General features: G+C 45.5%; 1 protein-coding gene across 2 annotated transcripts; it reads left to right on the top strand.

The window, feature by feature from the left end:
• Positions 1-2,188: 2,188 nt before the first annotated feature.
• Positions 2,189-38,836, top strand: RETSAT (retinol saturase). Of its 2 annotated transcripts, none has more exons than XM_088443357.1 (11): positions 2,189-2,425; positions 3,882-4,064; positions 4,186-4,427; positions 17,602-17,803; positions 19,562-19,759; positions 23,347-23,469; positions 24,431-24,569; positions 30,393-30,502; positions 31,828-31,994; positions 32,324-32,483; positions 34,839-38,836. In XM_088443357.1, exons 1-11 carry the CDS (start codon positions 2,269-2,271, stop codon positions 34,982-34,984), a joined length of 1,827 nt encoding a protein of 608 aa, XP_088299483.1. In that variant the 5' UTR covers positions 2,189-2,268; the 3' UTR covers positions 34,985-38,836. The 2 variants fall into 2 exon arrangements, with proteins under 2 accessions (XP_088299483.1, XP_088299482.1); XM_088443356.1 differs by lacking the exon at positions 34,839-38,836 and adding an exon at positions 32,689-32,848 and having other exon boundaries at positions 2,226-2,425.
• Positions 38,837-62,901: the final 24,065 nt, after the last annotated feature.

Raw genomic sequence — 62,901 nt, 5'->3', positions numbered from 1 at the left:
TACTGTCATTGGACAGATCACAGGTAATATACTGTCAGACTTGTTTTACAGATCCGGAGAAAACATAAATGTCTAAAGCTGCTTTTCAGTATTGTCCCATGAGGAAGGTAAAAGGCCACTGTAGGCTATTCTGTATCATTCTACCTGGCAAAGAACATTAACCTTTTACCCACATATTGTCACATCCGTATAGTTAATATTTAATACAACTCTTGATTATATTAAATCACCCCATAATCACATTTCCCAACCTCCAATAATAAAAATGCGTAAATGAACATGACGGCACTAATTATCCAAACAATAATTGGCTACACAATGAATAATAGAAAGTCTGTATCATCTTTTGTGGCTGCCATTTGTTATCAGGGTATGTTCCTTACACAGTCATCTACATGCACATAATGTTTTATGGTGTTTTGTACATTGGGCCTGATGCAGAGATGTGCACTGATGCCGCTGCAGCTGCGAATTTGTGCGCAGCGGCTGTGCAAAAATATGCAAATGTCGCAGCCGCCAGTATTTGTATTGAGACGCCCAATGGCAGCTTTGCAAATCCAAGCGGCTGTGCACAAAGACGCAGATCAGTGGATTATCGGAGTTGTGAGTAACCCTATGGTCACTCAGAATGGGCGCAGGAACTGAGACACGGGAGACATTTTTACTGTATACGGGATCGCACCCCCAAATGGTCGCATCATGTCTGTGTTTGAGCCATCACTCCTCCGTTACCTCCCCCAAACCGCTCCCTTACTGTCAATCACACTTGGGCAAATACTCGCTGACTCAGACTCATGTGCAGATCACGATAATCGCTCAACTGCGTAATCATCAACAAGACATCCATCTCTGAATCAGCCCCCGTGATATAAATTATTACTATTATTATTATTTATTTATTTTTTTATTATTATTATTATTATTATTATTATTATCATTAAGCAAAATGTAATGTAAAAAAAAAAAAGATATTTAGCCACTATAGGGCCTGAATCAGAGACAGGCGCTAATGTTATCGCAACTGCGTTTTCGTATGCAATGAAGCTGCGAAAATATGCAAATGTCAGCAAAGATCACCTAATTAAAGACGCTCACTGCTGCCTTCTCATCTGCGTGTGACTACGCACACCTATGTAAACATCAGTAACATTGAAGCACATAGGCGGCCATCTTATCCTTGCAGCAGGTCTGACCTGCCGCAGCCTTGGGAGCTCTTTTGACACGCAGAGCTGCGTATACAATCGCCTGCGTTTTTGTGACCACTCTCCTTTACCACCCCCAAATGCTGGTAGTATGTAACTCACTTCGTGATGGATTCTTCTGAGCGTGCGTAGTCGTAATGCGATCGCAGAGCACGTGCAGTGCGGTGCATACGCATGTGCAATGGCAAACGATTGCTCAAATTGCTTTATCGTCCATCTCCGAATCTGGCCCTATTGGTGCGTACAAACGGTCAGATATAACAGGACAATAAGAACGATAACGATATTGATCATATCGTTATCGTTCATATCGTCCTGTTTTTGGGCCCTTCCAACCCCCAAACGACGGTCGATATCGACCAGGTTAGCCTGGTTACTATAGGGACCCGCGAATGTCAATCGCGAGTCGTTATAGTCGTTTGGGGGTTGGTGCATGTGCTGGATGTTCGATATCGAACATCCAGCACATGAAGGACGATCAGACAACGATATCTGATCGTTGTCTGATCGCTCCGTGTGTACGGAGCTTAAGTCAGTTTTGTTGTGTTCAGCATTTATAATGTCATAAAAACAATGAGTTTGTAAATACAATGTTGTAGCCATAAAATCAGCAATTAAGCAATGCACTGGCGTCAACTGGCAATAATAACCCTAAAAATACAAAATTCAATTCGGTAGAAATCTTAACAATTAAAAAAATATATATATAACAATTGTCAGAACTTCTGAATGACATTCAGTTCTCCAGGGCAGTGTTCTTGGTTGGTTGGATGGTAGGGAATGACGCTGGACACTGGCTGATGACGTCAGGGTCCTCTCCGTGAAGGGGATTTAGACATTACCGTTCTGGTTTGGAAGAGATAGTGTATTATAATATTAGCACAGTCCCCTCCTCTGTGCAGGTTACAATGAAATGTGAAATGAATCAGGGAGGCCTGTGCTCTCTCTCTGCTGTGCCATGGGGGGAGTTACCAGGGAAAACACAAGCCCAGCCCCATTCTCTGTGTGTACAAAGTGCAGCAGCTTCATTCTCACAGACAGCCCATTGCACAGACAAGTACCAGACATGTGGCTGTATCTAATAACTGGGGTCTGCATTATCTTTATTATTCTCAAGGCCTGGCTGGGGGGCCGAGGTCCTAATCCCTTCGCTGTGGACACCAGGAGACCCCCAGGACCTGTGGTGTTTGATAAGGGATTGAAGAGAAAGGTGATTAAGAATGGTAATACAATGCAATGAGTAATACAATACAATGTTGTCTCTCCTCTATACTGTATGTCACATGACGGGTGAATAAACATGTTGCCGATTGTAACTCAGTAGAGTCTGTTCTAGTAGTAGCTGAGATGACCAATATTGTTACATATTCTGCATTTTACTATGGGTACTAGAACCATAGCAATCGGTTCTTGGAATGAATGTATTGTAAACGTGACAAGAGGGAGCAGGCGCTTGCATCAGGTGCTACATGCATACATAGGAACACAAATCTTGTCTCAGTAGCTTAGCAATGGATGCCCATGTATTATGTATACCTGATTGTGTAAGTGGAGTGACAGAACGTGTTACATAAAATGCATTTTGCACTGAATAATGATTCAGGAAGTAACACTAACTGCAGTGTAGATTATTCATCACTTTACCTCTGATCCAGTTAAACAAACATAAAATAGACTGTCTTTATTAATATTTAATCCTCTACATCAGGCGGCAGCCTGTGACTCTGCCTGTTGTGGCACTACATATCCGAGCATGCCCTATACAAGTCTAGCATAGCATGCTGGAATTTGTAGTTCCGCAAAAATGGATAGCAACTCTTTTACCCACCACTGCTACCCATTTTCGTAGCTTCAATTGTACTGGAGAGTACAAAAACATAGTTCCAGCATGTCTTTAGGCCCCATATGTTTTAATGTTTAAAGATAACATTTACTATCCTCCCAGCATTTATCATAAATATTTTATTTCTACCTCTTGTTTTATCCGAATTCTACTTATTTATTTTTTGTCTATAAACAAGCTTTTGTCCAGTCTATAGAGTAGAGGTGGGGAACCTTTTTTCTGCCGAGGGCCGTTTTGATATATATAACATTATTCGTGGGCTACACTCCCCCCATGTTATGTCACATGGGGCGGGGCCACAATCATCGGTGATTACAGTAGTGCCTGGAGCATCCTGAGGATGCTTTGGGGAGCTGTAAGGGCAGCGGTGTGACCGTCTGAAGCATCCTAAGGATGCTCCAAGGCGGCACTGCTGCATAGATTCTGGCTGCAGGGTGCCATTCTAGGCACCCTGCTAGCCAGATGAGGCTAGCAGAAAAAAGCTCAGAGGGCCAGACCAAATTATTCCAAAGGCCTTATACGGCCCCTGGGCCTGAGGTTCCCCACCCCTGCTATAGAGTAATAGAGGAAGCTAAGTTTGAATAGATCAGATATGGGGTAGGCAACCTGTGGCTCACTAACTGCTGTGAAACTACACATCCCAGCATGCCCTTCCACAGTTTTGCTGTTAGGACATGCTAAAACTGTAGCAGGGCATGCTGGGATGTGTAGTTCCACAGCAGCATGGGTGCCACAGGTCGTCTGCCTCCGGAATAGATTTTATTTTTGTGCCAGTAATGTTTTACCAGTTTCTTTGCCCCGTCTTATTGTACTGTTTATATCGTTCTTCCTTACAGTCTTCTCTCCTGATAAAGTTCCTGAGAATCTGGATGCCATAGTTATCGGTAGCGGAATTGGAGGGCAGGGGGTAGCTGCGTTACTTGCCAGGGCTGGCAAACGGGTACTGGTCCTAGAGCAACTGGGGAAGCTGGGAGGTTGCTGCCACACCTTCAATGAGAAGGGCTATGAATTTGATGTGGGTAAGTGTAAAGACTGGATTGCTGGGCGTAGTAGTAACATGCCACAGGGTGCCCTCTGAGGGGACTGGGAAAATGATGAAATAATGACTGACACACATTTGATTTTGCCTCTTAATCTCAGGAATTCATTACATCGGTCAGTTAAATGAGCATTCCCCAACCCGGATATTAATTGATCAGCTGACAGACGGGCAGCTGCAGTGGTCTTTAATGGATGATCCATTCGATGTGGTGTTGCTGGGGGAAGTAGCTAATGCCCGGCGTTATAACATGCGCTCTGGAACACAGGCATATACCGATGAGCTGAAGAAGGCTTTTCCAGGAGAGGAGAAGGCTATTGATGAGTTTATGAGACTGGTTAAGGTTAGTACAGTTACCCCATCTTAATTATGCCTCGAACATTATGTTCTCAATACTCTAAACCTGGATCACTCTCATAAATGCATAATATATATTATTTTCATATCCTGCCAATATTTTGGCAATACTGCCTAATGTTTGGGTCATTTTAGCTTCTTACCCTCCCCATGTGTTAGTGAGCAGGATGTGGTGATGCCACTATGGTCACTACAGAGATTCAAACAAGTTTTAATGGACATGGGGATCTATTTACTAAGCCTTGAATGGAGATAAACTGAACTGAGATAAAGTATCAGCCAATCAGCTCCTAACTGTCATGTCACAGGTTGCATTTGAAAAATGTCAGTTAGGATCTGGTTGTTTGGTTGGTAGTTTATCGCCGTCCACTTTATCTCCTTCCAAGGCTTAGTAAATAGACTTCTAAGTTGTCTATTTACTAAAGTGAGAATTTATAGAAGTGAAGATGTTGCCCATAGCAACCAATCAGATTCTAGCTATTATCTACTAGAAGGTGCTAGTTAAATGTTAAGTAGAATCTGAATGGTTGCTATGGGCAACATCTCCATTTCTATAAACTCTCACATTAGTAAACATAAACACTGTGATATAAGTGTAAATCCTCCTTGGTCCTTCTAAATTCATGGTGTTCTCTTAGGGCCTGATTCAGAGCCGAACGCTCTGACCAGAGCGCTCGATCTGAATCTGGGCCCTCCTCCCTAAAAATGGAGCGGCCTCTTGGATGCTCGCATAGCTGTGGGTTACCACCCACAGCTATGCGAGCGTCCATGATGATGGTCGCGACGGTCAAGACCATCGCGACCATCGGGCTTGCGACGAGACCCTGCGGTAGGGTCTCGGTGACTGCAAGCCCTGGAGTGATTTTGGCTCTATCAGAGCAAAAATCACTCCCACTGACATCACTAGTGATGTCAGTGGGGCCGGCCTCAGACGGTAGGCGTTCCCATGGGAACGCCTCCGTCTGGCAGCCACGCCCCCTGGCACGCCCACCAAAGGAGGCGTGCTGTCACTCACCAACGACAGCACGCCCCCTTTGGTGCAAGACCCCGAGCGACTAATTCCTCGTCACTCGCCGGGTCTCGCGCATTTGCATGACGGAGCTCCCTCCGTCGTGCGCATGCGGGCACCATTGACCCGCTTGCGAGCGTCCTTCGCTCGCGAGCGGGTCTGAATTAGGCCCTTAGCCTGTTATCACTGCAGCACACACTGTAAAAAATTTCAAGACAACACACCTTAGTGACAGACAGAAGTAGAATGTGTCACACTTCCGAGCTGCTTTACTTCCACTTCTACATGTTAGGACAATGCTTTGTGGGCTCCTCCCCTTCCCCTTCTTCAGGTGCATAATATTGTTATTATTGCTGTCAATACAGAGACCCATAATCCATTCCCCACCGCCACTCTTTTGTCCTTCGTGACTCCATTCTCTCCTGGTTCACATCCTACTTGTGTAACGACTCGTTGTCTGTTTCTTCCTCTGGATGCTCCTCTACCTCTACCCATTGGGGTTCCACAAAACTCTGCCTCTCTCTGTACACCTCTTCCATTGGTGACAGTAATAAACTCCTTCTGACTCCAGTACTACCACTGCGATGATGATACCCAAAGCTATGTCTCCCCCCTTGTCCTCTTCCCTTATCTTGTCTGTCCAACTATCTCTCTGCTTCTCTCTCATGGATGTCCCAATGTTATCTTAACATGTCTAAGACAGAGCTTATCACCCTTCCTCAGTCTAGTCTCCAATCCTCCCCACCTCTCTGACCACAATATACTCTGCTCTATTGCTCATGTCTGCTGCCCGGGTGTCATCCTTTACTCCTCCATCCCCCCCACATCCAGTCCCTCTTCCAAGTCAGTGGCTTAAACCTTTCAGACTGTCGCCAGCATTAGGCTCTTTTTGCCCATAATGCTACCAAAGTGCTTCTGCCTTCACTATGTCAAGTTGCGGTTTTGTAATCTAGCTTACATCAACCGCCGCGGCTGTTACTCATCCGGGCAGACCTTTACGCAGTCCTTCTGCTGCAATAATCCTGGAATTACATGCACTTTATCCTATGGTTCTTCTGAGTGCAGTCTGCCATCTATATTCATGCAAACTCTCCATTGCCTGCTAGCGTGCTCGTTCCTGACTTCTAAGGAGCTTCAGAGCTTAACACACTTGGCTGCATTAGCGTCTCCCACGCTGTCCACATACACCAGATTTCATTCATCCTGCAGAGGGCACATATCCTAGAGTGTGTCTTCTAATATCACATTCATTCATCCATTCCTTCATTCACTATTTGTGTAATATGTATTGCAAGCATACTGCCACCATCAGGCAGTACCAGGTAGCACTACCTAGTTTTCACAGTGAGGCCAGATGTACTAAAGGGGAATTTGTGGTAGAACCATATGTACTAAGGGCCTGATTCAGAGACTGACGCTAATGCGATCGCAACTGCGTTTCCGAAAGCATCGCAGTTGCAAAAATATGCTGTTAGCAAAGATCACCCGAGCATGAAGACGCCCACTACTGCCTTCTCACCTGCGTGCGACTACGCATACCTACATAAACATCAGTAACATCGAAGTTCATCGGCAGCCATTTTACCCTTGCTGCAGGTCAGACCTGCCGCAGGCCAGGGAGCTCTTCTGCCACGCAGATCTGCGTATGCAACTGTAGTGGCTAATTTAGGCACGCCCACATAACGGCATTCAAACAGCCAGGCACGCCGGCGTTTCGCTAACCACCCCCTGTCAACACCCCCCAAAGGGTCACTTCCTGTCAATCAATCTGCAATGGGCCTCCGTGGTCTGCGTGAACGCACGGCGAACGCACTGCTGCCTTCGTGCATGTGCACTGCTATGCATGCGCAATGGCAAACAATCGCTCTATCTGCTTGTGATCTGCAGTTGCATTCATCTCTGAATCGGGCCCTAAGCTGGTGCTTCGTCCTGGTGGGTAACGCCACCTTCCGGTGGATTTACCCAATAGAAGCCTATGGGCTTCTTATCGGGACTCTACCCTGAGAGGTATCCGATCGGATTCTCTCCCATCGCAGCCTTCTGCACATGCACAGAAGCACGCCAAAGGGACTTCTGGGTGTTAAACACGGAAGTCCCTCTGTCCGGGGGCATCGCATCGCAAAGGAAAGCGCTATCGGGAGAGCTGTCCTTTGCGATGTAAATTACATTTCTAGGTACATATCGCAGTAGTCAACCATGGTATGTACTGTACCCAAAGACAGGCGAGATGTACAGCATCGTGGATGCAATGCTTAGTACATCCCGCCCTAAGACTTCATTAGAAAAAATGTTTCACACATTCCAGTTCCAGTTCACAACAGCCCAGTGCTCCCAGTTCTGTGCCCACAAACCAAATAGAATCTGAAACACTACAACAACCCCCTCCTGTCTGACGTCCCAGGTGTGGATACCAAAACAAGGCTTATCTCTTGCCTTCACCAGCCAGCTAGTATGTTCTGTGACACAGTTAGGTTAGGGGGTCCCTCTCCTGGGTAGAGGGCCCCTTCCTTTCACACGCAGCAGCTGGGAAACAGTACGCCAGACTGGATGCAAGTACAAGCTGGTCGGCGCCAGTCTTTATTGTACAATGTCAGAAACAACATAAAGAAAACATAAACAAAAATCCTAGCCCTGTCGGGGCACTAACTTCACAGGTAGTTCCCTCACTACCAGAACCTGGCAGGGCCTAATGCCCTCACCAGCAACAAGGGCACAGCACAACACTTACAGTTAGGTTTTCAAGTGTCTCTGAGCATACTCCCTGTCTGCTCTCCCAGGTGAGACAATCAGCCCTCAACACACTAGGCTTATATTGGCCACTCTCAGGTGGAAACCCTAACAAGCCTGTTACCAGGCTGCGAGAACCAAAACCTGGAGTGGCCGTGGGTGGAGCCCTCCCTCTCCTCTCACCCACAACCCCCAGGTCCCAAACCGGCTTTTCAAAAAGCCGAAACTCAAGCCTGCTACACTGCAGACTTTCTCCTGGGGGTTTAAAACACATAAGACAGGAATCTGGGACAAATGTACCTGCCACCGACCACTTTACCAATGATCCTATCACATATCCCCCCCCTTTGTTTCGACCTGTGGGGCGGAACAATTGAAGCCCCCAAACCATAAACGCGTGACAACGCGTCAGCATTGGCCAGCTGGCTTCCTGGCCTGTGTTCCACTGAAAATTAAAAAGTTTGTAACGCCAAGAACCATCTCGTAATTCTCGCATTACTGTCTTTATTTTCGGACATCCACTTCAAAGGGGCATGGTCCGTGATCAATTTGAACTTTCTTCCGACCAAGTAGTACCTGAGAGCCTCTAACGCCCACTTTATGGCCAACGCCTCCTTCTCCACTGTGGCATAGTTTCTCTCATGTACATTCAACTTTCTGCTTAGATAGAAAATAGGGTGTTCCTCACCCTCCTTGTTCTGGGACAGGACCGCCCCTATACCTACTTCTGATGCATCGGTTTGTACTATGAATTCCCTGTCAAAATTAGGAGTCATCAGGACTGGTTGGGAACACAACGCTACTTTCAACTCCTGAAAAGCTTTCTCCGCCTCAGGACTCCATTCTACCATGACTTTTTGTTTGCCTTTGGTCAGGTCAGTCAGTGGGACTGCCATGGTGGCAAAGTTGGGTATAAACCTCCTGTAGTACCCCGTAATTCCCAAGAAGGCTCTCACCTGCTTCTTATTCAGAGGCCGTGGCCAGTTTTGTATGGCATCAACTTTATTGAGCTGAGGCTTTATCAGGCCTCTGCCAATGGTGTATCCCAGATATTTTACTTCCTCCATGCCTAGACAACACTTTTTTGGGTTGGCTGTCAAACCTGCCTTATAGATGGAGTCCAAAACTGCTTGTACCCTGGGTAAGTGAGACTGCCATTCAGGACAATGAATGACCACGTCATCCAGATAAGCAGCCGCATACCGTCTATGGGGCCTTAGAATCCTGTCCATCATTCTTTGGAAGGTAGCAGGTGCCCCATGTAGCCCGAAGGGCAACATCTTGTACTGAAACAAGCGCTCTGGCGCTGAAAAAGCTGTCTTTTGTTTGGCGCTCTCGGTTACCGGTACTTGCCAATACCCTTTGGTTAGGTCAAGAGTGGTTAAATACCTTGCCGTCCCTAGTCTCTCAATCAATTCATCCACTCTTGGCATTGGGTAGGCATCGAATTTTGAAACACTGTTCAACTTTCGGAAGTCATTGCAGAAACGCACACTCCCGTCGGGCTTTGGAATCAACACAATGGGACTTGACCATTCACTATGTGATTCTTCAATAACCCCTAACTCTAGCATATTTTTAATTTCTTTCGACACCGATTCTCTTTGTGCTTCTGGCAACCTATAGGGCTTTAGATTAACTTTAACCCCTGGGTCAGTGATGATGTCATGTTTAATGACCGAGGTTTTCCCAGGTACGTCAGAGAACAGCACCCTATTTCTGATCAGAAACTCCTTGACCTCTTGTTGTTGAATTGCCGACAGGGTTTTTGCCACTGTCACTTCGGGAACTAAGGGCCCTGGATTTACTGGAGGGGCTCGGACGGCCGACAGTGCCGTTCTATCTTTCCAGGGCTTTAACAGATTTATATGGTATATCTGTTCCGGCTTTCTTTTCCCCGGCTGGTAAACTTTGTAATTGACCTGCCCCACTCTTTCTAAGATTTCAAAGGGCCCTTGCCATTTAGCCAAAAGTTTATTTTCCACAGTGGGAACCAATACTAACACTCTGTCCCCAGGAGCAAAGCTGCGTAACCGAGCATTGCGGTTGTATACCCTCTGCTGTGCCTGTTGAGCCTGTTCCAGGTGCTCTCTCACTATCGGCACTACCGCAGCAATTCTCTCCTGCATTTGAGAAACATACTCAATCACGGTTTTGTAAGGACTAGAATGCCCCTCCCATGTCTCTTTGGCAATGTCTAGTAACCCCCTTGGGTGTCTCCCATACAACAAGTCGAAGGGTGAAAACCCGGTGGAGGACTGGGGAACTTCTCTTATGGCCAACAATAAATACGGCAATAAGTAATCCCAATCATTACCATCCTTGTCGACCACTTTCCTAAGCATGTGTTTTAACGTCTTGTTAAACCTCTCGACCAGCCCATCGGTTTGGGGGTGATAAACCGAAGTTCTTAACTGTTCAATTTTGAACAGGCGACATAACTCTTTCATGACTTTTGACATAAACGGTGTACCCTGGTCAGTTAGTATCTCCTTGGGTATACCCAGCCTGCTAAAGACATGAACTAGCTCTCTGGCAATGGTCTTGGTTGACGTATTGCGCAACGGGATCGCTTCCGGGTACCTGGTAGCGTAATCCATTATGACCAGAATATACTGGTGTCCCCTGGCAGACTTCATTAAGGGTCCAACCAAATCCATCGCTATTCTTTCAAACGGCACCTCTATAATAGGCAAAGGAACTAGTGGACCCTTAAAATGTGGCCTGGGAGCATGATACTGACACTCAGGACAGGATGCGCAAAAGTCAGACACCTCTTTATGAAGCCCGGGCCAGAAAAACCTCTGCATTATTCGCTCAGTGGTTTTCTCTACCCCTAGATGGCCTGCCGTTATATGACCATGGGCCAGATCCAACACTGTTCTTCTGTAGGCTTTGGGAACTATTAGTTGTTCCACAATATCTTCCCTCTTCTTAGTCACCTGATATAACAAATCCTGACACATTGCCATGTGGGGATAGGACAAAGGACTATCAGGGTCTACGGGTTTACCATCAACTACTTTTACATTCTCCCTGGCTTTTACCAAAGTAGGGTCATTCAACTGCTCCACGGCAAAGACCTCTCTTCTGACCTCTAAATCAGGCAGACGATCACCTGGCCCAACAACACTTCCCACCTCAATGGGAGGCACATCAGTTGGCGGGCCACCGTCACGTTCCGCATTCTCTAGTTCGCCAACCATAGTAGAAAAAGGGAATAACTCTGACTCAGAAGAAACTCCCTCCTCCACTACATCGACAACCTTCTCAAATGGATCGGGGTTGTTCACCTCTGGAACAAAACGGCTTTCCCACAACTTCCAGAAGTGAGCAAAGTCTCTCCCCAATATTGCATCGTACACCAGACCATGCACCAAACCCACAGAAACTATAGCAGAGCCACATGGTGTCTCGATGTTCACCTCGGCCGTAACATAATATCGAGTATCCCCATGTATGCAGGTCACACCAACAGTTTTCCCTGTATGCCTCAAGGGGTTCACCAGCTCAGCTTTTATAAGTGTCACCAAGCTACCAGAGTCTAACAGTGCCTCTACTCGGTTGCCATCTACAGTGAGTACACACATGTGCTTATCAGTCTCAGCCTGCCGGTCAGCCGTACAGGCTGTCTGTGCAAAGAAAGACCCCCTGCGGTAGACATGAGCAGTATCACATTGCATAGGTTCAGTTGTAAGTGAACAATTAGCGGCAATATGGCCGAAGCCACCACATCGGAAACACTGAGTCATATTAATGTCTAGTCGTTTACGGGGCAAGAACCTTCCTGGCCTGGCAGGCCTGTCTCCAGGTTCTACACCCTCAGTCTTAGGTACATTCCACCGCCCAGCACCCTTCTCCCCTGGAACAGTCTTACCAGTGTCTGTGGGAGTTCGCCGGTGCGCCATCGGGGCTCGGTGGGGCATACTCATCAGCTCCTCAGCCGCCACGTACCTCTCCACCAGCTCGACCAACTGGTCCGCGGACTTAGGGTCTGCATGGCTCACCCACTTGCGCAGAGTCGCAGGTAACGATCGCAGGTACCGGTCCATCACGACCCTTTCCACGATCTGTGGTCCCGTCAGCGTCTCGGGCTGTAGCCATTTTGAGGACAGATGGACGAGGTCATGCATCTGCGAACGTGGAGGCTTGTCCATATGGAACTCCCAGCGGTGGACCCGTTGGGCACGAACAAAGGTGGTGACTCCCAAGCAAGTTAGGATGTCCTGTTTTAGTTTTTTATAGTCCTTGGCATCAGCCAGGCATAAGTCGAAATAGGCCTTTTGTGGCTCCCCAGGCAAAAAAGGGGCCACCAGACTTGCCCACTGCTCCTTGGGCCAATTCTCCCTTTCGGCCATTCTTTCAAATGCGGCGAGATAGGCCTCCACATCATCGCCCAAAGTCATCTTTTGGAGGAAGTGACTGGCTCGTACGGAGTGAGTGGTGGTGGGAGGACCAGTAGCAACATCTCTGGGCCGGGCGACCAGGTGCTGTACCACCTCTTTTATGGCCTGGCTGTTTTCCACTAAGGCCTGGCGGGTTTTCTCGATGGCGACCTGTTGTTGCCTCTGGGCTGTCTCCAAGGCCAAGAGTTGCACCCTGGTGGATTCCTGCTGAGCCCAGGTAGATTCCTGCTGGTTTGTTCGTCTCCTGCTGAAGTTTGTTTGTCTCCTGCTGAGCTGCTGTAGCTTGGAGCAAGGCCTTAATAATGTCCTCCATTTTGTCCTGGGGTGTAGGTTGGAAGCTGAACCTTGCCTCTCTGAGCATTGGCTGACGCCTCCTCTATGGGACTCCAAGGACACAGTGTTATTTCCACACTCACAAATTGGGTGTCTGTCCCTTTAATTTTTAAACGGAAAGTTTTCCTCTTGTTGCAACTTCAGTGTGTGTGGTTGCCCGCATTCTCCACCATATTGTGACACAGTTAGGTTAGGGGGTCCCTCTCCTGGGTAGAGGACTCCTTCCTTTCACACACAGCAGCTGGGAAACAGTACACCAGACTGGATGCAAGTACAAGCTGGTCGGCGCCAGTCTTTATTGTACAATGTCAGAAACAACATAAAGAAAACATAAACAAAAATCCTAGCCCTGTCGGGGCACTAACTTCACAGGTAGTTCTCTCACTACCAGAACCTGGCAGGGCCTAATGCCCTCACCAGGAACAAGGGCACAGCACAACACTTAGTTAGGTTTTCAAGTGTCTCTGAGCAAACTCCCTGTCTGCTCTCCCAGGTGAGACAATCAGCCCTCAACACACTAGGCTTATATTGGCCACTCTCAGGTGGAAACCCTAACAAGCCTGTTACCAGGCTGCGAGAACCAAAACCTGGAGTGGCCGTGGGTGGAGCCCTCCCTCTCCTCTCACCCACAACCCCCAGGTCCCAAACCGGCTTTTCAAAAAGCCGAAACTCAAGCCTGCTACACTGCAGACTTTCTCCTGGGGGTTTAAAACACATAAGACAGGAATCTGGGACAAATGTACCTGCCACCGACCACTTTACCAATGATCCTATCACAGTTCTTAGCTCAGTCCTTATGCGTAGCCCCTGGGGGTTTGCCACACTGAAAATGAGAACACTGCTAGGGGTAAATTTACTAAGGTGCAGGTTTTTAGAAGTGGAGATGTTGCCCATAGCAACCAATCAGATTCTAGCTATTATCTTCTGGAAGGTGCTAGTTAAATATTAAGTAGAATCTGGTTGCTATGGGAACATCTCCACTTGTAAAAACTCTCACTTTAGTAAATATACCCCCTATAGCTTACCAGCTTCCTTTCCCAGTAACTACGATTTCTGGTTCCTTAGTGGTGCTCTGTTTTCTTCTCATGGTAGGGACACAGGGGTCTATTTACTAAGCCTTGGAGAGTGATCAAGTGGACGGAGATAAAGTACCAACCAATCAGCCCCTAACAGTAATTTTTGCAAACACAGTCTGTAAAGTGACCGTTAGGAGCTGATTGGTTGGTACTTTATCTCTCTCTAAGGCTTAGTAAATAGACCCCTAAGCTCCACGTCTTCCTGTTTTTGCCCAGGGTACAAGGTAGCAGAGCTCATGGAAGCTTCTAGCGCCACTTGTGGCCGCTCCTTGCCATGTCTGCATCTTCCTTTTGTCAATCCCGTCTGGATGGTGTAGTGATTCTGTGTCAGCACTGACCAGGTTACATCCAACAACAAACTCCCCACTTGCGCTGCGACTGCACATTTTAGACCCTGCTGGTCTTGAGGTGATTCATTTTGGCTGGACCTTCCATAGCGCCTGATTTTGAGTCGCACAATCCGCACACGTTGGCGATGCGCACGTAATTGAGAGATTATTTGCAACTGTGCATGTGTGAAAAATTCAGAAATCTCCTTCAGTGCACAAAGGTGCTGCTGCGATAGGGACAGACTGTATCAGACGTGGGGCGGAAAAGAGATTGGCAGTGACTGGGAGGTGGCTAGTAGCGCATGCAAAAATCATCCGTTCAGTGGGCGTATTGTAGGAATGTCACGGGCGTGTCAATGTAAGCGGCTGCATTCAAAGTTGTAAGTGTAGGAGGTCGTGGTCGGCGGAGACACTGCACCTGCCATAGGGCTGGTGCAGTTTTCGAAGGTGCGACCGGTGGTGGCGTATAATGATGCACCAATATGTATTAAAGCGTGCACCGGCGTCTCAGTCCTTGCACATTCAGCCTGAAGAATTTACACAAGGGAAGGAGTGAGTAGACCATTTGCATAAACTCTCAGATGGGCGACCGCCAATAGACAATGCTATGTTCACTTTTGCGCGCATCTCAGAATCAGGCCTTAAGGGTGATGCCCACGGGATGCAGATAGATACATCTCCTGCACAATATACGGTAGAAACAGTGGTGAAACTAGTCTTTATGTCACCTGGGGCAAATACTAAGCTCTGTGCCACCTATCCTCCCCTATAGTATATAGTAGTCACCCTGAGCTTGCTTGGATACAGCCATCAACTTTCTAAAGACTGAAATATTTGTAAGGTAAGACCAAACCCATGTACAGTCCCATTACAATTTATTCTGTGGTTCTGGGGTTTCTTTGCTTTTGAATGGAGCATGAATTGCTGCTTGTACTACACTCCCTCACCCACCACAGAGCATTGCAGTGATTGCCATACTGTACAGTGACCGCCATACTATAGAGAGGTCATCACAGTGACCGCCATACTATAGAGAGGCCATCACAGTGACCGCCATACTATACAGAGGCCATCACAGTGACCGCCATACTATACAGAGGCCATCAGAGTGACCGCCATACTATACAAAGGCCATCACATTGCCCGCCATACTATACAGAGGCCATCACAGTGACCTCCATATAATGCAAAGAGCATCAGTGACTGCAATATAATATAGTGAGCATCACAGTAAAACTAAATTCAAGTAAATGAGAGAAAAACATGTAATAACCTGCGCTAGTAGAAAATTGTTTGTTGGCTCAGCAGTATTTAGAGAGAATGACGACCCAATATTTGTGTTACTGTAAATATCTGTTTAATGTCAAAAACTTGAAAAAAGTATAAAAACATGACATGATAAAATTTATTACACATTGGCAATATATGTTCAATAATTCTACAGGTGAAATCTCTTAAGTATTCAACCTGAGTTCATTGTGAAATCTTTGGGGAACTGGATTAATAGTATTATTAATAGTGAAAATATTGACCTGTTTTGATGATTCATTTCACAGAAGAGGTGGCTGCACCCCGGCAGCACAATAGAATCCTCCTTTGCAGCACAATAGAATCCTCCTTTTAGATATATATTAACAGTTTCACTAAATCAAGTTCTCCTGGGGGGGTATATTTACTAAAGATCGATTTTCAGCAATTTTAAATAGACAAAAATCTATTAAAATCGACCTTTAGTAAATATACCCCCTGGACACCAATACAAAGCTGCTTTGTTATGTGCATTCAACTGAAAATGTGGCTACATGACGGCAGCACAATCAGATCCTCATCTAGGTTAAAAATCGCAGGCACAATAAATATAGTCCCAGACACTGGGCCAAATACAGACATGTGCGCTAACCATCGGGTTAGCGTACATCTATGATGGTCGGAGGACTGTGCATACGCAGGATGTGTACTGTGCAGCCCTCCATCTGCGAGTTTGCTAGCAGTGCCTCCCAACCGCAGCCTGACAGGCTGCAACGTTTAAAAAGAGGAGCAGGGGGCATTCCTAGGCAGTGTTCCCGGAAACGTAGATTTCCTGACATCACAGCTGCCAGGACAGCGCAGCCTGGCCAAAGGGGCGACCGATGGTTGCGATGGTGGCCCCAGACTGCGGCCTCGGTTGCAGCGCTGGGATCACACAGATGCAGCAAGGAGATATGTTTCCTACACACAACTGCTGCTGCATTTGAATTTTGGACAGAATTGCACAGCTGCTTGTGTGCGGCTCTGCAATCCCATCCATCTCTGCATCAGGGCCACTGTGTTCTAGGTGCGTATAATTCACAGCTGTAAGTGTCTGGTTATGAATAGACTCCAGCAGCATAAGGGAATCCTCTATTAGGTATAGGCCCACAAAGCACAACACTATGGCCCTCATTCAGAGCCGTACACTCTGAGCAGAGCGCACGCTCTGAATGAGGGCCGCCCTCCATAATTATGGAGCGTCCTCCTGGATGCTCGTATAGCTGTGGGTCACCACCCACAGCCTATACGAGCGTGCAGTTTGATGGCCGCGATGGTCGTGACCATCGCGACCATCGAAACTGCGAGCTGGAGCCTGCGGTTGAGGTTTTCAACCGCAAGGCCCGGAGTGATTTTGGCTCTATCAGAGCCAAAATCACACCCACTGACATCACTAGTGATGTCAGTGGGCCGGCTTCTGACGGTAGGCGTTCCTTGGGAACGCCCCCGTCAGGAAGGCACGCCCCCGGCACGCCCACCAAAGGGGGCGTGCTGTCAATCAACATCGACAGCACGCCCCCTTTGATCAGACACAACGAGCGAAGGAAAGTCCTTCGCTCGTCGCGTCTGGCGCATGCGCACGACGGAGCTCCCTCATTCGTGCGCATGCTCAGTGCAGACCATCGACCCACTTGCGAGCGGACAGCCACTCGCGAGTGGGTCTGAATCAGGCCCTATATTCCTCCCTAGTGCAGAGAAAATATTTGAGCAGGACCCTCCTTCCACATGTCCTTATGTCTGCTTCCATCTCAACCATATGTGGCCTCCTGTATATTCTTTTACGAAACATATATATATATATATATATATATATATATATATATATACTGTATATATAATATATGGCATGCATTACATCTTATGCACAGTACTATGCTTCCTGTATGTCCATTGTTTTAATTGTTGGTATATCTTTGGTATAAGATCTAATTCCCCACTGTACGGTGCTCTCCAGCAGTGGAAAGCTGAGACTAATACAATGTCCACCTTGCAGAAAGTCTCAAGACGCATTCAAGACATGGTCATCCTAAAGATGTTACCTTTGCCGCTCGCCCGCTTCTTATGTCGCATCGGCCTGGTCAGCTGGCTTTCCCCATTTTTCCGCTACGCATCTCGCAGTGTAACTGAGGTCGTCAGTGAGCTCACCAAAAACAAGGAGTTACAGACTGTACTCAGCTACATATTTGGAACATACGGTATGTGACTGATACATCGTGTAGGAAAGGTGATTAGAATGGAGATTATAAAGGTGCTGGAGGTGCTTGGTGTATTTGTTATTGTGTTCTTCATTTCATAATAATCGTTACTTAACACTATCTATTGGGGATGTAGTCAGCATCCTGACTGTCTGAATACTGACAGATTGCGGAGCTAAGTGTTAGGGGGGCCTTAATGTATACAGGGAGGGAGGCTTAGGTTAGGTACTAGAGGGAGGGTTAGGCACTAGGGAGAGGATTAGGGTTAGGCTGCAGGAGGGGAGGATTAGGCTAAAGGTGGGTACACACTATACAGATATATCTGCAGATGATTGTTGTTCGTACACACTGAACAACCATCATCTGTGACTGCCCACAGGTCCTGGCGACCAGGGGGCGTGTCCCGGCGGGCATGTCCCACCCCCCTACTCGTTGCTGCCGCTGTGTGTGTGGACAGATATGTCTGCAGACATACCTGTCCATTGGCTGTGCAGCACAGCTAATGCGATATGTCTGTGAACGCCGACGTTGACCGACATATCGCAGGTACACACTGCCCGACTGGCAGCAGATACATTGGCCGATCAATTGATTGGCCAATATATCTGTCAATGTGTACCCAGCTTTAGGCTGTGGGAGGGGAGGATTAGGCTTAGGCTGTGGGAGGGGAGGTTTAGGGTTAGGCTGTGGGAGGGGAGGGTTAGATTTAAGCTGCGGTACGGGAGGGTTAGGGGGAGGGTTAGGCACTAGGGGACGGGTTAGGGTTGGGGAATAGAGGGAGGGTTAGGGTTATGCACTAGGGGGATGGTTAGGCACTAGAGGGAGGGTTAGGGTTGGGCACTAGAGGGAGGGTAAGGGTTATGCAGTAGGGGGAGGGTTTGTATTATCTACATCTGCATTGCAGTTTATGCTGTACAAGTACAGTATAATCAAAAATTCTTATTGTATGAAATATGAGATTAGACTATGGGTCTGATTCAGAGGTATACGTAAACCCAATGCTTATCACACAACTCTGGTGTTTAATGATTGGCGCATGGGTACAATCTGTAGGGCACATGTGCCGATCACTGACTGTGATCACAGTCCCCCCTAAGCAGCAGCATGAATGACAGGGGTGGCGCTGCCTTTTTTTCCAGAAAACCAATGTTGATCCAATCTTGCATTTTCAGATGCAGGCATCGGATCTGAGATGCTGGCAGGAGGTGTCTTTCTCCTGCATTAGCATATTTTTGCACAGGGATTCATCTCCGAATCCGGCCCATAGTAACAAGACCCATTAGAATTCCCTACTTCATTTAGTGACTGCACTAATATAGAATCCATGAATTGATATAAGGAGCCATGTGGATGTGCAGTGTTTGTGGCCAGGTGGGAGATTACACGGACTGTAAACATCGCAACAAATTTTGCCGATATTGATGTGGCTGCATTTGTGTTGAAATCACCCACAAAACAGCCTTTGGAGACCATATCAGTCAGGCATGAGGAGAGGATTAAGGTGGGGTTGGTGGTAAGTGAAGTGTTCAGATCTGCAATTGGATGTTGGGTGCGTGGTGAGATTAGGTGCAGCTCAAACTGTCAGAGGCAGTCATGTCACTGCACAATGGCATTCCTGTCTGGGGATAGCAGCAAGAGCACAGGCATGTCATTAATATGTATTTCTGTTTAACCCACGTGCAAATCCATGGCACCTCTGCCACAGCAGAATCTGTCACACGGAGAATAGGAGTTGTTAACTGTCGCTTGTCTCGTCAGGTGTGTTCCCAGATAAAGCCAGCTTTTCTCTACATGCCATCCTGATTGATCATTACTTGCGTGGAGGCTGGTACCCTACTGGCGGTGCCAGCGAAATCACATACCACCTGGTGCCCACAATCGTTAAGGCCGGAGGAGCTGTTCTGTCTAAAGCAACAGTAGAGAAGATCCTGGTGAACAGCGACAGAAGAGCATGTGGTAAGAGGGGCAAATGGATGCCGACTTGTGTTCTGTATCCAAATACATGGATATGTCCCAATGTAAATGGAATTATCATCTATTTCAGTTTCATTATCTGGGTGCACTGTAGTGTTAGCGGCATCATTTGGAGCAGCACTTGGTTATAGACAGCAATAGCACCCTTTGTTAGATGCATGTGAGTCCATGTTGCTGAATGGGTGTATATTATAAAGCAGTTAAATCTCGTTTAGCGATCTGGATAATGAATATTATATGTTTTATACTTTCATGTCTGGTGAATCGTTAAACAAACTGTACAGGACCCTGCTCCTGGTATTTGATGGGTCTGTAGACCCCCCAACGTAATATACAGCTCTCTGGTCTCCTTAATACATACATGTATGTACAGCCATGGCCAAATCTTTTCAGAATGACACAAGTATTGGTTTTCACAAAGTTTGCTGCTTCAGTGTTTTTAGACCTTTTTGTCAGATGTTACTATGTTATACTGAAGTAACATTACAAGCATTTCATAAGTGTCAAAGGCTTTTATTGACAATTCCATTACGTTTATGCAAAGAGTCAATATTTGCAGTGTTGATCCTTCTTTTTCAAGACCTCTGCAATTCGTCCTGGCATGCTGTCAATCAACTTCTGGGCCACATACTGACTGATGGCCGCCCATTCTTGCCTAATCACTGCTTGGAGTTTGTCAGAATTTGTGGGTTTTTGTTTGTCCACCCGCCTCTTGAGGATTGACCACAAGTTCTCAATGGGATTAAGGTCTGGGGAGTTTCCTGGCCATGGACCCAAAATGTTGATGTTTTGTTCCCCGAGCCACTTAGTTATCACTTTTGCCTTATGGCAAGGTGCTCCATCATGCTGGAAAAGGCATTGTTCATCACCAAACTGTTCTTGGATGGTTGGGAGACGTTGCTCTTGGAGGATGTTTTGGTACCATTCTTTATTCATGGCTGTGTTCTTAGGCAAAATTGTGAGTGAGCCCACTCCCTTGGCTGAGAAGCAACTACACAAATGAATGGTCTCAGGATGCTTTACTGTTGGCATGACACAGGACTGATGGTAGCGCTCACCTTTCCTTCTACAGTAAGCATTTTTCCAGTCCTCAGCAGTCCAATCCCTGTACCTTTTGCAGAATATCAGTCTGTCCCTGATGTTTTTCCTGGAGAAAAGTGGCTTCTTTGCTGCCCTTCTTGACACCAGGCCATCCTCCAAAAGTCTTCGTCCTGTGCCATGCCAACAGTAAAGCATTAGGAACGCAAGCCTGCAGACTCGTCTGTTCCGGTCACGTGTAAGCTAGGAGCATGCTCTCTGAATAACCAAGCTATATTCAATGTGGCATGTTTGTATACGTGTTGGGAGTGTTAGGAGTTTTATAAATTTGGATGATGAACACCTTTATTTACATTTGTTGTTCATGTCCTTCAAGAAAAACAACACAAACAAAACTATTCAATCCAAAGTAATACAAATCCTTAAAACAGCAATTGGCCATCTAAATGCAGATAAAAATGGCATTAATGTACACAGAACTTGCGTCTAACCGTATGCTCCTGAAGTCTATGGCTGTTTATAAACTTCTATACCAGAAGGCACCAGTCTACCGGTGGACTTTTATAAACACTCAGATATGACAGAAAACACACACACGTTGCTATCTCTGTTTCTTCCTTGCTGTTAGGAATGTTTTATTAGTACATGTTCACTAGACTACAAGTAGATCTCTCTAAAATAGAGTGCATGGCAGTTAGTAGGGCAGAGTACAATTTATTGACATCAGGGCAGCACAGATGGTGTAATGGTTAGTGTTACTGCCTCACAGCAATGAGGTCATGGGTTCAATTCCCACCATGGCCCTAAATGTGTGGAGTTTGTATATTCTCCCTGTGCTTGCGTGGGTTTCCTCCGGGTACTCCGGTTTCCTCCCACACTCCAAAAATATACTGGTAGGTTATTTTTTGTGGAAACCATGTGGTAGGGAATATAGATTGTAAGCTCTACAGACAGGGACTGATGTGAGTGGCCAAATATTCTCTGTAAACCACTGCGGAATATGTGTGTGCTATATAAATAACTGGTAATAAATATTGACTTGCAGTCCTCTAGGTAACAACATGACCGTGTAAAGTCTGCCAGCTTCCCTTTGAAAAGAAACTGACATAAGAGCTACTGTACATGCAGAGATGTGCACTAATGCCGCCGCCGCAGCTGAGATTTTGTACTCAGCGAATGTGCGAAAATATGCAAATGGTGATTTGCAGTGAGACGCCTAACTGCAGCTTTGCAAATCCAACCGACTGCGTACAAAGATGCAGCATCAATCTCAGATCAGTCCATAATTTGCCTTCTTAGTAGCCCTATGGTCACGCAGAATGGCCGCGGGAACGGAGATGCCACAGCAATTTTTACTGCATACAGGATTGCAGTCGCTGGCAGAGACAAGCCCTGAAATGGTGGCGACACGCCTGAGTTTGAGTCACCACCTCCCCGTTGCCGCCCACAAACAGTCCCTGCCTTTCACTGACTTTGCGAATAAATCCTCACTGCGCACAACATATATGTATTGAAACATGAAGTATGCGCAGTGCGATTAAGATGCTTGAGCAGCCAACCTATAATCGCTCAACTGCACAAACATCGGCTTTGCGTCCATCTCTGACTGTGGCGCTGAGTCTCTTATCTTTTATTGTAGGACAAACTCATGGTTGTGATTCCAGGTAAGACTGAGCAGTCTATTTTGTCTTCAGACTTTAGGGGAGATGTATCAAGCCTTGGAGAATGATAAATGGGAGAAGTTGCCCAAAGCAACCAATCAACTTCTGCCATTTCATAGACTGTGCTAGATAAATGACAGAAGCTGATTGGTTGCTTTGGGCAACTTCTCCAATTTACCTCTCTCCAAAGTTTGATACGTCTCCTCTTTTCTGTTTGAAACATTTTGAGGACTATTTGTATATTTGCAATATATATCCCCCAAAACACAAATTTTTTGGGGTACCCACAAATGATAAGTATCCCCTGAATGTATGTACGGGGGACTGCAGGAAATATCGGAAATATGTGCTGCAACCTCCCGTTTTTGCTTTCAAAAGCAGCCCCTATATGTTTCTATGAGGGCTGCTTTTTTGCCAAATTTACCAAGCTGATGTTGGCATTCGCCATTGTAACCTATGGGCTACACTTCGCAAAAAGTACCGGGAGAGGGATCCGTAGGCACTCGCCACTCGCGCATATGTATTCAGCAGACCACGCATGGGCAGCAGTGCACACGGCTCCCGAGGTAGAAGTCCTCACTTCACTTCTAATCGCTGCAGGAATGAGCCCCTGTCCCTGGCGGAGTTTCATGCATCCAGGCAAAATCTTAATTTCTTTTTGCCGCAAATAGCGCCTAACAGAAATGACCTCTTTGGATTTTAATTGCACATAAAGGTAATTATGATATTAATATTTTTCATATGAGTGCTACGGCTGTGAGGAGATTAGATCTGTCATCTGGTAATCTGTTAATCAGAAACGTACGTTACTGGAACTTATACGCATACGCCGTGATTCATGACAGTTGCTCGTTTCCGGTATCCTTGCAGGTGTTGTAGTAAAAGGGAAAGGTATGGATCCTGTCAATATTTTCGCTCCCATTGTGATTTCTGATGCTGGGATCTTTAACACATACGAGAAGCTTCTCCCTCCTGAGGTGAAGGTCCTGCCAGGTACGTGGAATCCAGAGATGTGCTGTCACTGTCACCTATTACATTAGACAAGCCCTGGTAGTTTTGGTTACTTTAAACAAGGTGCTCATTTTTGAGCCTTTGGTCACACGCTAATATATTTTGTGGACAACAATAGCAGGTAATGGATAAAAGTAACTTTCGAGGAGCATAAAACTACAATAAAAATATTGGCCCTCATTCAGAGCCACTCGCTATTTGCGGTCGTTCGTTCTAAAACAAGGGGTGGCTATTCAAATGAACCGTTCGCTGTTTGCAGTCTGTTCACGCCTCTAGGTCTGAACGAGCGATCAAAACTTGCGTTCGTTTTTTGGAAAAATACGCCCCCTGGCCGCTCGCATCCTACGTCATGTCCGCTATTTATTAGATTAATCGAGTACATCAACCAGGGTATGAACTGCTCGCTATTCTTGTGGTTGGTTTTTGCTACCACAATTTTGCGAGCAGTTCTGGCTATAAAATAACCCAGTGACGTGGTCAATGACGTTGCTGTTTTAACTATGCACACCCATAAAACGCCCGTTTTGACCTTTAAGCACGCCTGCGATCGGATCTCCACTCCCCGTTTTCAAGCACCTTCCCCTGTTACCACCCACATATGCCTCTTTCTGTCACTCAAATTATCAGGCATTCGCTATTTTGCGAGCACATGAATTTCGGCCGCACTGAGTGGTTCGCGCATGCGTATTACGATCCATACGCATGCGCAGTTGGGCAAACATCGCTCGGAGCGAACGAGCAGCCACTTGCGTCCGGCTCTGACTCAGGGCCATAATTTTCTTACAGCCCATATAATAAATGCATCTAGGATTTAGTTGTGTTTTAGAGAAAGCAGTGTCAGGGGATGTGACCGCCATTGCACCCTTCCTCCATATTCCACCATCACATCTTACTTTCCGTTTTCCATTTGTATTCTGGTTTAACTCTTTATTCTCCCAAACAGCGATCCAGTCTCAGCTGGGCATGATGCGCCATGGAAGAGGGGGTTTCAGTCTCTTCATTGGCCTTAAGGGCACAAAGGAAGAACTCCAGCTTCCTGCCAGTAATTACATCTACATCCAAGACACAGACCTGAAGAAAATGTACGTACCAGCTTCTTACCTACCCTTCTACGCCTTGGGGTATAACCAGAAAGTACACACTTCTGGCCATTACATGTGCGAGAATTAGGACTGTCTTTCTATATGTTCTAATACAAATAATGGACGCATTTCAGCAGCAAGAGGGAGCTGACACCTGAGCTGACACCTAGGGCCACTAACATTCTCCAGTATGATGCTTATTATGCCTTTCGGCTGAAGGAGGCTGCTTAAGAGACCACTAAACCTGAAACGCAAACTGTTTACATCTGATTTACTCATTAGATATAGATATTGCTCATTGCTAAATTCTTTTATGTATCACAAGGGAGAAGGATAGAAAAGAACTCTGTTTTGTGAGCACTCAATTTATGTACTATAAGGATTTAAAAATTAACTTTTAATAGGTAATTAATCTATCAGATAAAATCATTACACCAGAACAACTATCTTTACTTAAAAAAGGCCTTACCTTTTCTCCCAATATCAGTTTCGATCGCTTTTCTTGGGAAAAAGATTTACATTTATTTGGGAGAAAGCTATTGCTGACCAAATTTTTCTCCAATCAGGAGAGAATGAAGGTTAGCAATAAAATCATTCCATCTGTTGAACATCATGAATCCATGTCTCTTTCAGATGAAGGAGGAACAGTAATGCTAAATACAGATCTAGATTTAGAAGCATTGGACATTTTGGAGGAGCTAGAGGGAAGCTCTACTCCTATACAAACAATAACCACCATCAGGCCAAGACCTATTTGTAGACGTAAATCTACTTTTTTTCCGCAGGAAAATACCTGTGCTCCTGTTCAAGTATTCATGGATTTGGTCTCTAGGGACATGGATAAGCTGCTAAAAACTATGCCACACCAGTATCAGTTGAGTCAAAATATCTCACAATCTGAAAAAATAGCATTGAAACAAATACAGAAATGGGACAATGTAATAATTAAACCTTCAGATAAGGGAGGAAATGTTGTTATATGGCCTAGGAACATGTATGAAAAAGAAGTTTTGAGACAACTGCAAGACACTTCCTGCTATAAACTATTAATGTTTGATCCCACAGATAGATTTTTGACTCTATATAATAGAATGATTACTGAAGCATCACATGAAGGAATTATAACCAAAGAAGAATCGGACTTCCTACAGGTGAAGAATCCCAAAATACCCACTTTTTATGCACTTCCCAAAGTGCATAAAAATATTACCAATCCTCCGGGGAGACCTATTGTCTCTGGAATAGGGAGTCTCACGGAGCAAGGAAGTCAATTTGTGGATCTGCATCTGAGAGATCATGTAACATCTTTATCATCATATCTTAAGGACACGAGAGAAGTCCTTCAAAAGATACATGGGGTTAAATTGGAGAGTCATCACCTCTTGATTTCTATAGATGTAGAGTCACTTTATACCTCCATTAGACACGAGGACGGTTTAAGAGCAGCAAAATACTTCCTTGACATGGCTGGAATAAGTGATTTTAACAACTTCATCATAGACCTCCTATCATTTATCCTCCATAAAAACTACTTCACATTCCAAGGCAAGTTTTACAAACGAGGGGCACAGCCATGGGTTCAACCTGTGCACCCACATACGCCAACCTTTTTTTAGGCTGGTGGGAATGTGAGGTTGTTTTTTCAGAAATACATGACGAATACACGCAATATGTCGTACAGTGGTTACGATACATAGACAATGTTTTTGTCATTTGGAGTGGAGGAGAACAAGTTTTCTTAGAATTTATGGAAACCCTAAATGCCAATCAACTTAATTTGAAGTTTACTTGGGAGATGAGTAGGGAGAGTATTCCATTCCTTGACTTAAAAATATGTAAAGAGATCACTGGAGAGATTACCACCAATTTATATAGAAAATCTACAGCTACTAACAGTCTCTTACATGAGAAGAGCTGTCATTTTCCTCCCACAATCTCAAATTTGCCTAAAGGAGAATTTCTCCGTCTTCGGCGGAATTGTTCAAATGAGGTTGATTTTGACTTACAATGTAAAGATCTATCCCTGAGACTAAAGAATAGGGGGTATAGCAATCGTTCCATCAAAAGGGCAAGATATGCAATCAAAAACATTGATAGAGAAACCCTTGTTTTCCCAAAACCAAAGAACAAAGAGGAAGGTAAAATCATTAGATTTGTGGGAGACTATTGTAGGGAATGGAAAGAACTTCAAAATATTTTACAACGACATTGGTCCATTCTTTTTTTGGATACAGATCTAAGAACCCACCTGAAGGCAAAAGTACCTATGAGTTGGAGGAGGGCCAAGAATTTGGGAGACCTCCTCACTCATAGTCATTATGAAACATGTCCCAAAAGGAAACCACTGATGGAAGGAACTTATCCCTGTGGTGGCTGTAAAGCGTGTGACTTTATTAAGAAAACCAATAAAGTACAAGATAAATATGGCAAAGAGATTACAATACGACAGTTTTTCAACTGTAACACCGTTGGTGTCATTTATTGTTTAACCTGCCAATGTGGGTATAAATATGTGGGCATGACCACTCGAGCTTTCAAGATTAGGATCTTTGAGCACACAAGTAACATCCGAAATGCTAGGTCTGATATAACTAAAATGAAAAAACTTACCTCAGTAGCGAGGCACTTTCTCCAGAAACATCAAAGCAATCCAGGACAATTGAGAGCAATTTGTTTAGAAAAAATACAAATGGGTATCAGAAGAGGGGATCTGGGTACCGCATTACTTCGGAAAGAAACAGAATGGATTTTCAGGCTTGGAACTCTCATTCCCTGTGGATTAAATGAATATAATAGCTACAGTCCCTTCCTCTAAATCCTCCATCTTTGTGGATTCTTCTCATTCTTTTTTTCCCCTTTTTATGCCTTTTATTCCAAATTTGCCTCCATACCTTGAAGAGTACACTTATCTATATGATTATAGCCACCTTGTATCTAATCTCTCCTTTTCCTTTATTCTAGACAAGAGATATGTGTATATACATACATATATATATATGTAGAGATATATATGTATACATCCACCAGTTTTCAAATTATTTTATTTCCTTATTAAAAGCATTCTTCTGAATTACAACACTTATTCAATGTCACTCCGTTGACTATGCATACAAATCAACTACTTTAGCTTCTACAAGATGCACATAGAGATATGTTTTTTTTAGTCATTTTATATGTTCCTTAAGAACATCTATATATATTTTTTACACTTTTTATTCACTCTTAGTTTAATATAATTTTTTACACTAGTACAACCAATTTTTTTACGTTCACTTTACACTTAGACTTTAGACAATTTATTTTATATTTTTCACAATACATATCATAATCACAACCGTAATATATTCACACATTTTTGTAAATTATGCAATTAGTCACTTCTTGTACACACACTATAGATGAATATGTCATCCTTCACACCTTTAATTTTATTATGCATTATCTTTCACTTCAGCACATCACACACTCAGGTGTTATCATTTTTATAATTTCTTATATATAGAATCTATAAGTGTATCATATTTTTGTGATATATCAGTAATGCTTATTAAATTTGAGTAATTAAGATGCTATGTCAGCTATATGACCAATTAGGGTCCTAGTATTATTTACTATATATTATATATTTCCTTTTTTAATTGATTCTTTTAGTAGAATCGTTTCTTGAGGAAGTATTAACTGTAATCTTTCTGTTTTCTTCCCCCTTTTTCTTTCCCCCTCTTCTTTTCCCCTTTTTTCTTTTTCTTCTTTTTTGAATCTCCTGTATATAAACAATTTTTTCCCCCAAAATTTTTTTCTAACATTATAACATTGCTATTTTCTTTCACTATAGTTGAAATCATATTAAAACAGAATTTCTTTACTATTTCATCTTTTTCTGGTCATCATTAGATTGTCAATAATACTTATGTATATCAGGATAATTTTTTGCAATTATTTCTGATTTATTCCGTTTCTTTCTATTAAGTATGAATATACCTATTTATAAGCACAGGCAATTAATTTTACTATAGCGACATGGCTGAAGTGGTTGTAAACCTAATTAGTTTTGGCCACACTTCACGTGTCTGATAGATCGCAATAAGACAGCTGAGTTTTTCAGTCTTCCATTGGCAGACTTAGCTGACACTCAGAACCTGGGAGTAGATGATTGGTCTCCTCCCCGTTATTATCCAGAGCGACCGGTGACCCTGCTCTACACCATTCCCCCGTGATCAAGCCAGATCGTCGAAACGCGCGTCGGCAGCAGCAGTAGCAGCGGCAAGGGCTCCTGTGACTGCGCAGCACGGAGACCCTGACTTCAAAGTCTGTATATACCACTTTTTGTATTTGTCATATTAAGTGTGCGGATCTATCAGGGTTAGACAGCACTATTCTGTTTACTTGCTGTATGTCCCTGAACAGTAAATATGTTATATCCAATTAGGTTATTTTTTGCTTATTCTCTACTAACGGAGCTGGTTTATTGATACTACTAAGCAGGTCCATGTTTTCTGGTACAAACATTTTTGCTGAATATACCAATATTACAACAGGCATCTGCTGTAAATGTGACTTTATGTTACATACTGGGATTTGTCATTAGGAAAAATCCTTGGGCAAGAATCCTTGTAACAATACTTAAAAATGCAGCAAGGCAATATATGATATAATATATGGTATATAAAAAATGAGACAGATCCTTTATAACACAAGCTACAGGGTCTCATTCATTTCCTTATTCAGAATCCACTTGGATATTTATTTTGCCATTTTTCTCTAAAAACTGATATGTATCAGTCTGTTTTCTGATATATGTAACTATTTAGACTCAAACTTGGAAACAAACTATTTTCTATTATTCTAAATAATCAGTTGTAGGGATATTCAATTTACTTCACTATATAAGCATAGATGGATGTTATTATGTGATATAGGTGGATTGTGCTTTATATGCATTCTGGACTTCATTGTCTGTCCCTCTATTAACTGCTGACTACCTCAGGATCAGTAATTCTCTCATTGTGGGTCCAATGCTTAATTAGTAAGACCCACAACAGCAGAAACGAACATCTGAGAAAAATCACTGTTACTCTGTTGTTTCTATGGGCAACCTGTTATTTATGGTCACTCACTCCTCATAGAAGGACTTAGTTCCGGGTGAGGAGTAGCAGAATCACGAATTTACGGCTTCTATACCCTGATTATCCTTACACTTTATTTTCATTTATATACAGTATAATTTAGACAAATGTATTGAAGTCTATGATATGTATTGATGCTTTTGAAAATTATAAAATTTACTGTGCAATATTTCGCCATTATTACAAAAGTAGGGGAATATCTTTTTTTGTACGTTTTTTCTAATCTTCAGTGTATGTTTGTTTTTGAATGTATATAATAAATCTTTTTAGAATAGCATTGAAGTATATTTCTCAGATACGTTAATAGGGATACATCCAAGCGTACTCAGTGAGATGGAATGATGCATTGCAATTGTCATTGTCTAACTATCTAAGTTTTTTCCTGTTGAACTTTCTTGTCGTTTTAATATTATCTATTAAAAGTTAATTTTTAAATCCTTATAGTACATAAATTGAGTGCTCACAAAACAGAGTTCTTTTCTATCCTTCTCCCTTGTGATCCATATATCATAACTCTAGTGAGCACCTCCGTTGCCTTAATAAACATCCACAATTAATTGAATATATGATAGGAATAACGGTTTGTTACAACTATATATAATAATCGGTCAGTGCGACGATCTTTCCCCTTCCCCTTTTCCTTAAGTAAAGACAAATTCTTTTATGTGTAATGGATGAAATGTATTCTTGTTCTATACAGGGAGAAAAAGTTTTTTGATGCCTCTGCAGATGATGCCCCGAATCATGTTCCGATGCTGTATATCTCCTCTCCTTCTGCAAAAGATCCCACCCATGAGGAGCGGTGCCCAGGTAAGCCTATTGAGGGATGCTTATGATACTCACAATCTGTAATCTGCGCGTTTCGCTGAAAATACACTGGGCCTGATTATGAGTCACACTTATGCCTACCTCATGTGCATGCCCCAAGTCCTTCCCACTGCGTATGCTACACTGTGCGCGAACCAGCCGATGCGATCGGAACTACGATCGCAGTGGCGATGCAGACCGATCGCAGAGTGATTGACAGGAAGTGCCGTTTGTGGGTGGTGACGGGGGGATGGTCGGGCGAACACAGGCATGCCAGTGCGTTTCAACGGTGTTGCAGGGGCGTGCATAAATTATGCACTGCGATACGATACGCAGCCACCCCCCCAGTGTGTCAGGGGGGGTGGAACAGGGCCGCGCCATCTTCTTTATTTTTTTTTTTATGTTCTTTTAAAAACAGAAGCAGGTATCACGGATCTTCCAGATCCAAACCTGCATCTGTGTGCTGCTACCTCCCCCGGGTCCTAACGCCTGCACCACTGCCGTCCGCACTGCCGCCCGTACCGCCGCCGCTAAGGCCTGCTAACATCCCCGGGTCCCGGCCGCAGCTAACGCCCGCTACCCCCCCAGGCCTTTCCCCCGGATCCCGCTGCAGCTAATGGCCACTTCTTTTCCCCGAGCCCACCACCGCTAAAGCCCGCAAACGACGGCCATCTTTTTGCACCCAAGTGAAGCCACAGTGTCAGTACACCTGCTGGAGGCTCCTACTGAGGCTGCGCAACAAGTTGAAATTTCCTATCTCTGCAATGGCGCATTCTTGAGGTAATAGTTTAAAAACTGTAACATTCTAATTTACCTGAACCCCAAAAGTACGTACCCTGGCCAATAGCTACCTAATAAAACAAACCCCAAGTCTAAATTCGCCCCCTACTCTGAGTTATGCCTTCCCAAAAATCCCCCATAGAGAACAGCAGAAAAGTGGTCTTAATTGAGAATGTCAGAAAAAACTGACAGTTGGAACTTTAGATTACTCCCAAATCCTAAATTTTTATGTTTTTGCCTTGAAATTTGGCATGCAGCACCGAGAGACAGTTCTACCCGCCCGTGCCAAATTTCAGCTCAGTACCTCCAACAGCTTTTGAGGTGTAGCCCCTTAAACACCATGCCCCCCCTCTGGAATTCTCTATGGGAGAATTGCAGTGTTTTAGATGCAGCCTTAATATAAATGTACTATATCATTGACTGAATTTTGGTTAATGCCAGCTCATGCTGTACTGCTAGAATTAAACATTAACACATAGCCACGGTCTTTGATTCCATTTGGCCTTGTCTGCTTCTCATATGGAAAACCTGTGCAACTCCTTTCCCAGGGAAGTCCACCCTGACTGCTCTCACCTTCGCCTCCTACGAGTGGTTTGAGGAGTGGGTGAACAAGAAGGTGCAGAAACGAGGACTAGACTATGAGAGTGTGAAGAATACATTTGCTGAGGCCATGCTGGAGACCACCATACAGATCTTCCCTCAGATCAAGGACAAGGTGAGTGGGACAAAGCCAGGGGAAAAATAACAAAATGCTGGTTATTAAGTAAGGGCTAAATTGATGGATAAGGAAAACTGATACGATATGGCCAGGTCATCTCTATGTCCACCAGCCAATGAGAAAACCTTGTCTGTCTCTGTCTTTGTGGGCTGAGGTTATATTTATGAGTAGTTTCTTTTTTTCCAACAATGTCAAAAGTTTGGCATCTCCTTTTTAATTTCCATATGTTTTCTATTAGTCCTGGGATTTGGACCCACAAATAGAAATGTGAGATTACTGCTTTGGGTGTTGCTCTTGGAATGATCTCTGATCTCTGTACATCGCAGATTGATTGCTACACCAGCGGATCCCCCATCACTAACAATCACTACCTTGGTGCTCCACGAGGAGAGTTCTACGGGGCAGAGCATGATATTGCCCGGATGAGTCCTGAAACTGTAACGACCATGAGAGCTAAAACCCCCATCAAGGGACTCTACCTGACAGGTGAGTTGTGGGGATACTTGTGGCTTTCCTGTCGCACTGACTCAAAACTGAAGGTTTAAGGTGGCTGTCCAACGTCTGGTAACCAATTTATTGTCTTGTACCTCTTGCCACCTTTATTTTATAACCTTCAACCATGTATTTATATCAGCAGTTACCTATTTTATACACTTGGATATGACTGTGTTCTGCATGCTCCCTGCACTAGGGGCCTGAGATGGATGCAGTTAGCATCGCTGTTGTGCATCACTGGACAGAGAAGGGGGGAGGGGAGGCAGTATGTAGCGGGAGAAGGAGCCGCAGAATGGAGCAGAGGCAGCAGCTGCACAGACCAGGAGGGGAGACAGAACAATGCGGAGACTGTGGGGCCGGGCTGACTGCGGCTGCGCCCTTCCAGGCTACTGCGCTCCAGGTGATTTCCCTATCAGCCCACCCCTTGAGCCACTCCTGATAGTCCAATTGATCTCCACTGCTAAAATCAGATGGTAGATGTATTGGTGATGGTGTAATATGAATCACTATATGCCACCGTCATTAAAATACCACCTAAGGGTAGGAATTCACATTTCCTCACAGTTAATTTGATCCTGGATAAAGTGAATTATTACATGCTTCAAATTATATTTTTAAGAAAAACACTGATTTCTAGAGGTCAGAAAGACCCGTGTGTCGGATGGCTGTTGGCTGGCAGTAAAGTAAACAGGAGCACCTCCTAACAGATGGTGCTGGCGAGGTGACTGCAGCTGTGCCCACAGGCCACAGCACCCCGGGCAATAACCCTGCTGGCCCGCCACCCCTGAATGTCCTGCAGGGCCGTGGGCAGAACTTCGTGGGCCCTCATAACATTTTAAAGGAGCCCCTGCCCAATACTATTAGAGAGACGCCTCTCTCCACAGCAGTTGTTCATTTTTATGCCTCATAGTAGTGCCCTAGTTAATATTATAGCCCATAGTAGTACCACCAGTTCATATTATGCCACATCATAGTGACCCCGCTTCATATTATGCCACATTGTAGTGGCCTCACTTCATATTATGCAACATCGTTGTGCCCCCAGTTCATAGTGCACATTACAGGGCCCGCAGTTCACATTATGCCACATTACAGTGACCCCAGTTGATATTTTTACACCTTACACTGCCCCAGTTAACATTGTGCCACATTGCAGTGCCTAGGTCATATGGGTGAAATGTACCCAGCACTAATGGTGCGGAAAACAATGCATTACCAGCACTCACGGGGTGGTTTTTGTGCTTATGAATGATACATTCAAGTTATGTTAGAAATCTCCTTTTTCATTAAAGCAATTCAAAAGTAACTGGTCTGTACTGAGAAGAAATCCTCGCTCCATAGACTGCCATGGCATTGGTTTATATATGAAATGTATCAAGATTGCTTAATGAAATGTAATTGTACCTTTAACAAACCAGCTAACGCCATTATGAGAAGGCTCTAGCTGTCAATCACAGCGCGTCACACCCATCAGCCACAGCAGATTCCTTTTCTGTCAGAGGTCTGTGTCGGTCTATGCGCATGTCCCTCTGTGTTACTGGGTAGGCACAAGCTTTTATACTAACGGTTAGTTATTGTTTGTTTGCTGGGACAGCAAACAAAATTTCCCTGGCAAGTTCTATTTAATCATATGGGCGCAATTTTTGGTGGCACGGTCGCGATCAGCTTCTATGCTAGTCGGGAAAGATTGTATGGTTTTTTTTTTGCAATCTGAGACATTTCCCCCTCCATGAGGGATCCTATGGTCCAGCACAGCATCCTCCTTCCTCCTACCACTTTACACAACACCGCTATATGTGGAGATTGGTCACCAGTTACTAGAGATGTGCGGTTCGGTTCTCCAGAAATCCGAATCCACAGGAATTTTGTAAATCCGAGTCGCGCTTCCAATCTCCTGAAGAGATCCGGGTAAATCCGGGTCGCAGTTCTGATCTTTTTGCGGTTTGGAATTCGGATCTTAAATCCGGATTTCGGGTTTTGGATTGCATAAATGACATGATTTTAACTGTTTTTAAAACTTTTTATATATTTTTTATTTTAAAAATCCAGATCCAAAACACTTGAGGGTGGTTTGCAAAACCAAATCCAGATCCAAAACCTTGAAGGAGATACGGATCCAAAACCAAAACACAGGGGTCGGCGCACACCCCTACCAGTTACACAGTGATGCATTCCTCTCAGATGTCAAACTTTAAAATATGATTTAAGTCCTTTCTATTTGTCAGATACTGTTCCTATGATTGGTGATCCACAGAGCTGTTGATGGGCAGGCTCAGGCCTTTGAGTAGCTGGTCTTGCTGCATATACCTCTTGTCTCAGGACATCACCTTCTGTTTTCTGTTTCAGGTCAAGACATCCTCCTTTGTGGTTTTGTTGGGGCTCTGACCGGATCCCTAATATGTGCATCAGATATCTTGGGACGGAACCTGTTTTTTGACCTCTTGAAACTACGAAGTCGGATTGTGCAGAATAAAGCTAAAAAGTTTGAGTGAACTCCAACCCCCCAGAAGGGACTGTAAGAGAAGCGACCACGGTCATATGCACTGTTGCACATTAAATTAGACTGAGGAGTAGATGTTTCTTTTTTTCCTAATTCTGTTACCGTAAACGTGCCCAGTTGTGATCCCACACTTAATAGGTGTAACCTAAATCCTCTTGGTGGCTCTGGGCTGTAGCCGCCGTGAGTCAGGAAAGCATGTGCTATATTGATGTAAAATCTTGTACCTCCTCTAAGGGATCACCGACCATTCTCCAACGTTGCTAAAAGTCAGCACTTCAGCAAATCTACCAAGAATCATCTGTTTTACTCTGTTTAATCTCAATGACAAATGGTTTGTCCAGATAGGACATTTAAAAACCACATGATATAATACAAGCCAAATAGCTAACAAAAAAAAATCACCGTTTTACAAAGCACTACTGTAGAGAAAAACATTCTTCCATACATAATGTACTGTATTTAAATTAAAATTAGTGTCGCTGACTCGCTGGTATAGTACAAATGTAGTAATATTGCCCTTATATTTTTATAATATGTATAAAGCTTCTTATATTTGTAAATTAATGATAATGTCCACCATTGTTGTAAAATAATAATATATATTGTCAATTGAAGGGGCAAAACCCAGTTCTGAGAGCGAGAAGCAAGAGAGTTTGTAAAAGGGACAAATGTCATCGGCCCTTCATTGGTAGACAACATTAGTGATACTGCTCCAAAAATAAGTGATATATTTACTAAAGAGTGGGTTTATAGTAGTGGTAATCAAATTCTACTTATCATTCATTTAGCACCGTCTAGAAGATAACTAGAATCTAATCGGTTACTATGGGCAACATCTCCACTTCTATAAACCCGCACTTTAGTAAATATACCCCCAAGTGACAATGTAAACTAACCAGTGTTTATTCCTAATCTGATTTGGGGCATATTGCTTAAGTGTATAAAGAAAGGCACTTAGACATGCTAGAGGAGAATAAAGGGTATATTTACCAAAATGCAGATATTTAGAAGTGGAGATGTTGCCCATAACAACCAATCAGATTCTACTAACATTTGTCTAGCACCTTCTAGAAGATAATAGCTAGAATCTGATTGGTTGCTATGGGCAACATCTCCACTTCTAAAAACCTTCTCTTTAGTAAATATGCGCCTAAGAATTTATTTTAAATCTAATTTAATAATTTCTTATTATATCCAACTGAAACATGTGACAACATGACACAATTTAAAGATTAAGGGGACTGGTTACTAAGCAGTGTTATGAGACAGAGTGAAAAATGATAAGGTGCCAGCCAATCAGCTCCCAACTGTCATCTCACAGGCTGTGTTTGAAAAATGTATAGAGGGATGATTAGGTGCGCTGTCAAATAGCAGCCAATCAGAGGTAGTCAGCCTCTAAATAGATATGCAAAAGAGTAAAAAGATTGGCGCTTATTGGGGGAGATGTACGAAGCCCTGAAGCGGTATCAGCGCACGTTATGTGCGCTGATACCGCTTCTCCCCGATGTATTTTCGGGGGTCTGGGCGGTAAATCTACAAGATAGCAGCGCCGAGCGGCAGGGCCATGTACGAACGGTCATACCGCATGACCGTTCGTCCAGTTGTTGCTGTTGTTATCGACAGCTACAGCCTGGCGCTAGCCTATACCCACAGCAGGGACAGCGCTGTCCCTGCTGCGGCGGCTGCCGGCTCCAGGGCTCCACGCGGGGATCTCGCGATACTTGCGAGATCCAGCGCATGCTCAATGTAGCCGGCCGGGACAGAGACACAGCGCATCAGCACTAGGCTGATGCGCTGCTGTCTCTAGCGGGTAGCGCCGGAGGGGGGAGTTAACGCTCCCCCTCTCCGGCCGATGAGATGTTTATACATCTCATCGGTAGTGCTTTCTGCTTCGCCTCGGTAAAGAGGCGAAGCGGGAAGCGTTATAGCGGTACGGTAAGTGCCGCTATAATACATCTACCCCATTATCTAATAATACTTTGAAAATGTAAAAATCAAAAATCCCAAAGAAAATAAATAGATGAGAAGCGGATGTCTAAAAAGACAATATACACATTTATTATAAACAATTATTACATATAAAATTGATTGGTAATAAAAACTCTATTGGGAGCATGAAGTGTGAGTCATATAATTATTCTACTCTATTCTACTCTATGGAAATCCTTGATGGGAAATTGATGAACTATTGATAATGTCCAGGTGAGTAGTCAATATGAAATAGGTATACGTTCAAATACAGCGAATAGTTACCAAATGAAATTCCTTTGGGATGGCAGTCCAATTAGCAGATAACTGCAGAAGCAATAACGATGGTGATGGTCGCAACCATCGGGGCTTGCGACGAGACCCTTGTGGTAGGGTCTCGTCCGTTGCAAGCCCCAGAGAGCTTCTTGTTCTAACAGAGCAGGAAGCTCTTCACTGACATCACCGGTGATGTCAGTGGTGCCTCCCACAAACGGCAGGCGTTCCTTCGGGGCGAGCTGTCGATCAACACAGACAGCCGCCCCTTTTGTAGTGAGTCCCGGAGCTAGAGAGAATCTCTCTCTCACTCCGGGGCTTGCACATACACATGCCGCGCGTGCGCAGTACCCCACCATCGACCCACTTGCGAGCGCGTCTGAATTAGGCCCTCTGTCTCATAACACTGCTTAGTAAATAGACTCCTAAGATCAATCTTATTAAGATGTCATACCTGGGGAATGTCTACCAAATGTTTTCAAATTTATGTCCACAGCTTTACATGTGGCACACTGCATGTAACATTTCCTTCGTTTTAATTCTTGGCATTGTGTGTGTGTGAGCGCTTACATTGCAGAGCATTGTGGGAGAGCTATGTCGCAGATTTTCCAGTGCACCTTTAGGGGCCGAGAAAGAAAATCTGAGATGTTTGTTGCTGTGGAAACGGTTCAAACAACTGGCAATTTTTGCGGCTATCGCAAACAGCTGCACAAAATGAAAAGAGCATAATTTCCTAATTGCGAGAGATGCAATAGTGAGGACGACTCAATCGTCCATCATGTATGGGCGTGCCCACATATTTATCAGTTTTGGGAAGACCTATGGAATATTTTCAAAAGTATTTTGGTGAAAGATCTATCGTTTAGTCCTTGGCTATGTTTGTTATAGAGAAATTATACCTACAGTATACAGATCAACTTATTTATTCAATTTATACTTTTACATGATCCATGGTCGAAAATTGGTGAATACCTGCTATTTCCTTATCGAAAGGGTATGTCCTGCAAGATATGAACAAATATGAGGTTCAAGGCCACAGAGCCCACACACAGTAGGCTAGGTATGGAATACAGATACACTGTACAATAGTAAGACTGTTGTACAATCCTGCAAATTAATTTAGTTTAAAAAATAATAATAATCGTAATGATGTACCGTGATATTCTGTACTGTGATATCATATACTGCCCATTGCTGCCGTGATTAATTATATGCAGGGACACCAAACGGGGCGGGATGTACTAAAAGGAAAAATGCGGTAAAACCCCCAAAAATAGAGTTTTACTACATTCCCCATATGTTCAAAGTCGTTCCGGTAGGTAACTCCGCCTTCAGGCGGCTTTACCCAATAGAAGCCTATGGTCTTCTTATTAGGATGCTCCCCCTTAGGAGGGATCCGATCGGATCCCTCCCATCACCACCCCAGCGCAGACAGGTGGTATGTACCGCATTGCGGATGCAATGCTTAGTACATCTCGTCCAGGATCTGAAGGCTGTGTAAGATACTGATGAAAAAAATATTAGGCAGAGTAAAGCCTGATTAAAGAAAATGTATTAATTAACTGATGAAAAATTCTTTACACGATAGGTAATAAAGCATACATTTTACAGCTAAACGTGTGTTTATTTCTCTTTATATTGTCAGCGTCTTGTTTCCTTACACGTAGAGGAATTTCCTCTCTTATCTCTCAATATAAGGCATTTGTGAAAACAAGGCATTGTTACCCACAGCAACCAATCAGATTCTGTCATTTTTAAAGTACAGTTTTTAAAGTAAAAGCTAACGCCTGATTGGTTACTATGGGAAGGGCCATAACTAGGGTGGTGCGACATATGCCACGGCACAGGGTCCCGCAGGACAGGGGGCGCTGCTTGGGCCTGCCAATTTTCTGTTTATAATCATTCTCACGTGTAGCTTCCTCTTCCTCCCTATCTCCTCCGTGGCCAACTCCCCCTCCATGTAGCCACCTCCGCAAACACCTTCAGTCACAAGGACTCAAACCTATCATCTCTCCCATGACAGTCACACACCCTACACATGGAGCTATCTGCCCCACAATTTCTGATGGCAGCCCTGAACACAGCCACCGATTCCCAACCCAGGTGTTACCAGCACACCTCAAATACCTTTGCAGGTGAGTTCAGCTACCGCCGCAGAGTACATACTGTTCTCGGACCTCCTTGCCACTGATATTTGCTACATATACACTACAAGCAGCACTCTTTCTATACCTTCAGTCAGTGATCTACACAGCTGCCTCCAGGCTTGTGCACGGCTGCACATGCAGCTTCACCAGATCTCTCCTACATCTAGAGCTGGTGAGATATACTGCATAATTATCGTGTATCATCACTGCAGTCACTGGATTCACACTGTATTTGGCACTGACACCTGGATAACAGTGGTACAAAGGGAACGGCACCCCTTCATCGTCGTACGGGACAAATCAAATTTGTAATGCCCCTTCCCCATGAGACCACGCCTCTTTTTTGGGTGCCCGTCTTATGTGTCTATTTGAAAAAAATAGATGGGGCGCCAATGCTCTTTCTGGCCCAGGGCACCAAAAAGTCTACTTACGGCTCTGACAATGGGTTACATAATTTTTCTGCTAAACTAGACCAGTTTTCATAAGTGTCCCACACTGCTTTTCTGGTATACCATTAAGCTAGAGATATGTTTCCCATTCCATTATAATTCATATATATTATATGCACATTGATATTTTGTGAAGAAAAGACAACTTTAGCATGGTTTATACTAGGGATGTGCAGGCTCGGATAGGTTCGAGTTTGCACGTGGAGTTCGGATTTTTCCCTCCAAAAAAACGGAACTCAGAACGAGGCAAAACGTCATCTTACATGGACGAACATCATCATTCCTGGACAAAAGACCAGGAATGATGATGTTCGTCCATGTAAGATGACGTTTTGCCTCGTTCTGAGTTCCGTTTTTTTGGAGGGAAAAATCCGAACTCCACGTGCAAACTCGAACCTATCCGAGCCTGCACATCCCTAGTTTATACTAATCCGAACCCCCCCCCGAGCGCCCCTGATCCGAGTCAGGCTCGACTTTTCCCGCCTGACTCGGATCTGAAATCGAGGCAAAACGTCATCATCCCGCCTTCCAGGTCTCGCGGGTTTTGGATTCTATATAAGGTACCCGCGTCGGGGCCATTTTCTCACTCTGTTGTGGACAGTGAAGGGGGAGGGTGGGAGTTAGGGATGGCTGTGTAGTGTAGTGCAGTGTAGTGTTGTGCTGCGCTGTGCTGCTCTTGTCCATAGGGGCTGTGTCCACTCCTCCAAAGTCAATAGGGGCTGGCTGTGTTGTGCTGTGCTGCTGTTGTCCATAGGGGCTGTGTCCACTCCTCCATAGTCCATAGGGGCTGGCAGGGCTGTGTTGTGCAGTCAGTTGTCCATAGGGGCTGTGTCCACTACAAAGTCCTGTGCAGTGTCCCAGTCCTAAAGGGGTGCTGTAGTGTTGTCCAGGGGGTGCTCTGTCCATCAGGGGTGCTCACCCCAAGTGCAAAAAAAAATAATATTTTTTCTGTGTTTGTGAATTGTGTGCGCAGTAGCCGCACGTACATCAACAAAGTAGCGCCAAGCGTGCACCTGTGTCATAAGTAAAGGGCCGGCTGGCTCGTCCGTTAAAGGGTGCTGTAACCCCCAAAGTGCAGTCCAAATAATATATTTTTTTTCTGTGTTTGTGAATTGTGTGCGCAGTAGCCGCACGTGCATCAACAAAGTAGCGCCAAGCGTGTGCCTGTGTCATAAGTAAAGGGCCGGCTGGCTCATCCATTAAAAGGTTCTGTAACCCCCAAAGTGCACTCCAAAAAATATTATTTTTTTTCTGTGTTTGTGAATTGTGTGCACTGTACGTGCATCCTCAAAGCAGCAGCGCCAAACGTGCGTCTGTCTGTTAAAGGTTGGTGTAACCCCCAAAGTGCGCTCCAACAAAAATTAAATAATCTTTTTTTCTGTGTTTGTGTGTGAAATGTATGCGCAGTGGCCGCACCTGCATCCTCAAAGCAGCAGCGCTAAGCGTGCGTCTGTATGTTAAAGGGTGGTGTAACCCCCAAAGTGTGCTCCACAAAAAATAAACAATTCTTTTTTTTCTGTCTTTGTGAATTGTGTGCACAGTAGCTGCACGTGCATCAACAAAGTAGCGTCAAGCGTGCGCCTGTGTCATAAGTAAAGGGCTGGCTGGCTTGACCGTTAAAGGGTGCTGTAACCCCCAAAGTGCACTCCAAACAAAATAAAAAATTATTTTCTGTGTTTGTGAATTGTGTGCACTGTGGCTGCACGTGCATCAACAAAGGAGCAGCGCCAAGCGTGCACCTTTGTCATAAGTAAAGGGCCAGCTGGCTTGTTCATTTAAGGGTTGTGTAACCCCCAAAGTGCGCTCCAACAAAAATAAAATAATCTTTTTTTCTGTTTGTGTGTGAAATGTATGCGCAGTAGCCGCACCTGCATCCTCAAAGCAGCAGCGACAAGCGTGCGTCTGTCTGTTAAAGGGTGGTGTAACACCCAAAGTGCACTCCACAAAAAATAAAAAATAAAAAATTTTCTGTCTTTGTGAATTGTGTGGGCTGTAGCTGCACCTGCATCCTCAAAGCACCAGCGCCAAGCGTGCGTCTGTCTGTTAAAGGGTGCTGTAACCCCCAAAGTGCACTCCAAAAAAAAAAAAAAAAAATATTTTTTTGTGTTTGTGAATTGTGTGCACATGCACAGTAGCCGCACGTGCATCAACAAAGTAGCATCAAGTGTGCGCCTGTGTCATAAGTAAAGGGCCAGCTGGCTTGACCGTTAAAGGGTGCTGTAACCCCCAAAGTGCACTCCAAACAAAATAAAAAATTATTTTCTGTGTTTGTGAATTGTGTACACTGTGGCTGCACGTGCATCAACAAAGGAGCAGCGCCAAGCATGCGCCTGTGTCCCATAAGTAAAGGGCCGGCTGGCTCATCTCTTAAAGGGTGGTGTAAGCCCCCAAAGTGCACTCCAACAAAAAAAATACATTTTCTTCTGTGTTTGTGAATTGTGTGCACTGTACGTGCATCTTCAAAGCAGCAGCGCCAAGCGTGCTTCTGTCTGTTAAAGGGTGGTGTAACCCCCAAGTGCGCTCCACAAAAAATAAAATTATCTTTTTTTTCTGTCTTTGTGAATTGTGTGGGCTGTAGCCGCACCTGCATCCTCAAAGCAGCATCGACAAACGTGCGTCTGTCTGTTAAAGGTGGTGTAACCCCCAAACTGCGCTCCACAAAAAATAAAAAATTCTTTTTTTTCTGTCTTTGTGAATTGTGTGGGCTGTAGCTGCACCTGCATCCTCAAAGCAGCAGCAACAAGCGTGCGTCTGTCTGTTAAAAGGTGGTGTAATCCCCAAAGTGTGCTCCACAAAAAATAAAATAATCTTTTTTTTTCTGTTTGTGTGCGAAATGTATGTGCAGTAGCCGCACCTGCATCCTCAAAGCAGCAGCGCCAAGCGTGCGTCTGTCTGTTAAAAGGTGGTGTAACCCCCAAAGTGCGCTCCACAAAATTAAAAAAATTCTTTTTTTTTCTGTCTTTGTGAATTGTGTGCACTGTAGTTGCTCGTGTATCAGCAAAGGAGCAGCGCCAAGCGTGCGCCTGTGTCCCATAAGTAAAGAGCCGGCTGGCTCATTTCTTAAAGGGTGGTGTAACCCACAAAGTGCACTAGTCTCCAACAATAATAAAAAATAATTTCTGTGTTTGTGTGCGCCTTAGCCGCACATATATATATCAATATAACATAAACGGAGGACCAAACTTTCTCCGATGAAAATAAAATAGGGAAAGATCAAGAACCACTTCCTCCTAGTGCTGAAGCTGCTGCCACTAGTCATGACATAGACGATAACATGCCATCGACGTCGTCTGCCAAGGCCGATGCCCAATGTCATAGTAGAGGGCATATACAATCCCAAATGACAAAGTTCAGGAAAATGACCTTAAAAAGAACATTTAAATCATCCGAGGAGAAACTTAAACTTGCCAATATGCCATTTATGACACGGAGTGGCAAGGAACGGCTAAGGTGTTTCCCTATGTTCATGACTAGTGGTTCAGCTTCACATGACGATGGAAGCCCTCATCACGCTAAAAAAAATCAAACGAGTTAAGCTGGCAAAAGCACAGCGAAGAACTGTGTTTTCTAAGAAGATATCACAAATCCCCAAGGAGAGTCCAAGTGTGGTGGCGGTTGCGATGCCTGACCTTCCCAGCACTGGACGGGAAGAGGTGGCTCTTTCCACCATTTGCATGCCCTCTGCAAGTGCTGAAAGGAGCACCCACAGTCCACTTGCTGATATGCAAATTGAAGATGTCACTGTTGAAGTACAACAGGATGAGGATACTGGTGTAGCTGGCGCTGAGAAGGAAGTTGGCGAGGAGGATTCTGATGGTGATGTGGTTTGTTTAAATCAGGCTCCGGGGGAGACAGTTGTTGTGGGATGAAAAAGCCCATGACGGTCATGCCTGGGCAGAAGACCAAACATTCCACCTCTTTGGTCTGGCAATATTTCTATCCAAATCCAGACAACTGTCTTGCCATATGTACCATATGTAAAGGTGAAATAAGTAGGGGTAGGGACGTTAACCACCTAGGAACATCCTCCCTTATACGTCACCTGCAGCGCGTTCATAAAAAGTTACTGTCAAGATACTTTGGCTAAGACCGTAAGCAGTCCAGGGACACCTAAATCCCTTCGTCCTGTTGTATCCAAGCAACCTGCAAACCACACCGTCAACTCCCTCCTCGTCAATTTCCTCCTTAGTCAGGATCGGAAGTAGTCCTGCAGGCCATGTCACTGGCATGACTGACTCTCCTATCCGGGATTCCTCCAGAGGATCCTGCATTGCTACGCCTACTGCTGCCACTGCTGCTGTTGCTGCTGGGAGTCGTTCATCATCCCAGAGAGGAAGTAGGAACACCACTACTTTTACTAAACAATTGACCCTCCAACAATCCTTAGCGAGGAGGATGAAGTACGACAGCAGTCATCCTGAAGCAAAACGTATAACTGAGGCCTTGACTGCTATACTGGTGTTAGACGTGCGTCCGGTATCCGCCATTAGTGCAGTGGGATTTAGACAATTGATGGAGGTAGTGTGTCCCCGGTTCCAAATCCCGTCTAGATTCCACTTCACTAGGCAGGCGATACCGAGACTGTACAGAACCGTCAGAAAAAGTGTCCTCAGTGTCCTGAAAAATGCGGTTATACCCAATGTCCACTTAACCACGGACAAGTGGAACAGGGCAGACTAAGGACTATATGACTGTGACAGCCCACTGGGTAGATGTATCACCTTATGCAGCAACAACAGCAGTGTCACCAGTAGCAGCATCTCAGAAACGCCAGCTCGTTCAAAGGCAGGCTGCACTGTGAATCACCGGTTTCAGTAAGAGGCACACCGCCAACAACCTATTAGAGAAACTGAGGGAAATCATCTCCCAGTGGCTTACCCCACTTAGACTCTCCTGGGGATTTGTGATATCTGACAACGCCACCAATATTGTGCGGGCATTACATCTGGGCAAATTCCAGCACGTGCCATGTTTTGCTCACACAATAAATTTGGTGGTGCAGAATTTTCTGAAAAGCGACAGGTGCGTGCAGGAGATGCTTTGGGTGGCCCGAAAAATTTCTGGCCACTTTCGCCATTCAGCGACTGTGTGCTGAAGACTGGAGCGCCAGCAAACACTCTTGAACCTGCCCCGCCATCACCTGAAGCAAGAGGTTGTGACGCGTTGGAACTCAACCCTCTATATGCTTCAGAGGATGGAGGAGCAGCAAAAGGCCATTCAAGCCTATACATCCACCTATGACATAGGCAAAGGAGGGGGTATGCACCTGACTCAAGCACAGTGGAGAATGATTTCCGTGTTGTGCAAGGTTCTCCAGCCCTTCGAACTTGCCACACGTGAAGTCAGTTCAGACACCGCCAGCTTGAGTCAGGTCATTCCCCTCATCAGGCTTTTGCAGAAGCAGCTGGAGAAAGTGAAGGAGGAGCTAAGACGGAGCGATTCCGCTCGGCATGTGGGACTTGTGGATGAAGCCCTTCATTCGCTTTGCCAGGATTCCAGGGTGGTCAATCTGTTGAAATCAGACCACTACATTTTGGCCACCGTGCTCGAGCCTAGGTTTAAAGCCTATGTGGTGTTTCTCTTTCCGGCCGACACAAGCCTGCAGAGGTGCAAAGACCTGCTGGTGAAAACACTGTCAGCTGAAGCGGGACATGACACGTCAACAGCTCCTTCTTCATTTTCTCCCGCAACTGGGGCTGCCAGGAAAAAACTTAGGTATCCTAAGCAACCCGCTGGCGGTGATGCAGGGCAGGCAGGGCCAAGTTTGGACATCTGGTCTGGACTGAAGGACCTGGCAACAATTTCTGACATGTCTACTGTCACTGCATATGATACTATCACCATTGACAGAATGGTGGAGGATTACATCCGTGACAGCATCCAAGTAGGCATGTCAGACAGTCTGTACCTGTACTGGCAGGAAAAAGAGGCAATTTGGAGGCCCCTGTACAAACTGGCTCTATTTTACCTGAGTTGCCCCCCCTCCAGTGTGTACTCCGAAAGAGTGTTTAGTGCAGCCGGGAACCTTGTCAGCGAAAGGCGTAGGAGGTTGCTTCCACAAAATGTGGAGAAGATGATGTTTATAAAAATGAATTATCAACTCTTCCAGGGAGATCAGCCTCCAGAATGTACAGAGGGACCTGTGGTGGTGGATTCCAGCGGGGACGAATTAATACTCTGTGAGGATGAGGATGTACACAACACTGAAGAGGGTGAGGAATCGGTGGATGAGGAGGATGAGGACGACATCTTGCCTCCGTAGAGCCAGTTTGTGCAGGGACAGATTAATTGCCAGCTTGTTTTGTGGGGGCCCAAACGAACCAATCATTTCAGCCACAGTCGTGTGGCAGACCCTGGCGCTGAAATGATTGGTTTGTTAAAGTGTGCATGTCCTGTTTATACAACATAATACCCAAGGACAATTCCATCTTGCACCTCTTTTTTTTCTTTGCATTATGTACTGTTTGGGGCCTAGTTTTTCAAACTGCCATCCTGTCTACCACTGCAGTGTCACTCCTAGATGGGCCACGTGTTTGTGCCGCCCACTCGTGTCGCTTAGCATAGTCATCCAGCTACCTCGGTGCAACCTTTTGAACATAAAAACACTATTGTGAGGTGTGAGGTGTTCAGAATAGACTGGAAATGAGTGGAAATTAAGGTTATTGAGGTTAATAATAGCATAGGAGCAGAAAAAAACACAAATTCTGTGATTTTAGCTGTTTATATGCTTTTTTTAAAAAAAATACAGATCCAAAACACAAAACCCAGAACCCAAAACACGGAAGGGTGGTTTTGGCAAAACCAATCCAGATCCAAAACACGAAGAAAGATCCAGATCCAAAACACGAAAAGTGGCCGGTGCACACCCCTAATGTAGACAAAAGTGATTGGACACCCCCGTGCAAGCGAAATGCATACCATTGCACACGAGTTCCAAATGGCCACTAATGTGGTGGTTTCGACAAGAACACTTGGTAGGGAGGCCCATGCACTTGCAGTTGTACAAAAACAATGATTGTTTTTATCAGGACGGCAATACCACCTGTCATGTTTCCAGGGCGACGCTGGACTGGTATACAGAAAATTCAGTAACCTGGATGGACTGGCCAACTCAGAGCAGGGTTGCCGACAATCTGGCTGCCATGGATAAGCTATACCTCTTAACGTACTTTTGCTTATTGAAATGTTCTAATACTGAAATGAATTTGCCTGGGGTGGCTCGTATATATAAATATTAAAAATTAAAAGCTTAAAAACATAGTAAAAAGTCACACTGACACTCTCCAGTATAACATTGTTAAGAAATAAAGAGGGGTAATCAATATGAAACGTAAACCTCGCTGTCAAAGTTTTCGCCGCACATCGGAGCTTTTGCCGGTGAAAAAGTACCGCGCGTGCCCCCGCTTATACCCGTATTCAATGTAAATTGGCGAAAACGGCACCTGGCGAATGTGAAATCAGCGAAAAACTTTGCTGATTTTTGGGGAAATCACCCTAGCACCCCCAAAAAGATGCTCTGACATGGGGGATCACTCTGGATACCCACGATTAGCCCTGCAGAAGGTTTTTGGGGTCTTAAAACGGGCTCAATAGCTGCTATTTTGGGCATTTGGGAAGGTGGTGAAGAATAGTATTTAGAAGTTTTTTTGGCTGAAAATAAGTAGTCCCAGCAAATTTGGGGTACTTGAAAATGGGGGTGAGCATATTTAAAAGTTGCTAAAGTGAAGTATTAAAAAACGAGAAAAAAACACCTGCCGCAAACACCTGCAATGAAAAAAACACCTGGGCCATACTTGGGGACCCCCTTAGATTGTAGTTCGCTAGTTTGTAACTTTGTGCCCCCCAATTTTTTTTTTCGCCCTCAAAATGAAAGTGCTTTTTTTGGGGTCCTCTGAGGTATTTTTAAAAAAAATGTTGACACAGTTTACCTTTGGGGGACTGTCTGAAGGTTGCAGGGTGGTTTCCGAAATGTTGCACCCCAAAACCCCAATTCTGCATTTTTTTCCGCCACCCATTCCTTGGTGATACTTTTTCGCAGGGTCGAATGCAATATACTTTTCGCACCGGCAAAAAGTTTTCAAATTGAATACGGTGTAAAAGTAAAACCGGCGAAAATGACGTCATCCAAGCGAAAACATTGCAGAAACGGCGTTTTCGCTCCATATTGAATACCCCTAAAAGTATTACTTCCCACTGCATTAAAGACAGTCGAAGCGCCTCTAACATTTAAAGCAGCACTAACATTCAGTGTAAAGCCTGGCTGTAACATTCAGTGTAATGCCTGGCTGTAACATTCAGTGTAATGCCTGGCTGTAACATTCAGTGTAATGCCTGGCTGTAACATTCAGTGTAATGCCTGGCTGTAACATTCAGTGTAATGCCTGGCTGTAACATTCAGTGTAATGCCTGGCTGTAACATTCAGTGTAATGCCTGGCTGTAACATTCAGTGTAATGCCTGGCTGTAACATTCAGTGTAATGCCTGGCTGTAACATTCAGTGTAATGCCTGGCTGTAACATTCAGTGTAATGCCTGGCTGTAACATTCAGTGTAATGCCTGGCTGTAACATTCAGTGTAATGCCTGGCTGTAACATTCAGTGTAATGCCTGGCTGTAACATTCAGTGTAAAGCCTGGCTGTAACATTCAGTGTAAAGCCTGGCTGTGAGTGCTGCTTTAAATTTTCAGCTCCAACCCACTGATAAGCGGCAACTACAAAATATAAATAGTAATATACGTAAATATAGCCTAAGATGGTGTTAATGGGAACTTATTAAAAACGAAATGGCGTCACGACTGCGATTCCGTATCCAGAAGCTGCGAGAAAATATGCAAATATCCCAGCTACCTGGCTTTGTAGTGAGTCAAAGACGGAGCTAATCCATAATCTGCCTTCTGAGTAACCCTTTGGTAGCTGGGGCCATTTTCACTGTGTATGAGATCGCAGTTGTATACTGACACATGCCCAGTAAACGGTCGCGACATGCCTGTGTTTGAGTCACCACCAGGGCCGGCCGGCCCGTTACGCCGACTACGCATGTGCGTAGGGCGGCAGCCAGCAGAGGGCGCTCAATCCTTCCTCCCGCCGCCACACTCCTTCCTGTCCCGTCGTTCCCCCGCGCCACACTCCTTCCCCCCTCCCTCCGTGACACACTCCCTCCCCTACCCTCCGCGCCACACTCCCTCCTGCGGCCGCCTCAGGGAGTCTCCATTTCCCGGGCGCCCGCTGAGATTTTACTAGCGGGCGCCCGGCTCCCCACAGCGGCAGCCGGAGCTCACTCCTGAGCTCTGGCTAGGCTTCTCCCACGGGCACTATGTGAGAGACGTCATGCGTCTTTCCCATAGTAATGAGGATCAGCGGATGGCAGCGCACACAGGATCGGGGCTTAAGGTAAGTAAACTTTTTTTTGTTTGTTTTGCACGGCTCTATTACCGGGGACACTACTACAGGGGCTACTAGGGGCACTACTACAGGGGCTACTGGGGGCACTACTACAGGGGCTACTGGGGGTACTACTATAGGGGCTACTGGGGTCACTACTACAGGGGCTGCTGGGGTCACTACTACAGGGGCTGCTGGGGGTAGTACTACAGGGGCTACTGGGGGCACTACTGCAGGGCCTGCTGGGGGCACTACTACAGGGGCTGCTGGGGGCACTACTACAGGGCCTACTAGGGGCACTACAACAGGAGCTGCTGGGGGCACTACTACAGGGGCTGCTGGGGGCACTACTACAGGGGCTGCTGGGGGCACTACAACAGGGGCTGCTGGGGGCACTACAACAGGGGCTGCAGGGAGCACTTTTACAGGGGCTGCTGGGGGCACTATTACTGGGGGCACTACTACAGGGGCTACTGGGGGCATTATCACAGAAGCACTACTACTCAGGGCATTACTACTGGAGCAATATTACAGGGGCATTACTACTGGGGGCTAACTTCTTGGGGTATTACAGGGGCACTTTAACAGGGGGCATTACTACTGGGGGAAATTTTACAGGGGGCATTACTACTGGGGGCAATTTTACAGGAGGCATTACTACTGGGGCACTATTACAGGGGCATTACTACTGGGGGCTCTATTACAGGGAGCATTACTTTTGGGGGCACTATTACAAGGAGCATTACTTTTGGGGGCACTACTTCAGGAGGCATTGCAGAAGGGGCACCACTACTGACGGTACTGCAGAAGGGGTACCACTGCTGTGGGCATTATGTATAAGTGCCACTACTGCTGTAGGCATTGTATTAGGGGCACTACTACTGTGGGCATTGTGTATAAGGGGCACTACTACTGTTGGAATTGTGTATAAGGGGCACTAATGTTGGCATTGTGTAAAAGGGGCACTAATTTTGGCATTATGTAAAAAGGGCACTACTGTGTGTCAGAACATAAATAAGAGATACTACTATGTGGTGTAATATGAATCGGGCACTGTGCGGTGTAATGTGAATAAGATTGTGCTACTGTGTGGTGTTTGAATTGGGGATACTATTGTGTGACCACTCCCCTTTCTTTTGAGACCTTTCCTTTAGCATGCCTCCCAACCATCCCTATTTTGGCGACAAAGTGTTTGAGATGGAGGGGTAAATGGTGAATAGATGACATGTGCATGCATGCGGCATCTATTCACTGGAAAAAGGGACTGGGAGCATGCCCAGCAGCTCCAAGAGCACTGGGCATGTACCCAGCATGATTGGTGCTCGTGATAATGGCTTTTCCCATGAGACCACACCCCTTTCCTTTATTGGGTGCACGCACCTTCAGAGTGTGCAAATTCAGCCAGGGGGTGCCAAAATGTATCTTCGCTTACCAAAAATATTAGGCTCGGGCCGGCCCTGGTCACCACCTCCCCATTGCTGCCCACAAACAGTCCCTGTCTGTCAATTACTTTGCAAATGAATCTTCGTGTTACATACCCGAACTAACAACCAGCTTTGGAACTCAGGGGCCTATTCATCAACACTAAAATAAAGTTTTTAAGGACATTTTCCTTAAATAACGTTATTTTGGTATTCATGTAGCCACTTAGCACAGGAGATATCACAGATATCTCCTTGCTAAGTTCCCCTGCGTTAATTTCCACACTCCCCATACATTAGTATGGGGATGTGGAAATTGTGGTATTCATCAAATTCTGAAAATTATGAATTTTCGGAATTTGATGCAGTTACTATTCGCCACTGTGAGGTGGCGAATAGCAGGTGAAACTTACCTGTATCCGCGTGTGCAGGTCCCCCGACGAGTCCCTCCGGCGCTCTGCTCCGTCCTCAGGCTCCGGAGGCTGGTCGGACATGTGTGCTCCCCAGCAGAGCACAAGAAAGTTTAGACTAAAAAAAAAAAGTTTTTTTTTTTTTTTTCTAATCTGTCATGTGGTCTGCTGGGAAACCACATGACAGACCAGCAGGACGGAGCCGGAGGCTGCTGCGCGGACAGGTAAGTCGGGGGGGGGGGGGTGAGCGGAGGGGGGTACACAAACTTAATGCATCTGTAGGCAGTGCTGCGCATGCGCTGGTTTTACAGATGTAACAGCGCATGCGCAGCACTGTTTCCAGATGCGATAAGGTAGTGTAGGCAGGGAAAAGTATCTATTTCCCGAAAAGCTGTCATCGCAAAAATGACAGCTTTTCGGAATAGATACTTATGGAGAGGTGGAATGATGAATTCCACCTATAATTAGGTAGAACTCTATGCGAGTTCTAAAGCTAATTATCGCCAGAGAATTTTGGGGTTTAATGAATAGGCCCCTCATTATCAACCTAAAGGACATTAAGTATCTGGATCACACAATTTAATTGGTGGGGGCCCCTACAAGCCTTAATCCGGCCCTGAGTGTTACCCAACTTATGTCCTCTGGGACCCCTAACAGTGCACATTTTGCAGATCGCCTAGTGGGTGCACAGGTGTAATCATTACTCACTGCCACATTTTAATAGATCCACAGGTGGTGCTAATTATTTCACCTGTGGTATTGAGGAGACCTATAAAATGTGCAACGTTAGGGATCTCTGAGGACAGAGTTGGAAAATAATGGGTTATATAATAGTCCTCTAAGGCAGGGGTCTTCAACCTTTTACACAGTGTGAGTCACATAAAAAAATTCAACGAAGCCTGAGGGCCACTAAGCTATACGCCACACAGTAGCACAATCTTGATTCATTCAACCATTTCACATTACACCACATAGCCATGTCCCTTATTCATGTATGACACACAGCAGTGCCCCTTTTACACAATGCCAATGTTTGTGCCCCTTATACACAATGCCCACAGTAGTAGTGCCCCTTAAACAATGCCCACAGCAGTAGTGCCCCTAATGCAATGTCCACTGTAGTGGTGCCCCTTATGCAGTGCCCCCAGTAGTGATAGTACCCCTTATTCAGTGCCCCCAGTAGTGCTGCCCATTATGAAGTGCCCACAGTGGTAATGCCCCTTATGCAGCATCCCCAGTAGTGGTAGTGCCCCTTATGTAGTGCCCCCAGGAGTAGTGCCCCTTATGCATTGCCCCCTATGCAATGCCCCCATTAGTGGTGCCCCAGTATTAGTGCACCCAGTACTAGTGCCCCTAATAGAAATGCCCCCTAGTAGTAGTGCCCCTAATAGTAATGCCCCCTAGTAGTAGTGCCCCAATAGTAATGCCCCTAGTACTAGTGTCCCTAATAGAAATGCCCCCTAGTAGTAGTGCCACTAATAGAAATGCCCCCTAGTTTTAGTGCCCCTAATAGAAATGGCCCCTAGTAGTAGTGCCCCTAATAGTAATGCCCCCTAGTTGTAGTGCTCCCAGTAGTGGAGCCGCTTACAAAAGAAAATACTATTACTTACCTTAAACCCCGCTCCCGCGTCTGCTGCCTCCGGTCTGCCTGGCTGCTCTTCTGTCTGCACACACTGCGGAAGCCGGAGCTGAGGAGTGAGCTCCAGCCTCCGGTTGGCGGTGCGGTGCAGGTAGGGAGCCGGGCACCCGCTGGTAACAAAATCTCAGCGGGCAACCGGCAAATTGAGGCTTTTGGCTGGCCGCAGGGAAAAGCTTACCCGGTCGGTAGGCCATCCGACAGAGCTCCGCGGGCGACGGGTTGAAGACCCCTGCTTTATGGTCTGTCCTGTCCCCTTCATTCGAACTGGGAGCCAGTGTGAGAACACTGGGGGACACAGTAGGGCCCAACAACCCGCCCCCCTACAGCCGCGAGTACTCACCTCAGTCCCAGTTTCACTTCATCCGCCGGCTTGAGACCAGTCATTTTATTGACCATTTACATTTTTTTCCTGAGAATGGGTGGGTAGGGGCCCCAGTGCATTGATTTGCCCAGGGCCCACACTGCTGTTAAGACAACCCTGGGGACAGCATAGAGCAGACGATTCCCTTCACAACAGGGACCGGGAAAGCAGATATCCTGGCATGAGAGGGTGGTACCCAGCGAATGACAGGTCAATAAAAACTAGTAGGATGGGAGAGTTACATCTCCACTTTGCCTGGGGAACTTCAACATAGAATTGAGGGTGCCTTGAAAAACACCATGTGGTATGAGCAACGCAACGGCAACTTTTGGGAGATCTTCCCTTTATTATGTAGTGGATACATCGACTTCCTCTTACCATTTGAGGTATCTCCTGGAGGTTGGCTCTTCTTGTCCTGCGTGGCTCCCCCCTCCTTCCCTCGTCTTTTTCCTTGTATTGGTTTTTTTTTTCTTCTCTCACATGGGTACTAATTTGGTTGTAACCATATCAAATGTTTCTCTATACTAATTTTATGTATTAGTTCAATATCTGTGTAGTTTTGTATTCTACTCATTATGGCTATTGATAGATGGTCATTTCCGTTCACAAATATGTCATCTTTGCCATTTTTCTTCTGTTACGAGTTATTTAATTATTTGATTGTTTATCCAAAGCCATGCAATTGTAATACTTATATTGCATACTGCATTATGTATTGTTGACACCTTTGGTGCTTTACACAATAAAAAATTTTATTTAAAAAAAAAAAAAAACGTGTATGATTAATAATAGAAAAATATTGTTTTGCTAGTAATGTACAATATTGGGGAGGAAGGGGTCAGGACTTTGTGAGTGCATCGGTGCACACTTTAAATTGGGCATGGCTTCATGATGCGCGAGGCCATGCCACCTGTTGCGCACATTTGGGGGGTGTGACTGCGTGTCATGCCCCTGTTCTTGTCACACTGGCTGCTCGCCCAGTGCCCTGGCAGCCACCAGCCTCATCCATTCACAGATGCTCTGCACAGCAGTGGTAACAGTGTCCCCCCCACCTCCCACCCACCTCCCGTATACTGCGGCCCACGGGTGGGACAAGGGAAGAGTCCCAGAAAAGCAGGACGGTTCGGAAGTATGCTGTAGACATGGATTTTTTATATGTAGTCAGTGGCAAACGCAGGATTTCTAGAGGGGGGTTTCCAAATGCTCGATTTTAGAGTGAGTGTGGCCAGTCCATAAAGAGGGTAGAATTGGCACTTAATCAGCTTTAATATGCGTCATACAAAGTATATTGTATGTCATAATTCCAGCATATACAGGACCAGCGATCACAGTAAGCCATTAGGTGCAGTAGTAGGTCCATCATGTCTGAGCTGAATGTTTTTACTTTAGATATGGGCACCATTCCAAGAACATACAGCACTAGTAAAATTCTATTATTTTACTATTTCTATTGTGGTAATGGAGTGGGCTGGGGAGGGGGGTTTCCAGGCAGACGGAAACCCCCCCTGCGTTTGCCTATGGTAGGATTTATTTTATTGTAATGTATATATTTTATCTTACCACTAAATGCACCACAATTAAAATACAAATAGATTATGGTCTCTTTAGTAACTTTTACTATTCCTAGTTAATTAAATAAATCATGAAAAAAAAAAAAAATCTTGCTGTTGCATAGTTAAACCAGTAGAGGGTGCTACTACAATAATCCAAAAGTACCAAAAGATCTCTTGTTTTGTGCCTTCACATTGTAAGAGTCAGGTTCCTCCAAATTGATCATCCTCACTATGGGGATGATTCAGGTAAGGACACAAATGGCACTGCTGCAGCTGTGCCAAAATATGCAAATGTCGCAGCCGCCGGGAATTGAATTGAAACGCCCACCTGCACCGCCTCAGATCCGCCGCCTGCGTTTAAAGATGCAGCCATATGTCGCACCTTGGACGATCATCGAACTGGCTGTCAGAACTGAGACAAGGGACTGCATACAGGATCGCAGAGACGCACCCTGAAAACTTGTGCAGGGCAACTTATACACATGCGCAGTACAAAAAAAATATTTGCAAAAACATCATTGTGACCGTCCCTGAATCAGGCACTATATTTTGTTTTGGCGCATCATAGAGAACCAAATGATCATCTGTTTCCCTCTTGACATTCAGATGTATCCTTGTTCCTCTTGTGCTTTGGCGCTATATGGTGCTACTGAGACGCAGTGCCATCAGGGCCGGTGCAAGGTTTCCGGAAGTCTTAGCCAACCTTTCATCAACCGCCCCTGCTCCCTCCAATTCATAATATGCCACACATCAATCTCCCTAGTTAAATAACATGCCACACAGCAGTGTCCCAAATTCATAATACAGGGTGTCCCTAAAGTTTGGACACATAGGCAAAAAAGCATATTTAAAAAAAATTAAATGACGTGCATTAAATTCATCTGCTATCTTTTGATATGACCATCCTTCACGTCCACTGAGAACTACCACTTCAATTCTTTCTTCTTTCGACAAAGCCATATTTAATCTGTGTTGGTAAAAAAAATATAGTTAATGAGATTTCTTTTGTGTCCAGACTTTAGGGACACCCTGTATACTATATAGAATATTACACACAGCAGAGAGCCAAAATTATAATGTACCTCTTAACACTGCTGCAAATTCATAATATGCCACACAGCTGTGCCACAAATTCATTATATGCCACTAACCCATGAATTATGCCATTCATTTTTTTTTGTCTGTGTGGACACTACGGCGGCCTCCAGTGGCCGGAGCCCTTAGGTGGCTGCCTAAGGTTGCCTAATGGTAGCACCGGCCCTGCGTGCCATAGATAGTTAGTTTTAGACTTTAGCATCTTATTCACACAACATAGCGTCAACGGTCCTACAACTAGCCCTGATCTCGCCCCAGACTTGTGAATTTTTGTATGTAGCCTATGCAGGCATGAAGACCACACACCACAGTGTCTTTCTCCAGCAGCGGCGGCATATACCTTTCCCTCTCCCCCTGCATGTTGGGAGTCGTGGGGCGTGTGACATCTGGTAGGGGTAGTGATGGAGGAGCTGGCCCAGTGCGGAGAGCAGCTCTGGTCTGGCAGTTAAATTGACAGTTCGGTGGCAGCTGGGTCCAGGAGCTCGGAAGAGAGGCTGGAGAAAGAGGTGTGCCCGTTCCCAAGGTAAGTGTCTGTGGTTCTACCACAGCGGCTCCATAGGCTGGCACTGATCCGTGTGTGTGTGTTTGTGAGTGTAGGCTGACACCTCTGTGTGTAGGGTGGCACTAACCCCTGTGTGTGTAGGGTGGCACTGTCCCTGTGTGTGTGTGTGAAGGGTGGCACTGCCCCTGTGTGTGTGAAGGGTGGCACTGACCCCTGTGTGTGTGTGTAGGGTGGCACTGACCCCTGTGTGCCCAAACAGTGGAGGTTATAAAAAAACTTTGGTTGAAGCAATGATCACATAAATTAGCGATCTACTGCACATGCCACCCATACACAACCCCCCTATGGCAGGAAGCTGCATTTAGTAATTTAGTTTCCACCTGCCACTGCAGGACACTCCCCTGAGCGGCAATAGACACACCCATAGGTGGAGCTAGACATGCCCTTTAGGCAGAGCATGACATGCCCCCCTAAGAGGAGTGCCGTTCTAGCTCTCATCTAGAATCCCCCTGAAACTAGTTTCCAAAAATAGGCAAGTATGCCCTAAGGAATACAGACGGTGGCTAACCAGCCAAGAGCTCATTTGGCACAATGGCATGTGTTTCCTTCTATAGTGCCACCAACCATGGCTGGAAAAGCTGAGTTATGGTAAAGGTACCCTATGCTTTTGTCCCCATTATTATTTCTTTTATTTTTTTGCAAGAAATGCAAGATCTGTTATGGTGATCATCATCAGCATGTATTTTGCTCCATGGGAGAGGCAGCTGTAAAATATAGGTGTCACACATTGGGGTCTTAGCCCCACTTATCATGTCCAGCTGTGCAATCGTACGATCGTCATGGGCACTACATCTCCATTTGTATACAAACAATCAGGCTGCATGGGCGCAGTCATATTGGAATTTGTCACGTGATTCTTCTAGTCCAACCGGATCCCAGAGGCTGCACTCTCATTTAACCATTAGTCACTGGCAGTGCCCTATTTAGACAAGCTCTGGAGTCCAGTTCATTACCAGAACAACTCACTTCCTTCTCATGAGGATAGTTACCTGGCTCTGGGCTTCAGTTGCTTCCAGGTCTGTTCCTGTGCTTCTCAGTAAGTGCTCTGGTTACACTTACAGTAGTGCTTGTTTCTCAGCAAGAACTCTGCATTCTCCAAAGTGCCTGTTTTTTAGCAAGTGCTCTGCTTATATCAAGTGCCTCAAGTAACCGGTCCATCTGCTAGCACACTATTGGTGGTAGGTGACTGGTTTCTATATTCTTGTTGTCTGGTAGCCAGGGCTAGCACTGAGTCTAAGGTTCCATTTCCAGTTCTGTGTATCAGTGTGTAGGTTCCAGGTCTGTGCAGTTCTGAGTTCTTGATTCCAATTTTAGCTTACTTCGGTTCTGAGTTTCCGTTGGCTGGTTCTATCTTCTCAGTAGTAGGTTCCAGCTCCGAGTTCCTGTATTCAGGTTCCAGGATTGAGTTCTCCACAATCAGTTCCAGATTCCTACAGCTGCGGCTTTCAGTTCAAAAACCTGGTCCAGTTCCTGATCTTTAGAATCCTTCCCTCCTGCCAGTACTACTCTGGTTCCGGTATCACATAGATGAGCAGATGTCTTAGCAAAGCTCCCAGTTACATCCTCACTCCTGGTTCAGCTAGACCCAAGGGTTCTGATATGGATCAACAAAAACAGACATTTGTGACCATATACTTTTCTGCTGCTTCCTGACGTTTGTTGGGAGGGGTTACTGACATCACTACTGATGTCGCAAACCCGATGGTCGCGATAATCGCGATGGTCTCCTGGCCGCTCGCACAAGCTGTGGGTGGTCTCCCACAGTTTTGCGAGCGGCTGGAGAAAAAAAAAAAAAAACTCCCACATTCAGAGCGAGCGCCCGCCAGCAGCGAGCGGCTCTGAATCAGGACGATTGTGCATAAGACCCTTAGTGATGTACTGCTGAACTGAAAACCTGATTTATCAATGGTATAGAAATATATATATTTTTTCATATCATCTTTCAGACCCTATCATAATTCTTTGCCAACATGGACTTTCTAGCACTGTGCATTGTCTTGACCCCTTTTTCTTAAGGATCATAGAAGACACCACAGTGAACCTACTGATTTCCTGCGAAACTCTGTGTGACATGGCCTTCTTGGCCACTCTGGTGCTACTAACATTGGCCCTCATTCAGAGCCGTACGCTCTGAGCAGAGCGCACGCTCTGAATGAGGGCCGGTCTCCATGAAAATGGAGCGTCCTCCTGGACGCTCGTATAGCTGTGGGTCACCACCCACAGGCTATACGAGCGTGCATTTTGATGGCCGCGATGGTCGTGACCATCGCGACCATCGAAACTGCGAGCCGGAGCCTGCGGTTGAGGTTTTCTATACACTAGAATCACACAGATAGTCTATCTGTGTGATTCTAGTGTATGTGTCATGTACTGGAAGCAGAGGAGTAGCGTGGAACCATGGCGCCCTGTGAAAGTGCATGTTATAGCGCCCCCCCACCACCTCCCTGTACTGGGTATGGCCAGCCTGCAGGGGAATACTGAAGTGAAGAGAAAAACAGAAAACAGTGGCAGTATCACGCTGGGCATTGAGGTCCCATTGGGGGAATAGAATGCTTCGGTGATCTGACATTAAGGAGTTGCTGCTTTGACACTGCTTTATTTATGTATAGCACCTAGGATCTAACTTTTATCTCCTTTGAATCATTGTTATCAGTCAATAGAGCAGATTGTATTATATATTCTGATCATTCTGATCACAGAGTACATGTGCTATAGTGAGATATCACAGGGTGCCCAGCTTATTACTGCAATTATGGCCCCAACCAGCTGTCACTGGAGTGGGGACACCTATGGGAAGCTCCATTCTCAGCTATGCTCCTACTTTGCAAATATACATTGCACCTATATTAATGTGAGCGCTACTAACCATGTCATGTTCTGTCTACCACAATTATTATTATTCCAGGTCTCCTAATAATATATTTTTAAAAATCCGTAACTTATTTAGGATATAGAGCAAACTAACCAAGATAAAACTAACAGGCGGCTGTCATACTAAGTAGTGCCCCATGAATTCTGGAACCCTGGATGGCGCCCCTCTGTCCATTTTTGCGCCCGGAGCTCATGCTCCTCTGGAACCACCCTCGCTACTCCCCTGACTGAAAGTGCATCTGAAACAAGTTGGAGAGCTTGCTTTTATCAAGAGATTATCCAGAGAGAGGATGATAATCACTATTCAGGTCCTCACGAAAGCAGCCATAACTGCATAATTTTTGTGAAAACCAGGGAAGCTGTTGCCAGACCAAGGGGCATATTCAATTAGATGCGAAAAGTCAGTTTCTGCGGAAAAGTCATTTTGCCAGGTGAAAATGTATCCCCATATTCAATTGCAAAGACTTTTTGCTGGTGTGGAAAGTCAATGTATTGGAATAGGCGAAAAAGATTCGCCTATGAAAGCTGTCGATGGGTTCAGGGTGTGCGGGGAACACGGGCCCCTGGGTCCAGGGGTCCCCGCACCGCATTACTTACCTCTCCAGAGTCCCACGTCGGCGTGTGGGTCCGTGGCTGTAAAAACGACTGGAAACTGGCCGCCGTGGCCATTTTCCCATCATTTGCGCATGCGCAGTACAGGGAAAATGACTGCCACGGCCATTTTCCCGGTGACCACCGCATCCTCTATATATACTGGGTGCACTCTAGTGCTCAGAGTCTATAACTCCGGTGCTGGCCGCCGTACGGAGAGGAGGGGGCCCGTGTCAGAGACTGCACATGGGCCCTCTCCTCTCTAGAAACGCCCCTGGTTTAATCACAATGTGAGGAATATTAAAGAGCTGACAATACAATGTAAATTACAAAGGCATAAGCATGAAGCCAAAAAGACCTGCATCTGACACTGCTGTTGATGAAAGCATTCCATTCCTTGTAGAGGAAGTAACATCGGTCAATGAAATAGTCAGCACAGTACACTCTGTTGTAGGTTATGAAGTCATACTGTAAAACACCTCAGAGGACATTTCTCAAGGGGTGACAAACCCACATATATATAACTATGTCAGAAAGTAATAGATATGGGAAAACATTTCCTGCTTGACAGCAAGTACAATCTGTCAAATGTGTGAGTAGTGTGAATGACATCATATAAAATGATTGAGTGGTTTCCTGGAAACTCTGTATTAGTGTTGTTAATCAAACAGTGAAAAAATGTTCCATATACATTTGTCTTCACTACGCTCTGCTGTATAGCAATAAATGTGTTCCCACTACGGCCCTAACTGTGTGGAGTTTGTATATTCTCCCTGTGCTTGCTGGGGTTTCCTCCAGGTGCTACGGTTTCCTCCCACACTCCACAAATAAACTGGTAGGTTAATTGGCTCCTAACAAAAATTAACCCTAGTGTGTATGTGAGCGCATGTGGTAGGGAATATAGGGGGTCATTCAGACCCGCTCGCGAGGGAAGGTCGCTCGCAAGCGGGTCGATGTTGGGCGAATGCGCATGCGCACGACGGAGGGAGCTCCATCGTGCGCATGCGCAAGACCCGACGAGCGACGAGAAATACATCGCTCGGGGTCTCGCACCAAAGGGGGCGTGCTGTCGATGGTGAGTGACAGCACGCCCCCTTTGGTGGGCATGCCAGGGGCGTGGCTGCCAGACGGAGGCGTTCCCATGGGAACGCCTACCGTCTGAGTCCTGCCCCACTGACATCAGTAATGATGTCAGTGGGAGTGATTTTGGCTCTGATAGAGCCAAAATCACTCCTGGGCTTGCGGCAGCGAGACCCTACCGCAGGGTCTCATCGCAAACCCGATGGTCGCGATGGTCTTGACCATCGCGACCATCAACATGGACGCTCGCTATAGCTGTGGGTGGTAACCCACAGCTATATGGGCGTCCATGAGGCAGCTCCAAAAACAGGTAGGAGGGCCCTGATTCAGAGCGAGCGCTCTGGTCAGAGCGTTCGGCTCTGAATCAGGCCCATAGAGTGTAAGCTCCACTGGGGCAGGGACTGATGTGAATGGCCAAATATTCTCTGTAAAACACTGCAGAATATGTGTGCGCTATATAAATAGCTGGTAATAAATAAAATAAATAAATATGTCAATCTATTGCTCATTCAAATATTCTGTACACATTTGATATTAGTAACTCAATGGGTATCTTGTTCATTTAGGATATAGCAATGTATAAAAAAAACATGAATTGGACTTCCGGTGGGGGGGGCATCCAGCATGGCCGCTTTTTAGCTGAGCTCCTACACCAGGCAAAGAATCGCAGGTCATCCTGTCGAACTTTAAAACTTAAAGAATATTTGGGTCCTCTATAGCATTACCTACTGCTTGGGGAATCTGCTGATACCCATATCGCCTAGGAGCACTCATTATTACCCCGGAGTCCGGACATTAATTTTGGTGGCCTGCATGACCGCCTACGGACTGTTTGGCGCGAAAACGTTTACCGCTGGCTTCCCCTAGGAGATATCCTGCACCTGAGCCCCAGTCCGCAACAATCACTCACCTGACTAATGTCAGCTTGACCGGGCGGTGCTGCCTTGGATCTCTGCGGGGGCCCTACAGGTCTGACGCCGGCGGATCCTCGTGGAGCGCGGCGTTCCGGAATCTCCTGCTGTGCCCTGTCGGCTGAACGGATCCTCCGCTCATGCCCCTGTGAAATAACCCTGGCTGTGGCCATCCGTTCATCGCGCTACTTACTGGGCGCGGCTGTCGGGAGGCTGTCGCGCGCCGCCGCGTGAGACTGGGCGCACTGTGCGGACTGTCGATTTGGAAGTGGAGCTCTGCCAGAAGGGTGAGGCAATCATCTTTAATAACCTGCTCCTGATCTGTGCGGCTCTGGAGGAGTCCCATGGTTCCGCTGAGCAACTTTTACAGTTTCCTTTGGGATCTTATTGTGACCTGGTGACGTGGCTGCTTACCTGGGGTGATGTGTGTTGCCTTGAATGCCCTATCGTCCTGCAATTGACTCAGACGGGTAACCACTGCACAGATACTTCCCACTGACTCCAGCTGAGGCGGTTGGTGAACACTCCAACAGACACCCCTTTTGCCTGACTTACCTTATCTGCATAATAGTGTTAACTTGGGAACTATGACCTGGTTGCTATTCGGAAGATAATTGGAGCTGGTGGCCGGATGCTTCACCTTGTCGGTTGGTACCCTACAGATCCCTGTCAATCCTATCCCCACACCGCGGTTCCTGTGGTTTCTGGGTGCTGAGGAGGCTCCGCTGACTCTGTCCTTGAGCTGCTGTTGACTGGACTTTCTATCTTTGCTATCCCCGGAGCAGGTGGGAGACGGGGAGATCAGCTTGCTGCTTTTGGCTAATACTCAGGCTGATCTTGGACTTTGCTGTGCCCGTTTTAAAAGTTTGATAAGTAACATTGCTAATTATATATACTTGCTGTTTTTCCTTTCTTTTTCTTTTTGCAAGTTTATAGTATATTGGCCCTCATTCAGAGCCGCTCGTTAGCGGCAGTACGCTCGTTCCGAGCGATGTTTGCACATCTGCGCATGCGTACGGTTTTTAGTACGCATGCGCGAACCAGTCAGTGCGCCCAAAAATCGTTTGTACGCTATATAGCGAGTGCCTGCTATTTTGAGTGACAGAATGAGGCATATGTGGGTGGTAACAGGGGAAGGTGCTTGAAAATGGGGAGTGGAGATCCGAACGCAGGCGTGCTTAAAGGTCAAAACGGGCGT

This window comes from Taudactylus pleione, unplaced genomic scaffold (assembly GCF_031769625.1).
Source record: "Taudactylus pleione unplaced genomic scaffold, aTauple2 ptg000329l, whole genome shotgun sequence".
NCBI lineage: Eukaryota > Metazoa > Chordata > Amphibia > Anura > Myobatrachidae > Taudactylus > Taudactylus pleione.
Note: the sequence above shows the minus strand (reverse complement) of the source record. Positions and strands in the feature narration are given on the sequence as shown.

Excerpts from the sequence above, each read along its gene's own strand:
- RETSAT (XM_088443357.1), top strand. The coding sequence starts at position 2,269 with ATGTGGCTGTATCTAATAACTGGGGTCTGCATTATCTTTATTATTCTC. Across the intron at positions 24,570-30,392 it reads GACACAGACCTGAAGAAAAT|GGAGAAAAAGTTTTTTGATG; the intron begins GTACGTACCAGC and ends TGTTCTATACAG. Across the intron at positions 32,484-34,838 it reads CAAGGGACTCTACCTGACAG|GTCAAGACATCCTCCTTTGT; the intron begins GTGAGTTGTGGG and ends TTTCTGTTTCAG.